This window comes from Symsagittifera roscoffensis, chromosome 7 (genome assembly GCF_963678635.1).
Source record: "Symsagittifera roscoffensis chromosome 7, txSymRosc1.1, whole genome shotgun sequence".
Taxonomy (NCBI): domain Eukaryota; kingdom Metazoa; phylum Xenacoelomorpha; order Acoela; family Convolutidae; genus Symsagittifera; species Symsagittifera roscoffensis.
Window position 1 is genome coordinate 35,162,602 of NC_087068.1, and position 72,089 is coordinate 35,234,690.

Consider the following 72,089-nt stretch of genomic DNA (forward strand, 5'->3'; position numbering starts at 1 on the left):
AGAGAACCGAGGAATTCATTGCAGCAGTTGGTTAAGATTTGAACTGTTTGTAGGCGGAGCTGAACAGTCTCACTGATTTTCTAGAGGAATCCTGGTTGTCGATAATTTATTTCTGAATAGTGTCCTGGGTGAGCGCCCGCTAAGGTAATTTGAGAGCCATCTGCTATCCCTTCAGCTAAGCTGGAACCATGCAGCAGTTTGACGTAAGTACAGTACCATTTCATATCGAAGGCTTTCGACAAGTCAAGAGTGGCCAGTACTATTCGTTTTCGGGAACTCTTTGAGTTAAAACTATTGCTGCCAAACCTATAACTCTTTTAATTTCTGCCAAATCTCAGCACACACGAATCGCTCTGCTAGAGATTGACAACAACGACAGCCTCCGTACTGCAATTACACAATTATCTTCAATAAGCAATCAAAAAAACTAAATGATCTGCACGCTGTTATACAGCGTAAAACAGCCACCTCAAAATACGAAAAAAATGTATCTTTTAACCCTACGAATCGGGCAAAATATAACGAAAACCATTGCTGACACCAGAGTGTCCAGGAGTGCCATGTCTCATGAGCACTATCAAGAAATCTGTAAACAGATTACGCACGTACCCAGCGAATGCGATGCAACGGATATCAAACTTTCTACTGCATTTTTACCCCAATCTCGTTTTGCAGCAATTCTACCTTTCAAGTAGGACATCTCCATTTTGTAGAACTCATGGTCTTCATAACATTTTTAGTGATCCTCCTCGGACTCCCCTTTTTCGATAGAAACGAAAGAACAATCGATGTTCAATCACCGACTCCTAAACTGTTTGATAGTTAATTTGTAAATAACCAACCTAATTATTTTCTTAATTACAATACAACAAAACACCCACGTATTGGAGTTTAACCTGAAATTGAAAAAAAAATCAATCAAAGCCACCGGAGAGTTCAAATGGATTTGCTTTTGTCAAAAGCTAATCACGCTACCTGAAGGCCCAAATCGAACAAGCAAAGCCTATTACCATTTCCATGTGTTTCGCTTGACTTCATTTTTGATTCCGCTAGCTACTTTTCCCCTAAAATAAACTTTTCACAAAGCCCAGCATGCAATTTGTAACTTCCTCTGCTTCATCTCCGTTCCTTATCCCAAATGACAGGGCATACCTCATCCATCTTAGCTCTTAATTAAACCAATTTTCAGATGCCCTGTACCTTCAACGTAACTTTTGACTCTTGAAAACACTGACAGCTATTCAGTCTGATCCCTCCGCTAGCCTGCTAACAGCGATTTCAAACTCTTTTCTCTAACTTTTCAATTATATCGCCTCCAACTCTACCTTCGCTACCAACTCTAGTCGCAATCAACTCTACTCTGGACTTGACCATGGAATTGCCAGCACACCTCGCCACCGTGAACAATTAACCAGCATTTCTTCGTGCGAGGTACTACTCGCCACGGGGCTTTATGGTAGACATGAGTTTTGTCATACAGCTGTCTCATAGAGCCACAAAACATCCTAATTACACCAACACGCGTGCCAGCCTACTTGAAAAGCGCATGGAGGAGTACATTGGCATTGAGGACTCAATGGACTGATTTCAGCTCCAAACAAATGACGGCGGCGCGACTTTGAACGGTGGGCATGAGAGTGGGTACAACCGCAGATAATAGGAAAAGAGAGAAAAAAGAGAGAAAACTTACATTAACTTTTATCCAATGCGTGAATATAATTATAACCTTATTATTTGTTACTTAGTCCCACAAAATATTAAGTTGGAAGTAATCAGGCTAAAGCATAAATTAGGTAGATCAAGTTATCGCACATTGCTGAGCGGCTAAGACTTTTGTCCAAGAAAACAAACAACAGTGTTTGATTCCCGCAAGAAACTTTTTTCCATACACCAGGAAAACTGAAAAAAAATTGGCACGAAAAACACCTCACAATAAGAAAATTTGGGAAAATGCTCACGGCTCGCCTCCATAGCCTAGCGGACAATGCACGCGTCCATCATGACACAGACCCCGCTTCGAATCCGCTTCGCCGAGTATCGGGAACCTATGGTTCCTTTTATTAAAATGTCTTAATGAAGTAAATAACGCAAAATTGTTGAATAAACTGAGTGTCATCAAAACTGATTTCAGTGTCATCAAACACCGCGAAATTTCGTGTGATAGAAAAATTCAGGCCTTTTTTCTCAAAATTGTGACAACAATTTGATTTTACTTGGAAACCGAATTACAACAAATGTGGCTTGAATATGATACCACACTCCGAGCTTTCTTCGAGGTAAACAAAATCGAGCAAAAACGTAAGAAAGAACCATCACACCCCTTTGGCTCAGAAAACCGAATGAAGAAGTCTGGAACAGATTGAGTGCTGATCAAAAAAAGTACAGCCATTATAGTTATGTGATTTCCAAGGGGAACTTAACATGCACAGAGGGTTAGCTGCAAATCGCAAACACAGGCAACAAACGATTGCATAACTGAGCTCCAAAATCAGCCGCTCTAAAAACAAACATTACCAACAGACAGTTCGAAAAGAGTTAATGAACGCAAGAAAAACATAATGACTTAGTTTCCAAAATCTTTCTTTTCGAATTTGAAAGAAAAAAATAGATGCCCATATTGCGTTTTTTATTTTTTAGAACAATTTATGATTTTTTTTAATATCCCAATTTCAGAACGCTGGATCAATAGATTACTTGTTTGAACCGCTGGGAAATCTGAAAATTGAATTCCACTTTCGACACTAGAAGTCTATCACATTTTTGTGCCTTTTACACTTTTGCTGTTTGATAGAGGATTTCGATGATCTGAACGCAGTTATACAGCATGTCATAAAATCCACCAACAAATACGAAGAAAATGTAATTCTTTTAACCTTACAAATTGGCCAATTTATTATAAAAGCCACTTCAGACGCCGTTCGATAGAGGAGTTTGTCTTCCTTTTAACAAAGGAAATTAACTTACTTAAAAAAGAAATCTACGTCAAACCTCATAAAATTAAATTTGAGCCTGAACAAATTTTAAGACATCTGAAAACGGAAAAAATTATCAGCATCTATATAAGAGTCTGAACTTTAATCAACGACTCTTAAAAATGTCTGCTGACAACGAGATTCGAACCAAAACTATCATATCCAAGAGTCGCCTGCCTTAACTTTCAAACAACTGCTGCTAGGATTACGCTACTTTTCTACTTAGAAACTCTATTCCTTTACATCATTTCTATTATAAATGCAACTACTAGTACAAACAAGCTGTTCACAGAAATTGAACATAGCCAATTGACTATGTTCGACGTTGAATAATTGAATAAGTGCCACTGAACTCAAGATTACAGAAAAAAAAAACTGAATTTTAAAAATATATATATATGGCCTTGAAATTCTTTGAATTTTAGTATTTTTTATGATAGAAACATTTTAGATAACACTAACCCCATTTTAGAAAACCGGCTAACTTCGTTTTTTACAAACCAGGAAAAATTCTTCGGTTGATGATCAAATATCCATCAAAAAACATCAACTCAATTTTTACCAGATATAATAGCAACTTGCACAGTAAGAAATCTTCTTTCGATAGATTGTCTAAATGGGAAAACCATCTCCTAATAAGCGTGACTGTTTCATTAAAAAAAAGATAATGATGTAAAAATAAGACTGAATTGATTGTATTGACATTCAATTTCATCAACCAAGCGTAAGCTAATTAATGATGTACAAACAGAGGATCGAACAAAAAACAGTTTCACAATCCAGTATAGAGAAATTATTAACATATGATACGACCAATTCTTCGAAAAATAAGTTTGATTCAAAGATTTTAAGTATGCACATTTAAATATAAAGAAATACTATACTCATCAATTTCAGTTATTATTTATCACATTTTTTGCAACTTCTGTGTTGCTGTTGCTTTATCACATTGTCTCTCTGTAAGTTCGCCAATATCCAATTTTCTAGACACATGTTACATTCTGAATCATTGCCTCATCGCACAACCCACTCGACACCGTGTTTCGTTTCATGCGTTTGTCACAGTGGTTGCATGAAGACGCCACATGGTCGCTCACTCCAGAGGTGGTGTTGGCTTTGAACTTGGCAATCGAGTTCTGCGACAGCCAAGTAAGACCTCTGCGTCTCTCTCGTCCGTGCTCCTCCACATCTTCGATGGTCTCAGGTAGTTCTTGGTTCTCAGTCGAGGGCAACATGTAGGTGCAGAAACTTCCAGCCAGAGAGAGAGTTCCGAAAATGACCGGTGGTAGATATGGGTAGGAGCTAGCGGTGCTCACAAGGATTGACGACAGAGAAGATCCGATTCGAGCGACAGCTGAGCAACTTCCCAGCCCAATACTTCGGTGGGTAGTAGGCATGAACTCCGACACGTGCACGTAGATACCGTTGAACGCCATGTCCGACAGGAACGTTGCGAAGAGCAGCATGGCCAGCAGTTGGAACTCGTTGTTGTCAGGCCACACCTTCATCACCGTTATTATGTTGTACGAAATAAAGCCACACACAGCAAACAAGAAGATGAGGGGAAGCCTACGACCGTAGGTGAACACGATGGCCCCGATGACAGGAGAAATGAATTCAAAGAATCCGACAAGACAATAGGCCAGATAGGGGTCCTCTGCCAATTGCGGTGCATAGAAATTTATGCCGTGGTTTGTGAACGCTCCTTGGAACCAAATTACTGCTGAGAACAGAAAACGACGTCTCATTTCCGGAGTCTTGACCAGACCCATTGCCAGCTTCAGATTACTTGGCTGCTTATGTGCATCTTCAGAAGCGCGTCTGTGAAACGACTCCAGGCGTTCCCGAATCGACTCCTCGGACACCTTTTTCCCATTCCATTTTGCTCCACGAAGCAGAACCTAAATCAAAACGAACTTTCTTGGAACCCATTTAAGCAAATCACCTCGTCTTAACATTTTGTTAAGCGAAGACTCAAAACTTACATAAATTGTAATTTTCCAACCTGTAATTTTCAAGTTTCCGAAAACCACTGGTTAAACATCAAGTTGCTATTATCGAAAGAAACTCAACTCTGATCTCAATCGCCTAAAAAACTTAAAAAGTGGTCACCTGGGTTGCCTCTTCTATCTTTCCGTTAATTGCCAGCCATCTGGGAGACTCGGAAAGGAGAGGAGTGACGCAAACGAGGCATAAAAGAGAGGGAATGGAGTAGACGATCTGCTGGTAGCGCCAGTGTTTCAGCCACATGGCAATCAGCGCCACCGTGATGAACTGTAGGCCCCATGGAATGTGGACGACGTTGCCAATCATGGCTCGTCGCGAGGGAGCAGTCGTTTCCATCGAAATCACGTAAGCCACCGTGAATGTTCCAAAGACCACGACACCTAGAAAAGGTCTAGATATGCATCGTCTGAGACAAGACAAAAAAAAATTAATTACCGTTATTTCGATAAAAAAAAGATTTAGTTAAGTTCGAAAAACTTAAAAAATATTCTTCCTTCAAATTAAAAGTTGAAAAATTCAACTACAAATGCTTCAATCTATCAAAATGAAACATAATTGAAGTAAACAGTGTCATGGCCAATTAGGATTGGCATTTGAAAAGCAAACCTTGCAACAGTCTGACAGCTAGAAAGACGTAAATGTTTGGAGAGAATGTGAGAGAGAAGTTGAGAACGATCATGATGGGAACTCCAACACACAGTGCCTTCTTCCGTCCGACCCAGTCACCCAACCAGCCGAACAGAAAGACGCCGAAGAAACAGCCGATAGTAAACGCCGAGTGGACGAGAGGGACTAGGAAGTTCGCGTATCCGCACATCAGGTGGAACTCGGTCAGCAGAGCATTATCGAAGTGTTCGTGCTGGTACACCATCTCATGACTGTCTGATTCGGAACACTTGATTGGTTGCTCCGAATCAGCCAGTACAATCTCACAGGATTGTAAGTCAGAATTCAGAGTGAAATTCGAATCATCTTTCAATTTGCACCCATATGCCCAGTTGTTACTACTTCCCACCAACATGGGGTACGAATTGTTTTGGATTCCGGCGGTTATTGTCATCAGCATATTGAAAAACGCAATAAACCATTGCCATGGGCCTAGTTCGCCAACCTCTTTCATGATCGTCGCGAATTCGTCGCGTCCACATTGCGACTCACTGAACGAAGTGAGATTGCGAGGTCGTTTGGTCACGTTGTCGTGGCCTAGAAACACACAAAAGTGATAACATTCGGAATAAATGACCCAAAAAATATTTGTTGATTAAAATTTAAAGACGAAAGTAAAATAGAACCGTAGTCCGGGCTCGGCGGGCTTTGCTCGCGAATTAAAGCATGAACTGAAATATGAAAAAGTAACACTAGTGGTTATTTCACCTACACCAAACAAGTTGAAGTTCAAATATAATCATTAATCAATGACAGACAATTAGTAATGACAAATTTTACAAATCCGCCTTTCACGAATGAGCTGCATGTTTACAATTGCAGTAATTAAAATATTGCTCGTGTTGGGATTTCCTGAAGTCGAAAAAAAACAACTTTGTTCATACTCGAACTCTGCGAAAGAAGTCACGTCGTTCAGGATTCGGTTCGATTTGTTGCGAGTCCTCTTTGTGCTGTTTTCGCGCTCATTTTTTCATTCAAGTGGTGAGATGGTGTGCTATTGTCAAAATAACTATAAAATTAGGCCGTTATTTTTTTGAAACCCTAAGTTAGGCAGGCTTGCTTTAGTAAATGCATGATTGACAACAACTTGCCTAGTTTTTAAACACCCTACTTAGTATTTCATGTGGTTGAAATAACTGTATGTTATATGTACCTGTTTCGATTTCTACCTCGGGAGCAGCCACCTAGGTGACACCCTTACCATAATCGACAGGTATCTAGACAGGTAACCACTCAAATCGGGTGGCCAGTAGTATTGGGACCTCGTCCCTTCTGATTGTCCCATGCAGGGTAGCAAATTCGAGAACTCATCGTTGGTCGAGAATTGAGCAGAGACAGAGTATACCTGCCGATTACTCACTCCCGAGGTAGATGACGACAATTTCAGGGAAGAAGCTATTCAAGACTATTCAACCAGTAGCGTAGCAGTTGGTCAAGAGGTAAAAATGATCTTTTGCCGTCCGCTTTTGGGTACTAAACATGTCATCATCCCATCATCAACATTTTGTAAAGCAACGCACGACTCGAAGACTTGTTTTGGCAGCTCGCGCAATTGAGATAAGAATCACAGTTGAGATGAGACAACAAGCAAGGAGAGGAGGGATTGATTGGTTTTGAAGAAGCACCGATTGATTGTTTGCGAATCATCAATATTACCTGGACCCACATCCTGTCTCGTGGCGTTTCCGACGCTCCGCCTCCAGTGGTGTGAACATTTAGATGAATCTTGATTAATCAAAAGGAGAATCAGATTAGAGATTTCACAAGACAACCTTTCACTTCAGAAGAAACGCTTAGTCATAGCACCCAAGAAAGTGAGATAGACGTTTAAAATCAGACAACCTCGATATTTGGTCGCAGTATATTAGTTTTAGACTTTAATTTCGCGGTAGCTGCTTATTTAATATGAACTGCTTGAAATTCTGAACAGAGGCTAAGAGGAACTTCGCACAGTTTGCGATACAAAAATATACGCCAGTGGTCTAAGGCGTAACAAAAATTAACTGTTAAAACACCAAAATCTTTGATTTTTTTGAAACTTCCAAGTACTTCAAAAGTAGACGCAATCCAGCCATTCTATTACACTCTAATGATCTATAAGAGCATATTTGACCAAATAAGGAATCAATTGTTGAAAAAGGGGGAATTTAAAGATATTACAACCAAATAAAATCATGATTTCACACAATTTGATAACGGCTGGCGTGTGTAAAAATTGAAAATTGAAGACAAGACTCATTCATTTCTTTTTTGCGACTGAGAGGAGAATGAGAAGAACCACCATAATATCGAAGAAGTGTCAATGGACTTAAGGAGACAAAAAAACTGAAATTTTTTGAATGAAACTGACCAATGTGAGAAAATTGGATCAGCAGCTCAATTTTTTATTCTGCGGGGAAATCTGAAAAAAAAAATCATTTTTGAAATTAGACACTAATCACGTTTTCCATCCCATTTCAATTTATTAGTAGCTAGCGTATTCTGCCTTCTTTTTATTTTCAGCAAATGACTTTGAATTGGGATGAAAAAAGAGCTAAAGTCAAAGAGACAAAAAAAAACAAATTTGAGCAAAATCTACGAATTTTTCTGAAAAAAATCAATAAACCTTGTACCTGTTTTCACTACCTTCATGGAAAATTTCAAAAGATCTGAAAATCGCAGAAAAGAAAAATTATTTCAAAAAACCAGCAAAATTTCTGATTTGCAAGCTGATTTGCAAGCACCACTACAAGAATACATCAAAAGATTTTATATCACCGAGAAAGTTGCTCAGATCACCAAAAACTTCAGCACAAAGCCAACTAAGTCAACAAAAAAAATATGAAGACAAATAGAATTGCAAGCTAGCAGACACGAAAGGAAGCAACTAAATGCTAAGAAAACGGAAAAATTTTCGAGGAAACAACAACTAAAAAAAACTTCAAAAAGTTGTCAGGAATGATGTTCTAAATGCGGAAAACACGTTCAAAAACACATTTATTGGCGTTTAATGAAAATTTAAAACAATTTTCCAGCGAAAAAAAATGTCATGAAAACTTGTATAGCCGAAATCATTTAGGCCAAAAAATGTTAAAACAAAAAAAGGATAAAATACGAAATCAAGGTCAGTAGACTTACAATATGCAGGAGTAAACGATAACATAAAAAGCAACTACAATGAAAACTGCGTACAGCAAAAAAATTCTAAGATATGGCAACTAAGTCGACAAAACATAAGTGGTTAAATAAAAAGCCGACAATATTTTTGAAACGGATATTTCACGTTCGAAAAAAAAGGTTCTTGTTCACATTCAAACCCAGGACATTTGCCATCCCAGGCACATTAGTTACCTGCAGACTAAGTAAGCCGAAGACTCTTGGAAATTTGAATTCCTTGTGAACTAAGACACAGAGTGATTTCAGTGTTTCTGATAAACAAGATGTTAACCCGAAAAAAGTCCATATTCCCATTTAATAACTCTTGCTAATCGCAAGCGCAAATATATCTAACGGTTCTATGAAAAATTCCAACTTTTTTTCAGCTGATGAAAAATTTCAACGAAGATCCATTTCATCATTCTCGGTTCATAAGATAAGCAAATTGATTAATAGCTATCGGAGCTTCTTAAAAAATATAACTATTAGAAGTCACTTCCGAGATCGCCATTTCCATTTGTCTCAAAACAAAATAATCTGCAACCAAATGCCAGGGTGACGTTTAAAATACATCGAAATCACCGGTTAAGCTCATTTCTCGTAATTTTATCTCAAGGCGGAAAAATTGCCCAATTACTAAAGCTCGCAAAAATAATCAATTACTTTATGCCAAATTCGTCTAAAAACTTAGTCAAAAATTTTATCTCAAGGCGGAAAAATTGCCCAATTACTAAAGCTCGCAAAAATAATCAATTACTTTATGCCAAATTCGTCTAAAAACTTAGTCAAAAATTTTCTAATTTGATTTAGTGGGGGCGGGGTGCCGGACATCAAGCCGATTCGTAAAAATAGGAACTTCAGGCCGAATATTTTCTTATAAACTTGTGAATTATGATTAATTTGAAAATTTTATTGAAGAACTTCTGAATTTCATGATCTTTCTTCATTAGTTATTGGCGTTTTCATAAAATTTAAGCCTCCAAATGACGTTTAGGAAAGTTGAAAAATAAAATACGGTTGAAGGCGTTTTTCATGTTTATAACTTATGCATTTCAAAAACCGGCTGATGTTATCAACGGATGCCAATTCCAGGTGGTGCATTGTCATGAATATCGCTTTTTATGGACTAAACTTAACTAAATTTTTTAAAAGCAACGTTTTACTGATGAAAAAGTGTTTTGAGGTGCTTGAAAAGTTCAAATTTTGGCCTGAAGTCTCTTCGGCTTGAAGTCTCGTCGCCCTGTTGTCCTAGACCCGATTTAGTGATACAAAATCCAAAAATATATCCCATTTTTAAACCGTGTGTATTACTGTAATGATTCTATTGAAGCACATTTTTTGAAGATTTTTAATTTTATATGGACAAGTTTTCCTGAATTGCAATCCGCACTTCCACAGAGATCTTGATTCAACTCGCCTTGTTCTATAGAGAAGTCCCATGAACTTTTGCCATCAACTATGAAAAAAAATATATATAACATTGTCCTTTCAAATTGGGCTAGAATGAATAAAAACGTATAAGTTTGATTTACCAGCAATTTTGTTTTATGTTATATTCCCTGAAATTTGTGTCACGTTAGGGCTGAATTTTATTTCACATTAGCTACGGTGCTCCCAAGAATCCCATGGAAGTATGAAAGTGCTATTTCAATTCGGAGCAAAGTGATTTCGATTTCTTAGGAAATTTCACTCATTTTTGCCGAATAAAAATTACCCTCGGCTACAGAATCATGCGGCCCTTCTGTCCAGCCAGATCCAGCCTTGGGACCCTGGTTGTCCAGGCACGACACATCCACGTCACCTCCAGCGTAGTCTGCTGCTCTGATTGCATCCACTCCATAATCCAAAGAGGAGTCGCTCGGATTGGACTCGGGCCGCAGTTCGTCTCGAGACTCACCATGGCATGCCGGCAACACTCCCTCGTTTGAGTAGTTTGAGTTTGCTGACTCGGCGTCGAATGGTTGCCCCGAGGTCCTCAAACCATCCACGTACTGATTCACAGTCATGATTCAACTCCGAAGTATGTATAACTTTAGAAAAAATTGCAGACTTGACAAACAAAATAAAGAATTGCTCAAAAATCGACTGCGACTTTTTGTCTCAAACCGACAAAAAAAATTCAAAATGCGATTCAAGAAGTAACCGAAGAGAAATAGTTTTAAGCTAAATCGTGATAAACTATAATCCTATAACTGAATAATCCGAAGATCACGTTGATTTTGGAAATAGGGCGAGTTTAAAGCAGCTGCCGAATGAATAACTTCAAGGGTAATTTGTAAGCTGAAGAACTGTTTCCAAACACTAAGTTAAGCTTGTATATTCAGTGAGTCGATTTAAACTGATTGTATGGATATAAGAGAGCTCAAGGCGGGCAAACAATTTAAACAAACTGTGTCCCGTTATTCAGATCTTCGACAGGACCCTAGTCAAGTCAGAACTCGACAATCAAGGTCAACGAAGGACACTTGCTACAACGCCTGAATTAAACTGAAGTTTCTTGTTTTAGGAATTTTGGATAAAATTAATAACACAACTTGGTAGAGTTTCAGAGAGTAATTGGAATCAATTCGATCTGAAACACAAACTTTTATCACTGTTTTCGTGGTCGCGGTTTTATTAAGAGCGAGAGTTACTGGGCAATGGAAACTGCAGTTTTCACTTTAAAATGATACATTCGAGTGACAAAAATTTAACTATGTTTTTCGGGTTCTCGATTAAATCGTCGAAAGCAAATTAACAGCTGAATTTTCGGCTCCTTTGAAGGTGACTTGGACTACAAACTGTGATCAAAATGTGAACAAAGCTTTACGTAAAACGCAAGAGATGTGCGGTCAGGTTAGACCAGAAACGATAAAAAGTTTCACGTAAACTCGATGGTAAGTTAAAAAATCTACGTGTTTTCACAACAAAACTGTCAATTAAAATTATTTAATCTCTTACGTAAGAGTCGAAAAGAGTTATGCAATACACGAATCACTCTCGGATGTTGCATAACACTCCGAATTCTGAAGATACAGTCATTAAATCATTGAAAGTAGAGGCCGAAAAATAAAAAGCACAGAAGGAAAATGATTTTACAGGGGGAATTAGAGCACCACCATCGAGGAATATATTTCTAACACGTGAAAGCGGTTGAAACACCACTGAAATGGTACAAAAAAGGAACAACGACTTGGTAAATGGTATTATGAACGGAAGATACATGGAAACACTTGGTGCGTTTGCATACCATTTGTTAGACGTCTGATTAAGTCGAAAAACGATGCACAATTTTTAGTTACTATGGAAGTAGAAAACGCACCCCTCCCCAATTCGCAATTTTTTGGTCAAAACCTTCCAAAAAATGCCAGTTTTGGCCTGTTTTTTTTTCTTTAAAAAATGCTGTTGGTAAACATCACCAGTGTCCAGCCAGCCCGCAAGATTTAAAAATCAACACAACCTGATTTAAATCTGTCCACAAATGCAAAGAAAAATCTCATAAACACTAATTTGTGTCGCTTAAGATCCATACACAAGCGGTATCAAACAAACTGTGATCGATCTAAATAACTTTAGTTACATTGCAATACACAAAATAAGCAACTAATTTAACTCAAAATGCATACGATCGCTTCTCCAAAAAATTGTTGAGCTGCTCGGTAGAAAAACCTATCGCCTCAAAGACCACTTGTCTCGCCCTACAATGCACGCACTCTGCAAAATATTCCTCTTTCTTCATTTCCCTTCGTTTGCAATAATATCTCCTGTTCGTTCGGATTAGCAGTAGGAAATCGCTTAACTCTCCCAATCAGCTACAGAATGTAACCGACACAAAAAATAGTTTCCAATTCTTAACAACACTATAGAGCCTTCTAGTGCAGCTTGTTAAAAACATAGTGAGCTAAATTAATTTTTGTGGTAATTGAAATGACACTTGACACCGTCTCTACCAAAAATAAGAATTACAAGCCTTTAATCAAATGAAAAGTACATTTTTGCAAATCTCTTCTGCTTATTTACTCATAGGTCAAGATATTCAAACAAAGGACCATATTTGCTAACTAAGACGACAACGTTCGCTGATCAACTATGAATATGGTTCAACACACTTTCACCGCACATTTTTTAACAAAAAAAGCTTAGCTGTAACACGCACTCAATAGCGTAACACAGAAGCGCATAACACACTACAATGCATTGTAACTTGAGCATTATTCTGTGGTATTTAGGATATGACGATGGTAGTAACCGCTGCGAATTAAGTGGCACCCGGTTTCCATTATGCACTTTTAAAAAAGCTGTTAAGCTAAGATGAAAGCGGCGTCAATGAGCTGAAGAGTGTTTTCAAACTTCAGATGATCAAAAGCGTTCAACTTCATATCTCGTGGACGTCGGTTGAGTTCGAGCTCAGACTCAATTTTTTTTTCAATTTTCTGTACTAACGGAACTTTCCAAATGCCTTTTTTGGGTTATTTCCGTTGCCAGAATATATTCTAATAAAAACAGTTTAGGTATACGATGATGGATCATTTGTCAGATGAATTCCAAAAACGCCCTACATGCAACTGCTCTGTTCCGACCATTATGGTTAATATGCCTATCAACGAGAAATAAAAAAAATGGTTTAGAGAGAACTCAGCACGGATTAAGTACAAGAATGAAAAAGTATCTCAAATTTCATCAATTTCTGTGACTGAGTATTTGTAGGGATATTTTCGGTTATAACCTTTAAGAAATGAACAAATAAAATTTTACAACCAAATTGGATCGATACTACAAAGCCAAGATAGTAATTTGCGAATGGCCAAAACGAAGCAGTTCACTTAATTCAGTATCAAACTGGCTCTTGTTTTACTTTTTCGGTATAATAAGAGTCTGTGTCTCATTACACAGAGTCTTATTATACCAAAAAAAGTAAAAAAAAAAAAAAAAAAGTCAATTTGAGGATGAATTAAGTGAACTGCTTCGTTTTGGGCAGTCCCAGATAACTATCTTGTCTTTGTTATATCGATCCAATTTTGTTGTAAACCTTTCATTTTTCATTACTCCACTTCGCACCACTTACGATTCAACATAAACATTAAAAAACAGATGTCGAAAAAAATTAAAGTTAAAAAAACTGAGTAAACCAAAATTTTCGTAAGTCTAGTTAATAAACAACTAGAGGCCCAGCTAAAGCTGGAGGTATGCGGTATGCGTGTGATAATGCACGAATTTTCTATACTGATGCAGCACGGAAAATGGGTTTAAAAAATTGGACTTAGTTGTTTCTCTACTAAAGTAAGTGAGAAGAGCAAAAAATTTCGAGATAATCAATTTTCCCAAGGAGATAAAAATTCTCATACAAAAATTAAGGAGCCACCGCTCCTGCAGGAGCCAAGATCGCAACCGGTTCTTCCAGTTGAACTGTTCATCTCAGATTTGATGGTGTAAATTTTAAGAAAATTCAAAAATTTCTAAGAAACGGTCAAAGTTCTAAGCAATGGTCAAAAAGATTTCCAAAATCCATGATTTTTTCCTGCAAAGGGCAGGTTGGGGCCGCTTAAGCAGAGAAAATTCCCAAAACTGTGTTTTTCGATTGAACACAACATAAGAAGTGGCACGGTAGTTTTCACTTAAAATCAAAAAATTAGCAAAACACTGTTTAAAAACTTCGACTTGTTTGAAGGCCAAAATTTTTTCTTTAAGAAAGTGGGCATAGCCAGTTATAAAAGTAGTTTCAACAACTTAATGTTTTGACTAAAGCTATGATATCAGATTTGGTACGATAAATAGCGAGAAAATTCTAGAAAAAAATGTCAACTACTCAAATACTTGCTATTTCCGAAAATCATAGATTTTTGCGTGAAAAAATAGCGCAAAGCTGTAACCTGTAATTTCGATTGAACCTAAAATCTCAGATTTGGGAGGGTAGTTCTCGAGAAATGTCAAAAAGTTTTAGAAAAAAAACAGTCAAAAATCAACATTTAATTTTTCCGAGGAACAAAATTTTTGGTGTCAGAAAAATTTCGGAGTAGCCGCAAAAGCAAATGAGCTTCCCACAACCCGTTCTTTGAAATGAACCCAAACTCTCAAAAATGGCAGGGTAGTTTTCGAGAATATTCAAACTTCGTTCAAAAAAAATTGTGCATAGCCGCTCATGCGGGGAACTTTTCAAAACAGTTCTATTCATTGAAACCAAAAACGCACATTTGAGATGAATAGTTCTCGAGAAAACCAATAAATATATCAGAAAAACATGGGTCAAACGTTCCCCCAAAGACTTTTTCGAAGGCTGCAGTCAGGGGAATCAAGCAAAAAGTACAGATTAAGTACAAGAATGAAAAAGTATCTCAAATTTCATCAATTTCTGTGACTGAGTATTTGTAGGGATATTTTCGGTTATAACCTTTAAGAAATGAACAAATAAAATTTTACAACCAAATTGGATCGATACTACAAAGCCAAGATAGTAATTTGCGAATGGCCAAAACGAAGCAGTTCACTTAATTCAGTATCAAACTGGCTCTTGTTTTACTTTTTCGGTATAATAAGAGTCTGTGTCTCATTACACAGAGTCTTATTATACCAAAAAAAGTAAAAAAAAAAAAAAGTCAATTTGAGGATGAATTAAGTGAACTGCTTCGTTTTGGGCAGTCCCAGATAACTATCTTGTCTTTGTTATATCGATCCAATTTTGTTGTAAACCTTTCATTTTTCATTACTCCACTTCGCACCACTTACGATTCAACATAAACATTAAAAAACAGATGTCGAAAAAAATTAAAGTTAAAAAAAACTGAGTAAACCAAAATTTTCGTAAGTCTAGTTAATAAACAACTAGAGGCCCAGCTAAAGCTGGAGGTATGCGGTATGCGTGTGATAATGCACGAATTTTCTATACTGATGCAGCACGGAAAATGGGTTTAAAAAATTGGACTTAGTTGTTTCTCTACTAAAGTAAGTGAGAAGAGCAAAAAATTTCGAGATAATCAATTTTCCCAAGGAGATAAAAATTCCCATACAAAAATTAAGGAGCCACCGCTCCTGCAGGAGCCAAGATCGCAACCGGTTCTTCCAGTTGAACTGTTCATCTCAGATTTGATGGTGTAAATTTTAAGAAAATTCAAAAATTTCTAAGAAACGGTCAAAGTTCTAAGCAATGGTCAAAAAGATTTCCAAAATCCAAGATTTTTTCCTGCAAAGGGCAGGTTGGGGCCGCTTAAGCAGAGAAAATTCCCAAAACTGTGTTTTTCGATTGAACACAACATAAGAAGTGGCACGGTAGTTTTCACTTAAAATCAAAAAATTAGCAAAACACTGTTTAAAAACTTCGACTTGTTTGAAGGCCAAAATTTTTTCTTTAACAAAGTGGGCATAGCCAGTTATAAAAGTAGTTTCAACAACTTAATGTTTTGACTAAAGCTATGATATCAGATTTGGTACGATAAATAGCGAGAAAATTCTAGAAAAAAATGTCAACTACTCAAATACTTGCTATTTCCGAAAATCATAGATTTTTGCGTGAAAAAATAGCGCAAAGCTGTAACCTGTAATTTCGATTGAACCTAAAATCTCAGATTTGGGAGGGTAGTTCTCGAGAAATGTCAAAAAGTTTTAGAAAAAAAACAGTCAAAAATCAACATTTAATTTTTCCGAGGAACAAAATTTTTGGTGTCAGAAAAATTTCGGAGTAGCCGCAAAAGCAAATGAGCTTCCCACAACCCGTTCTTTGAAATGAACCCAAACTCTCAAAAATGGCAGGGTAGTTTTCGAGAATATTCAAACTTCGTTCAAAAAAAATTGTGCATAGCCGCTCATGCGGGGAACTTTTCAAAACAGTTCTATTCATTGAAACCAAAAACGCACATTTGAGATGAATAGTTCTCGAGAAAACCAATAAATATATCAGAAAAACATGGGTCAAACGTTCCCCCAAAGACTTTTTCGAAGGCTGCAGTCAGGGGAATCAAGCAAAAAGTACAGATTAAGTACAAGAATGAAAAAGTATCTCAAATTTCATCAATTTCTGTGACTGAGTATTTGTAGGGATATTTTCGGTTATAACCTTTAAGAAATGAACAAATAAAATTTTACAACCAAATTGGATCGATACTACAAAGCCAAGATAGTAATTTGCGAATGGCCAAAACGAAGCAGTTCACTTAATTCAGTATCAAACTGGCTCTTGTTTTACTTTTTCGGTATAATAAGAGTCTGTGTCTCATTACACAGAGTCTTATTATACCAAAAAAAGTAAAAAAAAAAAAAAGTCAATTTGAGGATGAATTAAGTGAACTGCTTCGTTTTGGGCAGTCCCAGATAACTATCTTGTCTTTGTTATATCGATCCAATTTTGTTGTAAACCTTTCATTTTTCATTACTCCACTTCGCACCACTTACGATTCAACATAAACATTAAAAAACAGATGTCGAAAAAAATTAAAGTTAAAAAAAACTGAGTAAACCAAAATTTTCGTAAGTCTAGTTAATAAACAACTAGAGGCCCAGCTAAAGCTGGAGGTATGCGGTATGCGTGTGATAATGCACGAATTTTCTATACTGATGCAGCACGGAAAATGGGTTTAAAAAATTGGACTTAGTTGTTTCTCTACTAAAGTAAGTGAGAAGAGCAAAAAATTTCGAGATAATCAATTTTCCCAAGGAGATAAAAATTCTCATACAAAAATTAAGGAGCCACCGCTCCTGCAGGAGCCAAGATCGCAACCGGTTCTTCCAGTTGAACTGTTCATCTCAGATTTGATGGTGTAAATTTTAAGAAAATTCAAAAATTTCTAAGAAACGGTCAAAGTTCTAAGCAATGGTCAAAAAGATTTCCAAAATCCAAGATTTTTTCCTGCAAAGGGCAGGTTGGGGCCGCTTAAGCAGAGAAAATTCCCAAAACTGTGTTTTTCGATTGAACACAACATAAGAAGTGGCACGGTAGTTTTCACTTAAAATCAAAAAATTAGCAAAACACTGTTTAAAAACTTCGACTTGTTTGAAGGCCAAAATTTTTTCTTTAACAAAGTGGGCATAGCCAGTTATAAAAGTAGTTTCAACAACTTAATGTTTTGACTAAAGCTATGATATCAGATTTGGTACGATAAATAGCGAGAAAATTCTAGAAAAAAATGTCAACTACTCAAATACTTGCTATTTCCGAAAATCATAGATTTTTGCGTGAAAAAATAGCGCAAAGCTGTAACCTGTAATTTCGATTGAACCTAAAATCTCAGATTTGGGAGGGTAGTTCTCGAGAAATGTCAAAAAGTTTTAGAAAAAAAACAGTCAAAAATCAACATTTAATTTTTCCGAGGAACAAAATTTTTGGTGTCAGAAAAATTTCGGAGTAGCCGCAAAAGCAAATGAGCTTCCCACAACCCGTTCTTTGAAATGAACCCAAACTCTCAAAAATGGCAGGGTAGTTTTCGAGAATATTCAAACTTCGTTCAAAAAAAATTGTGCATAGCCGCTCATGCGGGGAACTTTTCAAAACAGTTCTATTCATTGAAACCAAAAACGCACATTTGAGATGAATAGTTCTCGAGAAAACCAATAAATATATCAGAAAAACATGGGTCAAACGTTCCCCCAAAGACTTTTTCGAAGGCTGCAGTCAGGGGAATCAAGCAAAAAGTACAGATTAAGTACAAGAATGAAAAAGTATCTCAAATTTCATCAATTTCTGTGACTGAGTATTTGTAGGGATATTTTCGGTTATAACCTTTAAGAAATGAACAAATAAAATTTTACAACCAAATTGGATCGATACTACAAAGCCAAGATAGTAATTTGCGAATGGCCAAAACGAAGCAGTTCACTTAATTCAGTATCAAACTGGCTCTTGTTTTACTTTTTCGGTATAATAAGAGTCTGTGTCTCATTACACAGAGTCTTATTATACCAAAAAAAGTAAAAAAAAAAAAAAGTCAATTTGAGGATGAATTAAGTGAACTGCTTCGTTTTGGGCAGTCCCAGATAACTATCTTGTCTTTGTTATATCGATCCAATTTTGTTGTAAACCTTTCATTTTTCATTACTCCACTTCGCACCACTTACGATTCAACATAAACATTAAAAAACAGATGTCGAAAAAAATTAAAGTTAAAAAAAACTGAGTAAACCAAAATTTTCGTAAGTCTAGTTAATAAACAACTAGAGGCCCAGCTAAAGCTGGAGGTATGCGGTATGCGTGTGATAATGCACGAATTTTCTATACTGATGCAGCACGGAAAATGGGTTTAAAAAATTGGACTTAGTTGTTTCTCTACTAAAGTAAGTGAGAAGAGCAAAAAATTTCGAGATAATCAATTTTCCCAAGGAGATAAAAATTCTCATACAAAAATTAAGGAGCCACCGCTCCTGCAGGAGCCAAGATCGCAACCGGTTCTTCCAGTTGAACTGTTCATCTCAGATTTGATGGTGTAAATTTTAAGAAAATTCAAAAATTTCTAAGAAACGGTCAAAGTTCTAAGCAATGGTCAAAAAGATTTCCAAAATCCAAGATTTTTTCCTGCAAAGGGCAGGTTGGGGCCGCTTAAGCAGAGAAAATTCCCAAAACTGTGTTTTTCGATTGAACACAACATAAGAAGTGGCACGGTAGTTTTCACTTAAAATCAAAAAATTAGCAAAACACTGTTTAAAAACTTCGACTTGTTTGAAGGCCAAAATTTTTTCTTTAACAAAGTGGGCATAGCCAGTTATAAAAGTAGTTTCAACAACTTAATGTTTTGACTAAAGCTATGATATCAGATTTGGTACGATAAATAGCGAGAAAATTCTAGAAAAAAATGTCAACTACTCAAATACTTGCTATTTCCGAAAATCATAGATTTTTGCGTGAAAAAATAGCGCAAAGCTGTAACCTGTAATTTCGATTGAACCTAAAATCTCAGATTTGGGAGGGTAGTTCTCGAGAAATGTCAAAAAGTTTTAGAAAAAAAACAGTCAAAAATCAACATTTAATTTTTCCGAGGAACAAAATTTTTGGTGTCAGAAAAATTTCGGAGTAGCCGCAAAAGCAAATGAGCTTCCCACAACCCGTTCTTTGAAATGAACCCAAACTCTCAAAAATGGCAGGGTAGTTTTCGAGAATATTCAAACTTCGTTCAAAAAAAATTGTGCATAGCCGCTCATGCGGGGAACTTTTCAAAACAGTTCTATTCATTGAAACCAAAAACGCACATTTGAGATGAATAGTTCTCGAGAAAACCAATAAATATATCAGAAAAACATGGGTCAAACGTTCCCCCAAAGACTTTTTCGAAGGCTGCAGTCAGGGGAATCAAGCAAAAAGTACAGATTAAGTACAAGAATGAAAAAGTATCTCAAATTTCATCAATTTCTGTGACTGAGTATTTGTAGGGATATTTTCGGTTATAACCTTTAAGAAATGAACAAATAAAATTTTACAACCAAATTGGATCGATACTACAAAGCCAAGATAGTAATTTGCGAATGGCCAAAACGAAGCAGTTCACTTAATTCAGTATCAAACTGGCTCTTGTTTTACTTTTTCGGTATAATAAGAGTCTGTGTCTCATTACACAGAGTCTTATTATACCAAAAAAAGTAAAAAAAAAAAAAAGTCAATTTGAGGATGAATTAAGTGAACTGCTTCGTTTTGGGCAGTCCCAGATAACTATCTTGTCTTTGTTATATCGATCCAATTTTGTTGTAAACCTTTCATTTTTCATTACTCCACTTCGCACCACTTACGATTCAACATAAACATTAAAAAACAGATGTCGAAAAAAATTAAAGTTAAAAAAAACTGAGTAAACCAAAATTTTCGTAAGTCTAGTTAATAAACAACTAGAGGCCCAGCTAAAGCTGGAGGTATGCGGTATGCGTGTGATAATGCACGAATTTTCTATACTGATGCAGCACGGAAAATGGGTTTAAAAAATTGGACTTAGTTGTTTCTCTACTAAAGTAAGTGAGAAGAGCAAAAAATTTCGAGATAATCAATTTTCCCAAGGAGATAAAAATTCTCATACAAAAATTAAGGAGCCACCGCTCCTGCAGGAGCCAAGATCGCAACCGGTTCTTCCAGTTGAACTGTTCATCTCAGATTTGATGGTGTAAATTTTAAGAAAATTCAAAAATTTCTAAGAAACGGTCAAAGTTCTAAGCAATGGTCAAAAAGATTTCCAAAATCCAAGATTTTTTCCTGCAAAGGGCAGGTTGGGGCCGCTTAAGCAGAGAAAATTCCCAAAACTGTGTTTTTCGATTGAACACAACATAAGAAGTGGCACGGTAGTTTTCACTTAAAATCAAAAAATTAGCAAAACACTGTTTAAAAACTTCGACTTGTTTGAAGGCCAAAATTTTTTCTTTAACAAAGTGGGCATAGCCAGTTATAAAAGTAGTTTCAACAACTTAATGTTTTGACTAAAGCTATGATATCAGATTTGGTACGATAAATAGCGAGAAAATTCTAGAAAAAAATGTCAACTACTCAAATACTTGCTATTTCCGAAAATCATAGATTTTTGCGTGAAAAAATAGCGCAAAGCTGTAACCTGTAATTTCGATTGAACCTAAAATCTCAGATTTGGGAGGGTAGTTCTCGAGAAATGTCAAAAAGTTTTAGAAAAAAAACAGTCAAAAATCAACATTTAATTTTTCCGAGGAACAAAATTTTTGGTGTCAGAAAAATTTCGGAGTAGCCGCAAAAGCAAATGAGCTTCCCACAACCCGTTCTTTGAAATGAACCCAAACTCTCAAAAATGGCAGGGTAGTTTTCGAGAATATTCAAACTTCGTTCAAAAAAAATTGTGCATAGCCGCTCATGCGGGGAACTTTTCAAAACAGTTCTATTCATTGAAACCAAAAACGCACATTTGAGATGAATAGTTCTCGAGAAAACCAATAAATATATCAGAAAAACATGGGTCAAACGTTCCCCCAAAGACTTTTTCGAAGGCTGCAGTCAGGGGAATCAAGCAAAAAGTACAGATTAAGTACAAGAATGAAAAAGTATCTCAAATTTCATCAATTTCTGTGACTGAGTATTTGTAGGGATATTTTCGGTTATAACCTTTAAGAAATGAACAAATAAAATTTTACAACCAAATTGGATCGATACTACAAAGCCAAGATAGTAATTTGCGAATGGCCAAAACGAAGCAGTTCACTTAATTCAGTATCAAACTGGCTCTTGTTTTACTTTTTCGGTATAATAAGAGTCTGTGTCTCATTACACAGAGTCTTATTATACCAAAAAAAGTAAAAAAAAAAAAAGTCAATTTGAGGATGAATTAAGTGAACTGCTTCGTTTTGGGCAGTCCCAGATAACTATCTTGTCTTTGTTATATCGATCCAATTTTGTTGTAACCTTTCATTTTTCATTACTCCACTTCGCACCACTTACGATTCAACATAAACATTAAAAAACAGATGTCGAAAAAAATTAAAGTTAAAAAAAACTGAGTAAACCAAAATTTTCGTAAGTCTAGTTAATAAACAACTAGAGGCCCAGCTAAAGCTGGAGGTATGCGGTATGCGTGTGATAATGCACGAATTTTCTATACTGATGCAGCACGGAAAATGGGTTTAAAAAATTGGACTTAGTTGTTTCTCTACTAAAGTAAGTGAGAAGAGCAAAAAATTTCGAGATAATCAATTTTCCCAAGGAGATAAAAATTCTCATACAAAAATTAAGGAGCCACCGCTCCTGCAGGAGCCAAGATCGCAACCGGTTCTTCCAGTTGAACTGTTCATCTCAGATTTGATGGTGTAAATTTTAAGAAAATTCAAAAATTTCTAAGAAACGGTCAAAGTTCTAAGCAATGGTCAAAAAGATTTCCAAAATCCATGATTTTTTCCTGCAAAGGGCAGGTTGGGGCCGCTTAAGCAGAGAAAATTCCGAAAACTGTGTTTTTCGATTGAACACAACATAAGAAGTGGCACGGTAGTTTTCACTTAAAATCAAAAAATTAGCAAAACACTGTTTAAAAACTTCGACTTGTTTGAAGGCCAAAATTTTTTCTTTAACAAAGTGGGCATAGCCAGTTATAAAAGTAGTTTCAACAACTTAATGTTTTGACTAAAGCTATGATATCAGATTTGGTACGATAAATAGCGAGAAAATTCTAGAAAAAAATGTCAACTACTCAAATACTTGCTATTTCCGAAAATCATAGATTTTTGCGTGAAAAAATAGCGCAAAGCTGTAACCTGTAATTTCGATTGAACCTAAAATCTCAGTGTTAAAAAATTAGGATACCACTCGTGTTGTAAAAGAGTGACTTAAACTAAGAATAGATTAAGACTGTGGATGATTAAGATTCCTACTAAAATTTGTAGGCTTTTATTTAAGACTAAATAAAAGACGGGGATTCTATCTAAGTTAAGAGAGGTTTAAAAGATTGAATTGGTTGCGATTGATTTGTTACGTATCATAAAAGATAGTGTCCAATTCAGAGTCTACCAAAAGCCGTTGCGCTTTTGGCAGGTATATAAATTAACAACTTAAAGGTCGATGGTAAGTTAAGATCAGAGGTTAAATAAACAAACCATAATACTTTTACATTCCCCGCGAAATTTTATCTATAATCTATCCCTTTCGCCTCACCAGAAGGGAACAAAACAAAAATGATTAAGCACTAAGATGAATGAATCAGTAGGCGCATTGTCTAGGACCCCCGAGAGTGGATCTAGATTCGTAAGAACACAGATTTGATAAAGGGCCCAAGAGGCGTATTATATACTAAGTACAATTACACGGTTATCAGGTCGAAAGGGTGGGTGTACAGTACGGGGAAGACCGGTGATCGGGCCCGACGGGCCGGACGGCATGTTCAACAAACAAAAACAAAATTCCAAAACAAAGCACCTTAGATCGAATAATATGTATTCGTCGGAAGAAATAACTGTAGACTGGTGACTATAGGCAAGCAAGAAACTGAAATAGCACCAGGGTGAATAGAGTCATAGGGTATGCAGGGAGTTATCCTTAGAATAAGCGAAATAACTGGGTAGAGCCAAAATGGATAAATCTAATGGTTATCCGGTGGTAGCGCCCCATGGGTTAACAGAACTATAACGAGATTCGGGCTGAATTCTATGGCAAAAGCAAGGGTATAAATGTTACCAATCATCATTATGGCTTAAAATAACAGCACTGGAGGTTTGTATGACTCTAGGGTCATGGAATGTTAGTAGCATTCAACAATAAACAGGACATACAGGTGCTAAAAGTTTTACAATGGAGTTTTGGTAGATCAAGAATGTTTTTGATAACATCTGTTTAGGAGTTCCTACGTCTAATTAGATTCCCGATTTGCTGCTTTATTTATTGTCCATCTCCTTAACTCCTCCAGCGTCATTGGCCGTCCAAGGAGTTCTATCGCCGAAATGATAGAGGAGGTGTTCAGCCAGTCTGGGTCAGGTACGATGGGGACAAATGTGGAAGTTGAAATTTCGTAAGATAGGCCCGATGGGTTAAATCGCGTGGAGCAGACATCAGAGCTAAATTTGACCTTCTTGTCAGGACTCTTTTGATCGTCTGTTTTTAAGGGTTTTGGGTCACTTGGGTACGCATCGTTTTCTTCTCGCAAGTGAACTATAGTAGGCCGTGAAGATGAAGGTGGTGTTAATGTTGTCAGGTCTACTAGGTCGACATGATGGCTTTCCATTTCTACCGTAGTTGCTTCCAACGTTGAACATACTGAGACTAAACTAGGTGAACCGAATTCTAGGGCATCACGATCTTCCTCAGTTAGGTCGACTACACTGGTAAATACTCTCTCGCCTAGCATCTTGGGAGGCTGCCTAGTTCGCATAGGTCTGGTGTTCTGACGTGTAAAAATTTCTGACAGTTTTTTCGAGGGTGGTGATTTCATTGGAGATGACGCTTTCCTTTTAGCAGTACCGGACAATTTCTGTGTCTTCGTAGTACGGTCAGAATGTGTTTGTTTGGGTCCCGTCTCCGCCATGGTGGTTTGTTCTCCAGTAGGTTTAGGGAACTCTCCTCCGGGATTCTCTGGAAGTACCGGCATTTCTTGGATCGCTTCATCGCCCTCCTTACTAGTGTCCAAGAGAATCAACTGTGGGGTCGCTTGAAAGTCTCTTTCATTGTCACCGGAATCCAAGTCGATCAAAGGAATCTCATCTAACTCGACCTTCTGGTCGGCGTGGTCTGATGTTTCTAGCTTAGGATCTGTTCTGTCGGACATTAGGTGTTCGTCTCGTTTCGTAGTTTCGAGTAGTGTTTTCTCCTTGAGGTCTCTTAGTGTAATTAAGTCACTAGCATTATCGTCTGACATCTCTTCATGTGGTTCGATCGTCACTCCGGGTTCATTTAGGTAACTTTTAAGAAGTTCGGGTTTGCCCGACGGGCTTGGTTCTTGGTCGCTCTCGAGGCCAATCGGTGTTCTCAGTCTCTTTCTCTGTTCTTCTTCTTCTCTAAGAAGAGTTTCCCTAGAACTGTTCATGGCCGCGTTTCGTCTCGCAATGTCAAGCTCTTCAAATTTCCACTGAAGATTTCGTTTCTTTTGGGTAGTTTTTGAGCTTTTAAATCCGATATTTCTTGGAGGTTTTGCAGTTTTCCTCAATCCTTTAGTCGCATAAAATCTAACTAATTGGTCTCGTTTTCTCGGACTTGGTTTCTTCTGGGTGCACTGTCTTTTAATGGCTAAATCAGATTTACGTATTATTTTACCATTTTTTAGAGTCACAGTGTGATCTGATTCCCTTACGATTTCGTCCTTAAGTACTCTATAGTATGGTTCATTTTTCATTCTATCTTGGATTTTTCGATAAACAATGGTCTTACCCGACGGGTTGTTCAGAATTGAGTCCTTTATGCCCAAGGCATCTCTTTTTTCTGACCGGGAGAGGACTTTTACTGGGGATCCAGCACTTGTTGGTACATATCTCACGGCATTTGAGATATCCTCCGAGGATGATGAATTTTCATCGACATCTCCATCTTCTATGTCGTCAGGGGCATCCCAGTCATGTCTTCGCTCTCGGCTCATTAGTTTTTTGCCTTTATCTATACATAACAAAGTTTTATTCCAATCAAGGTTATTCGAAGAGGGTGATTTGACCAAATTATGCCAGATAGTGTTTGGGGATCTACCGAAATGTGCTTCGAAAGGAGAGCAGTTAAGCGACTGTTGAGTTACTGTTCTTAAGCATTTTATTATTTTCAGGAGTGCAGATTCTAGTGAAGGTTTTGGACGTTCTTGTGCCATAACCAGGAGTCGTTCCTTAATGGTCCTGATTAGGCGTTCCACTAATCCCGTAGCTCTATGATCACCCACTGGGCTAAATATCACCTTTATGTTGTGATCGTGGCAGAATTCTCTAACTTCCTTGGAGATGAAACCAGATCCTTGATCTGTTCTAATTGTTCTAGGTATCCCGTGTAAAGCAATGTATTTACTAAGGAAGTTTATAATAGATTTTGCCGATGTACTGGATGTTATTTGAGCTGATGGGAATTTTGAAAATCTGTCTACACACACCAATATGTATTTTTTTGTTCCCCATACTAAAGGTAACGGACCAGCGAAATCTAATTCCATTTCTTGGTTTGGTTCTTCGACCATTGGGAGTTCCCCTAGGGTATTGTGTTTTATAAGAGGTTTCAAATTTTTACCTGCTTTCACGCACTCTATACAATTTTCGCCGTGGACTTGGATTTCACGGTAAATTTTCGGCCACCAGATGTATTGCGTTGCCAGGCTTTTCATTGCGAACTGGCCGGGGTGGGCTTCGTGTAGTCTGTTCAGCATAGTCGATCTTAGGCATGCTGGGATTACTAAACGGTTGTCCAAATAGAGGCATCCTCCACTGACATGTAAGTTATTCAAATATGACTTATAATAGTTTCCCAGTTGTAGGATATCCTGTTTTCGGTCTTCCTCGATTGCCTTGATTATCTTTTTCAGAATTAGATCTTGTTTCGATAAGAGGGACATAAATTTAGAGTCAAATATTTCCGGCCAAGAGAAAGGGAATAAGTTAACTGTTTTCTTTTTGCTAGGTGATCTATTCTCGGGTTTGTCCGACGGGTTACTAGTATTTGGTGTTAAAACGTCCGTGTTTTCTTTAGTAGTAAGTTCTTTTTGTTGGTTAAATTCAATTTGTTCTGCCATTTCTTTCAGGATTTTAAAATTCGTAAAAAAGTCGTTAGTTTTGCAAGATGAGTCACACAGTTCTGTACGCGAGTGAGAATTTTGACACACTGAAATGTTGGAATGGTTAGATATCGCTTGGAAAGTTTCAGCGGCATTAGCAATTCGTTTCTCACGTTCTATTTCTTGACTGGTCATATGATCTGTTGACTGGCCAATCGCATTGCAAGAAGTGACGTCATGTGCTAAGAAATGTTGAGAAAATTTATTTCTTATTTGCGCCCACGAATTTTTTGGCATAAGGTGATCAAAGCCTAAGAGTGTACTAATCTGGTTTACTGAAGCGATAACAAACTTCTCGTCATCCAGAGAAACTGGTACGGGTTCACCCGATGGGTGTCGGGATATATAATCGACAAATCCCATATCTTTACCGGGTAAATGTTCTACGGTAAAGTCGAACGGTAATAGTTTATCCGCCCAACGGGTGAGGCGTGATTGGGCCGTTTTAGTGTATTTATCGTCTTTCAGTGCTCCTATTAAGGCTTTGTGATCTGTTAAAATTGAGAATTGTTTACCCAGTAGATAATTTTTGAAATGATCTAGTGCCCAGACTAATCCCAGTAATTCGAGTTCGTTAGTGCTGTATTTTAATTCGGCGATATTCAAAAATCTGCTAGCGAACGCTACGGTCTTCCAATTTCCCCAATGGTCTTGTTCGATTGACGCGCCCAATCCTAAATGTGAGGCATCGCATTTCACCCGAGTGTTCAGTTTTACATCGAAATGGTGGTTGGTCACCGTATTACAAATTTCGTTCTTGATTTTTTCAAACGCTTCCGTATGTACTGTGGACCACTTAAATGGTTTATTCTTTTGCATAAGTTCTCTGAAGGGTGTTGATAAGGACGCTAGGTTTGGTATGAACTTATTAAATTGGTTAATCGATCCCATTAAGGATCTGATGTCTTTAATACAGTTTGGTTCTTTTAGGTTTCTGATTGCGTCAGATTTATGTATTAATGGTGTCGTCCCTTTTGCGTCGATTCTAAATCCCAACCATTCTATGTTATGAGTTAAAAACGTGCATTTTTCCCATTTTATGGCTAGTCCCTCGTCATCTAGCGTTTTTAACACATTAATGACTAGCTTTTTATGTTCTTCCTCGCTACCTACGGTGGCGATTAGGATGTCGTCAAGATAACAATGAGTATTTGGTAGTTTTTCCGTCAAACGGTCCATTATACGTTGAAATTCATTGGGCATATCGCCTAGTCCATAGAATCCGGTTTTAAAACGGTATGAACCCGTTACTTCTCCCCCCACAATGTTAAAATTACACTGATTACTTGCCTTTTTCGAAAGCGGAATTTGGCTGTAGGCGTATTTTAGATCTATCGACGAAAACCAGATGTTTCTTTGATCGTGGCCGCTAATAGTGACTGCAACGTTGTCAATTAGTTCGAATAGATTCGGCATTTGATATCTATTGCGAAATATTTGTTTGTTTAGTAGTTTTGAGTTCAACGCTAGTTTTATTGATCCATCCCTTTTTGCTGTAATCACGATAGGGGAAATAAAACAATCTTCAGAACATCTAGATAGTTTTTCAATGTGTCCGTCACTTAATAATTGGTCGATGCATAGTTTGACTTTGGGGAGAAGATAGATTGGGATACGTTTCCCTTTCACCTGTATCGGTTTTATCGGCTCGTTAAAATAAGTATTAACTACGTAGTTTTTTGATCTACCAGTTCTTTTTATAAGGTCTGGAAAGTGCTTTGATATGTATAATTTAAACTCACGTTGGGATGGTGTCTCTTGGTTTTGATCCTGTTGGATGTCGGATGCGAATTTTATTTGATTGACATTTGTCCCGATGGGTGGTACTTTCTGGTTTTCCCGTGACTTTGACCCGTTGGGTGGAGGTTGTTTTTGAAATACTACAATACCCAAATTCGGTAGGATGTCATTTCCTAGTAGATTTCTTTCAGCCCATTCTGTGATAAAAAGTTTTTGATCATTAGCCTCCCATCCTTTCGATTGGATTTTCACTCGAACTTTTCCAATAATATTGATCGTACTCCCGAAACCCTGGTATGCTTTCTTTGTTATCTCGTCCACAGGTTCTAGCTTTACAAATCTGTCTCGTATCTTCAGTTCGTGTAGTAGGTCTTTTTTCATGAAGGAAACTGGGCTTGCAGAGTCAATTTGGATCTCGGTATAGTAGGGGTTGAATTTTCCCAGAGCTACTTTTAGTGTCTTTTTCAATTCTAATCCTTCGTGATTGAATACTGTTCTCACTCCGCGCTCTATTTTGTCTTCTACGGCATTTATTTGGTTATCTGTGTCGATGGATAGGACTAAGAAGTCGTCTAGGTTAACCTCAAATTCGGGATTTTCCTGCGGGTTGGCCCGGATATTTTCGTTTTCTTGGGGTACCCGATTCTGATCGACCATGTTAGTTTGAGTTTTTGCTGAACTCCTACAGTGTTTAGCAAAATGTCCTTTCCGTCCGCACGTATTGCAGTTTCTATCTCTAGCCGGGCATGTGGATAGGTGTCCTTTTTTGAATTGCTGACCGCAATTACGGCACTTGTTATTTTCGACTATGTTTAATGTTGGTTCGTTCTTCACGTATTGTGATCTTGGTCCTGGGTTGTAAGTTGGAAATTTTAGATACTGTTGATGAATTTTAGTACCTTTTTCGTGAACTAATACGTAAGATAGTACGTTTTCTGGGGTCAAGTATTCAATGCATAGTTTCTTTTGGATCTCGACATTTCTCATGTTGGTTATGAAAATGTCTCTTACTAGTTCTGACTCGAGTTCCCCCAGTTTACAATTTTTTGCTAGTTCTGAAAGAATTTCATGGAATTTTTCTAAGGACTCATGTTCTTTCTGTCTTCGGCCAAAAAATTTAAATCTTTCGTATGTTAGGTTTGTAGTGATCGTGAAAGTCGTTTTTAATAGTTCCCAAAATTCTGCGAAATTAATATCCAGAATTTTTTTTCCAGGATTTTTATGAGAAAAGCATTTCTGTCCTTCTTTCCCGAGTGCTAGGTATAGCTGTGATTTGCTGTGATTGGAAAGTTTGCTGCAATTGTAGTACTAAAATTTGGGAGGGTAGTTCTCGAGAAATGTCAAAAAGTTTTAGAAAAAAAACAGTCAAAAATCAACATTTAATTTTTCCGAGGAACAAAATTTTTGGTGTCAGAAAAATTTCGGAGTAGCCGCAAAAGCAAATGAGCTTCCCACAACCCGTTCTTTGAAATGAACCCAAACTCTCAAAAATGGCAGGGTAGTTTTCGAGAATATTCAAACTTCGTTCAAAAAAAATTGTGCATAGCCGCTCATGCGGGGAACTTTTCAAAACAGTTCTATTCATTGAAACCAAAAACACACATTTGAGATGAATAGTTCTCGAGAAAACCAATAAATATATCAAAAAAACATGGGTCAAACGTTCCCCCAAAGACTTTTTCGAAGGCTGCAGTCAGGGGAATCAAGCAAAAAGAGACTTTAAAGGAGTATGCAGCCACACAGTCGAATGAGCCGTCTTTCAATTGACACCATTTGTTTGAAAAGCAAGAGAACTTTGAGAAAAACTACAATTTTTCCAATAAATTTCCAATTTCCCAAACGAAAAAAAAATTTTCAACAAACTGATTGGTAAACATACGACAAAGGTGAAAAATGCGAACCGGAGTGTTTAAACTGTGCTTCCCTTGAAACGACCCAAAATTAGGTCATCAATTCGATAAAAAATGAGCTGAAATAATTTGGGCCGATAAACTTTCCTAGCGAACAAACAAAAAGTCAAGGTACGTAAAATCACATATTGAATGAAAATCAAACACTAAATTCAACAAAAAAAAATGCGCACAACAAAACAAATGATTTCAAGATGTGACAACCAAAGCGACACGACAACAAATAAGCATATAAATTATAACTTATTGTAAACAGAAGGTTTCCCGTTTGAAAAAAAAAACAGGTTGAGAAAATTCGAACCCAGGACCTTTGTCATCCAGGCAAATTCGTTACCTCCAGGCTAACTCGGCCGGGAACGCATAGAACTATGATTTAATTATGAACCAAGATGCAAGTGATTCTGTTAACCAAGTACTTAACCCAAAAGAAGTCTATATTCCAGTTTGATAACGCGCGCTAAACGTAAGCGTGATCATCAGAAAGTCGAAAAGAATACTTTAAAAGTTGGGTTTCGTCTGTTTACCATTTATTTTTCTAAATTTTTTTAAACCAGTTGTTTCACCTTTTACGTTAAAATATTTCACCTTAACCAAATTTTCTCATTTTATTCTCTTATTTCAATAAAAAACAACTAAAAAAGACCGCTAACTTTTATCTCCGCATAAAAAGCCTTTCTTTCTCGGTTTTGCTTCAAATAAACTGAAAAACAGAAAAAGCGATCGCAAAATAATCTCGACATCTGAAAAACCCACGAAGAGTTACTTTCCTAGTTACTTAGTTGTACGCAGCTATCAAAAGCACAAATCCTCAATTTCGAAACTTAGAATATCTAATGTATCTCTCATGGTCAATCAACGCATTTTCTAATTTCCGGATTAAAGTTGCATGCATTATTTTGAGGGTCAACTGAGTAGTGGTCTTGAATATCAAGGGGTTATCAATGTATGGAATAACAGGTCGTATGGGGAAAAATTTAGGGTAAAAAACTTAGTAAAGTTAAAGACCGTAAGGCTCTTGCTATTTCAAGAAAGTTTGATCATTGGCATGATATTTACAAAAAAAACTATTTGACCAAGTTAGACAAACTGAGTGAAATCTTATCAATTCATTCTAGTGAATCCACTCTAGTCACTGATTGAATTCTAATTTTGAGAAAACTAGATCAATCTATTTTTACTCCTCGTTTATTTCAAAACACCATGCCCTCTTTTGAAACTGTAGATCAAGCTTTTTTTTTAATTGGAGAGCATGATTTGTTTTTTTGTTCCGACTTTCTTCAGTCAAATTTCGACTTTTTAACTAGCCATTTGACGGATTATTAATATCAATCGAAACTGGTTGTTGTCCGGAGCTTAAATTTGAAAAAAAATCTTTCACCCGTGATCCTTTTTTGTAAAGCTATGAGTGTTTGAAGATTGCCATTTCGACCAATTTGGGATAATTAACGTGCGATATATTTCGCGCTATTAACGCGTAAGTGGAGATTTAATCCGTCTTACAAATCGTTCCAAATTAGTTTCAGGACGCTTATTTGCCATAACTTGTTTGTTACTAGGAGCGAAATGTATCACTTTGTACTTAAGATGCGTGTGGGTTGAAGATTTCTACAAAAAACAATCAAGTTTAAAAAAAATCATTTTATTTTTATTACATTTAAATGTTTCATGTTAGTACTGTTCCATAGATATTATAAGGAAGTCGGAACATTCAAGGCTTCGTCTTGATACGAGCAGTCTTGTTGTTCCTATTTTCGCAACGAAAGTAACGGAATATTTGTGCTCGGGGTGTTTTTTTTCCTCAGACAAAATTTGACTTATTAGTTCTCCATTTTGATGGATTTTTTTAGATCATTCAAAAAGTGTTGTTATCCTGAGCTTAGATAATTTACCTGTGATCATTTTTCGTAAGAATATGGGGGTTTAAAGAATGCCATTTTGGACAATTAACGCGCGATATATTTCGCGCTTTTAACGCGTGAGCGGAGATTTAATCCATCTTAGAAATTGCTCCAAAGTGGTTGAAAGGAGCTTAATTAGCATGGTTTATTTAATACTAGGAGCGAAAATTATCACCTTGTACTTTATCTGGCGTGTGGGGTGGATGATTTTCACACAAAAAAAATCACAAATTTTTTTACAATTTTTTTTTTCATTATATTTTTTATATTTACTTTTTTTCATGTTATTTCTGCTCCAGAGACCTTAAAAGGCAGTCGGAACAATCAGGGCTTTGCCCTGACACGAGCAAGTCTTCTTCCATTTATCAAATGATTTGCAGTGAGCTAGAAAACATAGCCAAAACACAGTTGGAAAGTTGCCAATTAATCACCTCCGAAAGAATGATTGATTTTTTTAAATATAATTTTCAACCATTGAGTTTAAAAGAGCTGAATAAGTCTCTTATAAATCTGTCTTAAGCAACATCCTTAGCATCTAATGATTACTCAAAACTAATGAAATAGGGCAAAGCCGCTTATGCAGAAGGGAATCACTCAAACTGTAATTTCGATTGAACCTAAAATCGCAGATTTGGGAGGGTAGTTCTCGAGAAATGTCAAAAACTTTTAAAAAAACGCTCAAAAAAAGAAATTTAATTTTTCCGAGGAACAAAATTTTTGGTGTCAGAAAAATTTGGGAGTAGCCGCAAGAGCAAATGAGCTTCCCACAACCCGTTCTTTGAATTGAACCCAAAATCTCAAATATGGCAGTGTAGTTTTCGAGAGTTTCAAACTTTGTGTTAAAAAAATGTGCATAGCCGCTCATGGAGGGAACTTTTCGAAACAGTTCTATTCATTGAAACCAAAAACTCAGATTAGAGAGGGATAGTTTTCGAGAAAGCAGGACGGGTAGTTTTTGTGAAAAAATAGGACGTACTCGCTTATGCAGAAGTTATCCATGCAAGGTTTACTTTCGAGTGAACCTAAAATCTCAGATTTGGGAGAGAAGCTCTCGAAAGTCAATAGCTTCAGGAAACTGTTAAAAAACAAAATTTTGATTTTTCCCGGAGACATCTTCTGGTGTCGAAAAAATTTGAGGGTAGTTGCATAGACAAATGAGCTTTCCGTAACCCGTTCTGATCTTGAAACCAAAAAACTGAGATTTGAGAGGGATAGTTTTCGAGAAAACCAAAAATATATATATATGAAAAATATGGGTCAAACGTTCCCTCATAGACTTTTTCGAAGGCCGTAGACAGAGGAGTCGAGCAAAAAGAAGCTTTACAGTAGTATGCAGACACAGGTGAATGAGCCGCCTTTCAATTGACACCACTTTTTTGAAAATCAGTAGAACTTTGAGAAAAATTAAAACGTTTCCATTAAATTTGAAAATTAATTTCCCTAACGAAAAAAAATTCAACGAACCGATTGGTAAACGTACACAAAAGTTGAAAAATGCGAAGCGGAGAGTTAAAATTGTGCTTCACTTGAAACGACCCAAAGTTAGGTCAAAAATCCGATAAAAAATGGGCTGAAATAATTTGGGCCGATAAACAATTTTAGCAAAAAAAATTAAACAAAAAAGATAGATCAGGGAAAGTAAAATTACAAATTGTATGAAAAAATCAAATAATAAACTCAAAAAAACCGCACAAAGCAAATGATTTCAAGATGTGACAACTAAGGCGACAACAGTTAAGCTTATTAATTATTGGCCAACAATTTTATTTGAAACAGAATGTTTCCCGTTTGAAAAAAAAACAGGTCCTGAGAATATTCGAACCCAGGACCTTTGAAATCCAGGCAAACTCGTTACCTCCAGGCTAGGTCGGAGGTTTATATTGATTATGAACCAAGATGCGGGTGATTCTGTTAACCAAGTACTTAATCCAAAAAAAGTCTATATTCCAGTTTGATAACGCTTGCTTATCGTAAGCGTAATCATCAGAAAGCCGAAAAAAGATTAATTTTAAAGTTGGGTTTCGTCTGTTTACCATTTCCTTTTCTAAATTTTTTAAACCAGTTGTTTCACCTTTTACGCTAAAATATTTCACCTTAACCAAATTTTCTCATTTTATTCGCATTATTTCAAAAAATAACTTACTGAAAAGAGACCGCTAGCTTTTATCTCCGCATAAAAATCATTTCTTTCCCAGTTTTGCTTCAAATAAACGTAACAAAAGATCAAGCGATCGCAAAATTATCTCGACATCTGAAAAAAATCCGCGAAGAGCAATTTTCCTAATTACTTAGTTGTACGCAACTATCCAAAGCACAAATCCTCAACTTCGAAATTTCAAATATCTAATATATCTCGCATGGTCAATCAATGCATTTTCTAATTTCCGGAATAAAGTTACATAAATTAATTTGAGGGTCAACTGAGTAGTGAGCTCAAATAACAAGGGGTTAACAATGTATGGAAGAACAAGTCGTATGGTGAAAAAATTAGGATTAAAAAAATTAAAGAAAAAGACCGTAAGGCTCTTGCAATTTCAAGAAAATTTGATCATTGGCACGTTTTTTACAAATAAAAACTATTTGACCAGGTTAGACAAACAGTGAATTCTTATCTTTTCACTCTAGTCACTGAGTGAATTCTAAGTTTGAAAAAACTAGATCTATCCATTTTTACTCCTCGTTTATTTCAAAAACTCAAGCCCTTTTTTGAAACTGTAAATCAAGTTTTTTTTTAAATTGGTGAGCATGATTTGCCTTTTTGTTCCGACTTTCTTCAGACAAATTTCGACTTTTAAAAAAGCCATTTTTGACGCACTTTTTTATGTCAATCAAAAGTGTTGTTGTCCTGAGCTTAAATTTGAAAAGATATTTCACCTGTGACCGTTTTTTGTAAAGTTATGGGGGTTTAAAGTGCCATTTCGGCCAATTTGGCATAATTAACGCGCGATATATTTCGCACTATTAACGCGTAAGCGGAGATTTAATTCGTCTCAGAAATCGTTCCAAATTGGTTGCAGGAAGCTTATTTGCCATAAATCATTGTTACTAAGAGCGAAATTTATCACATTGTATTTAGATGCGTAAGGGGTGAAGATTTCTACAAAAAAAAAAAAACATTTTATTTTTTTTTACATTTACTTTTTTCATGTTATAACTGCTCCATAGACCTTATAAGACAGTCGGAACATTCAAGGCTTCGTCTTGATACGGGCACTCTTTCGTAACGAAAAAAAAGCACTCTTTCGTAACGAAAAAAAAAAAACGGAATATTTGTGCTCGTGGTGGTTTTTTTCCTAATGATTACTCTTAACTAATTATTACTCTGCGGTACGTATTATGCGGGGGGTCGTTTTTACTTGGGGTGTTGAACATTTGTTGAACAGGCTCTTTTCCAGTTTCCCAACCCACCCTGGAATAATTACAAAACAAAGCTGTTCAAAAATTGTTCACACAGCAGTTTGGGGTCCCGCAACTTTTGATCAATTCTGGTACATTTAAGCAAACAACTTTCTCGAACAATAAAACTGGCATAAAATATAATGTATTTAAACAGGCGAAAATTGTTAAGCGTTGAAAAAACATATTTTATTTGCAGCTCTCAAAAATGGCATATTTAAAAACTTTGGGCACAAATTCTATGCTATGAAAATTCCGGTTGGGTCATTCAGAACCCCCCAAAAAAAATGAGAAGGTTAATATTCTAAGGAATTGCGCTTTGTGAAGACGTCGAATTGTGTTCCGGACTGGTCCCGACAATTAGGTAGTAACGAGTATCAGTTCAGAGACTTTGAGATATCAAAGAACAAAATAATGTAGCCAAGATAACCCAATCAAAATTCTGGCCCATGTGAACTATCTCCCCCCTAAATGGCAAAATCAAAGATTGGCACATATTTCATCCTCCTACAGATTTCGTTCTATTTACTTAATTAAGAGATTTCGTCCCATATCCAACATCCTATCATCCCATATCCAAATTTGTGGGACGAAATCTGTGTACGCTTTGAAATGGGACAGAATCTGCTGAAATTTACTGGGACAAGATCTGTCATGGGACGAAATCTGTCATAGCCAATTCAAACCGTAAAGCCTGTATGCATTATTGCTCAAATTTGATTCACTTGATCCAAAACTCTTACTACAATTACAGAAATCAATTTAAATTACCAGTCGAAATGTTTGCTTTCAATTTCATCATTTCAAATTAATCTTCAGATTGCAAACCAAGTGGGTCTAATTTAGCCGATAAAACAGCAGGCGAAACGATTGAATTAGATTGAATAGTTTGATTTGATTTGCAACAGATTTACACCCAAAAAAAATTATATATTTCAGGAAATTGCGATAAATTGCTGTGCAGAAAAATTTAAAAATCTGACTCAACAAATATTCATTTCTTCCAGGATAACAGACATCAGGTGCTATTCTTACTTTCAAAATATTTAAAACAGAAAAAAAAGCTCTTGTAATTTCAGCAGATAAAACTCAGTCGAAACAATAATCGATATCAATCAAGTTTTAAGAAAGTCACTGCTTTACATTCAAAAATTGTCACTGAGTTTCTGATAAAAAGATCTAATACACAGAAGCAAAGAAGCACTTCGAAATAACAAGCAAAAAAGCGCAAACAGGTCTTTTAAAAGGTAAGAAAATTACTAATAGGCAAATAAGTTGTTCATTAAAAAAAATAACTCGATATTTAACACACGTTTACTTCTGTGAAAAAACCAACAAAACTACTCCGACAATCTTTTGACACTTAAATTTAAGCACACAGGCAAAGCCGAGCCTCGCAGCACCTGCGATAAATCAAAAACAATGCTATACAAGACAATGAATAGTAAAATGGGGGTGCGCTTTATGAAGACGTCGATTTGTGTTGCAGACTGGTCCCGACAATTAAGTAGTGACGAGTATCAGTTCAGAGACTTTGAGATCTCAAAGAACAAAAAATTGTAGCCAAGATAACCCAATCAAAATTCTGGCCCATGTGAAATATCTCCCCCCTAAATTGCAATTTCAAAGATCCGCACAGATTTCGTCCTACTACAGATTTCATTCTTTTTATTTAGTTAAGAGATTTCGTCCCATATCCAACATCCTATCATCCCATACCCAAATTTGTGGGACAAAATCTGTGTACGCTTTAAAATGGGACAAAATCTGCTGAAATTTACAGGGACAAGATCTGTCATGGGACGAAATCTGTCATAGCCAATTCAAACCGTAAAGCATGCATGCATTATTGCTCCAATTTGATTCACTTGATCCAAAACTCTTACTACAATTACAGAAATCAATTTAAATTACCAATCGAAACGATTACTTTCACTTTCATCATTTCAAATACATCTTCAGATTGCAAAACAAGTGTGTCTAATTTAGCCGATAAAATAGCAGGCGAAAACAATTGATTTAGATTGAATAGTTTGATTTGATTTGCACCAGGTTTACACCCAAAAAAATTATACATTTCGGGAAATTGCGATAGATTGCTGTGCAGAAAACTTTTATAATCTGACTCAACAAATATTCATTTATCCAGGATAACAGACATCAGGTGCTATTCTTACTTTTAAAATATTTAAAACAGAAAAAATGCTCTTGTAATTTCAGCAGATAAAACTCAGTCGAAACAATAATCGATATCAATCAAGTTTTAAGAAAGTCACTGCTTCACATTCAAAAATTGTCACTGACTTACTGGTAAAAAGATCTACTACACAGAAGCAAAGAGGCACTTCGAAATAACAAGCAAAAAGTGCAAACAGGACTTTTAAAAGGTAAGAAAATTACAACTAGGCAAATAAGTTGTTAAGGACTAATTTATGCGAGTTCACTTGAAAAAAAAACATAAATCGATATTTAACACACATTTACTTCTGTCAAAAAACCAACAAAACTGCTCCGACAATCTTACCAAAAACAAAGTTCAAAAAAATTCAACTTAAATTTCGAAACAATTATTTTCAATTTTGATGAAATTGTCGAATTTAAGATTATTCTGTCTCGTTTGATCTGACATTTAAATTTAAGCATAGAAGCAAAGTGGAGCCTCGCAGCACCTGCGATTAATCAAAAACATTGCTATACAAGACAATTAATCGTAAAAAAATACAAAATTGAGTAAAATTGAAAAATTACTTGAAAAAGTCGAAATTCATATCTTTGTCTCCGACAATATTCAAAAACAATCTCGAAAAACATTGAGAAACACTTACCCAGCGAAAAGTAAGGCCAAAAAATGGCTTGAACACCGTAGAGCCCATAATAAAAATGCGGCTCTTTTCCAGTTCCCCCCCTTTCAAATTCAATTTTGAAAAGTCTATTTAACGTTGCCACAATGCAATGCAATTTGGCGTGGTGAACAAATCGACAATTCAGAACAGATTTCTTCTTCATACTTTACAGCGTAAAATCATGCATTTAGCCGTAATAACACGCAAAACAAACATAAAGCTCGGTATTTTGAAAAGGGGGGAACTGGAAAAGAGCCAAAAATGCCGTCATAAAAAGTTTGAAGTAGCAAGATTTTGAAACTCGAAGTTTTTACCTCCTTAAACGCACAAAGTACTAGTGGCCAGCTAAACCTTTAGTCACTTGTTTGATAAACTTTGAATATGATGTACTGATGCGGAATGAAACAGTTAATTTCAAAATTCAAAACCGCAGCTAATTTTTCTCGAAGACATAACATTTTTCGTACAATTTTTAAAGCATAGCAGCTAATGCATGAAAGCTTCTCACAACGTGCTGCCTCGATTAGAATCTGGATACCAGATTCGGCCACATAGTTCTTGAGGAGAGACAAGTTTCAAAAAACAGTTAAAAAATCAAATATTTGACTTTTCCGAGGACTATAACTTTTTGTGGGAGAAAATTTGGGCGTAGCCGCTTGAGCATGGGGAGCTTCACACAAAAATTTCTTTCGTTTGAACCTAAAATATCAAATATGGGAGGGCAATTTTCGAAAAAAAAAATCAAAAAACGGCTAAAAAGTTGACTTGTCCGAGGAAGAGGAACTTTTGGGACGTTAGTTTTCGAAAAAAAAGTCAAAAGTTTATAAAAGAAAACTTTCAAAAAAACAAATACTTGACTTTTTCGAAGGCCACAATTTATTGTTGAAAAAATGATCATAGCCGCTAATGCAGGGGAGATTCATAAACCTGTTGAACTTATTAAATCCTTGGCCATAGTTCCTTCCTATTCGTTGAGGTTTCGGAACATAATAAAGCTTGAATTTACACGAATATTCAATTCTCATTTGAACCAACAAGAATTCACTTAAGAGGCAGTTTTCACATCAGAGGTCTTTCATCCTCGTCAATAAAACCAGGAAGTTTTCTCTTGATTCTATATCGTGCTCTGTGCACATTTCTGGGCATGAGCTTGAACTTTTTCGCTATTTTAAACACACTGGGTGGCTTTGAATCAAGTAGTTCAATCTCTTCGCTTTTCATTGAGAGAACAGTGGACTCGTTCGTTGGTTTCAAAATCAATACCGAAATTCCCTCAGACGGAAATGGCCTCGTATGTTTGTACTTAAGATTCTGATCTGGGTGATAGAAAATTATGGCATCTTGAGTTTTTGAAACAGCCATTTGAGGCGAATAGAAGTGATCCTTCGAAATTTGTCGCCTCAAGCAAATTCTGCAACTAAATAATGCTGCCCTTCTTAGTTCGCCAAACATTTTCAGAACTGAAATGTACCATTTACATTGAATGAAAAAGAAAATGCGACATAAAAACATAGCCAATCGAAGATTGGAAAAGAGTAATGAACGCAAGTAAACAAAAAAAAACACTGACTTTCTTGAAAAATCTCAACTTTCAAATTTCAAATAAAAAATAGATGCCCTTTAAGCTCTTTGCATTTATAGAACAATTTATGATAAGCACTTTTTTGATAACATGAACTCAAAGTGAGAAAACTGGATCAATAGGTAAAGTTTTTATTCCCTGGGAAATCTTACAAATATATTCCACTTTCGAAACTAGAAATCGTTCACTTTTTGCGCGCCATTTCCACGTTCATGTTTGGAGATTGCTATTTACGTCACTTTCAGCAGATGAAATTCAATTGAACTCAAAAAGTGCATTATACCTAAGTGCATTAATATTTTTTCCTGAAAAAAAAAACAAAAAAGGAAGACCTATATAAGAGTCTTCACAACGTTCATTACTCTTAATAAATGTCTTTTACCTTGCTAGCTGAAGCATTGAAATTTTATTTTCAACAAAATACTGGATGACTTTTGAAAATAATTTTGACCTTGAGACCATGAAAGGGCAATGAAATATAGCTTTTAAAAAATTATCGGTACAACGTATTAAATTCCTGAAATATTTCCGACTTTCAAATTTAAACTAAATTGAAACTCTTCTCTGGAATTTCGCGTTTGCCTTTTTGACGGCAATTTGTGTTCTTTTTCTCTGAAAAACAATATGGCAAAAAGTTGTTGAATGAGAAAGTTTTTTAATCGTGCTCTTGAAATTTAGCAAAAATGAAATTCTCCTCCGAAAGAGCGCAATTATTTTGCATTGCTGTTTCAACAGTTCAATGCAGTTTCTAAAGTTCGATTGCAGCTTGAACGCCCATTTCACTGTCTCAAGGTCAGAACTCTTTCAAAAAATTAAGACGTTGTCCGATAAACTTGTTATTGAGAGTTGCACAAAAGTTCGGACAGACAGAATTAATTAAAACGAGCAACCGTACCATTTTGAAAAATTTTGCATGCAATTTCGTTTTTTCAGACAACCTTGAAATTCAAATTCGGTCCGATAAGTAACGTTTGCACTCAAACTGATGCGGCACGAAAAAAGTGATTTCAAAATTTGCGCTTCACCCAAAACATCAGTTGTTTCTTTAAAATAGTACTGAAAATTTTTTGAGAATTTGGATTTTTCTCGAAGACATAACATTTTTCGTACAATTTTTAAAGCATAGCAGCTAATGCATGAAAACTTTTCACAACATGCTGCCTCGATTAAAACCTTGATACCAGATTCGGCCACGTTGTTCTTGAGGATAGACAAAAAGTTTCAAAAAACGGTTAAAAAGTCAAATATTTGACTTTTCCGAGGACCACTACTTTTTGTGGGAGAAAATTTGGGCGTAGCCGCTGGAGCATGGGGAGCTTCACACAAAAATTTTTTTCGTTTGAACCTAAAACATCATACATGGGGGAGCAATTATCGAAAAAAAAAATCAAAAAACGGCCAAAAAATTGACTTGTCCGAGGAAGAGAACTTTTGGGACGTTAGTTTTCGAGAAATGTCAAAAAGTTAATTAAAAAAAAATTCACAAAATGAAAGATTTGAATTTTTCAAAGGCCATAACTTTTTTGGAAAAAAATGAGCATAGAGGCTAATGCAGAGGAGATTCATGAACCTGTTGAATTTATTAAAACCTTGATATCACATTCGCCTGGTTTGCAAGAGATGATTTTCAAAAATTTCAAAAACGGTCGAAAATGCAATATTTGACTTATCCGAGGACCATCAGTTTTTGTTTAAAAAAATAGCCATAGCCGCTTGCATATAGGGTCACACAGGGGAGTAGGCGGTCCTTCCATTAGTAAAACTTTTTAAAATTGGTGAAGTAGTTTTTGAGAAAAACTAAGTTTCCTGAGAAAAATGACCAAATGTTAAGCTTCTAAAAATTACTTCCCATAGATTTCCAAAACACTTGTTTTTATCAAACGAATTACAAAATAACTCCGCTTCGAAACAGCGCAATTTAAGGTAATCAAGCCCATATATCAAAATCCGAAAAAATTGAATGATGAAAAAAGAATTGAAAATCAGAATTTTTTAAATTACAAAACAACTTTCAATTATAGTAAAGACAATTTAAACTTTTGACAAATTCTTTGGAAGTTCGGCTACTTAAGTGTACCAATTAATGAAAATTGCAATTTAAAAAGCCTAAAATTAGCCGATGGAAATTAGGACGATAACCACGAAATTTTCAAAAAAAAATTATTTGAAAAAAAATATATTTACAACCTGCGATGAACTAAAAATATTTCCAACATCTGCCAATGGGGACTTAGAAACTCCATTCAATAAATTGCAAGGGAGCTGAACTTTCAAAATAATGGGCTACGGCAACTCAGCCGACAAAAAAAACAGACGGACGATAATCCGAAAAGGCAACAATATTCTAGCTCGAAAAAAATGGTTCCGGCCGGGTTCAAACTATAGCCTTTGTCGTCTTTAGTTACTTAACTTCTACGCCAGATGGTTAATTGAATTTAGTTTATTGTGGAGTAAATTCAAACATGTGTACCATTTCTACAAGCAAAATCGAGGGAGCAAAATCATTTACGGGTAAAATAAAGTAAAGTAACCGGTTGCAACACCCTTACTTAGCTAAAAGGTAAAAACAGCATTAACAATTTCTGATAAATTTGAACGAACAATTGTATAGGAAAAAGTATTAATCTCGATTACAAATACAAAAGCTCTCACAATTGACAAAAAATCGAAGAAAAGAACCAAAGCGCCTAAATGCGTGTCTTCGAAAAGTCATTGACACTTGAACATATTTGAATTTTTCGCTGTTTGGACAAACTTAGTTTATGTAGAGGCGAACTTGCACTTCGCATACACAAGCAAAATAATGACCATAAACGCTACAGAGAAAAAATGAACGAGTGAAACTTTGAGTCTTCATAATTTCTTAAAATACGCGCGCCAATTATGAGTCTACATAATTGCTAAGTGACGGAAGCCAATTATGAAGCATTAGCAGTCAATTTAAAAAAGAAATTTACCAAGTAACACGCCTCAATTTATAGAGCGCACGCATTTTAACTACTATAGGAAAAAGTTTATTAAAAACATCCGACCACCCTGCACAGGCTCGAATCCTCTTATTTTGTTGCCGGGTCTCCTTCCCTATCTTTACGCTACAGATCCAAGATACCTTGAAGCTAAAGTGGTACTTTTAATATAAGAGTCTGTGTTAATATCCTTAGCATTCGTTATTTTTAATAGCTGGTTATTTATCTAATGCACATACTGCAATAAAAGAACACTTTCAAAATGAACACTACGAAATAGCCATAAATTCTTTCATCGATACTTCTTTGAACTTAAACGATACTAAATTTCTTCACGAAAACGACAACTTTCAACCATGGCACTTCCATGACATAGCCGCAAGGTAACCCTGCTTTAATTGCTTGAAAACATGATTCAACATGAGTCAAAAAATCTTACCAATTTAAAAAACTGACTCAAGAATCCTGACTAACCTAAAAGAAAATAACTCAGAAACATTTGATTACGATTAAATAGTTTTCTGTGATTACTAATTTCGACTAATATTCTTTAATTAGATTGCCAGCAATAACTAGCTTTTGTATCTCACTAGTGCCTTCGTATATTTCAGTGATTCTCGCATCTCTGTAATGTCTCTCGGCCGGCATGTCCGTCACAAATCCCATGCCACCGAGCACCTGGATCGCCTGATGAGCACAAAAAGTAGCCGCTTCTGATGCTGCCAATTTAGCCATTGCAGCCTCTTTAGTGAATTTTTCTCCTGCACTTTGCAATTGAGCCGCATGCCACGTTAACAATCTCGCACTCTGTAACCTAGTTTCCATGTCTGCAAGTTTAATTTGAATTGACTGTAGATTGCTGATTGGGCTGCCGAAGCTCTTTCGCTGCATGGCGTAATCAACTGCACAATCAATTGAAGCCTGAGCAATTCCGAGAGCTTGCGAAGCTATTCCGATTCTGCCTGAGTCCAAAGTTGCCATCGCAATTTTAAAACCCTCGCCTGGTTTTCCCAGTAAATTTTCTTTTGGAATTCTGCAGTTTTCTAGGATGATATTACACGTAGAAGAAGCCCTGATTCCCAGTTTATCTTCTTTTTTACCCAAACTTAGACCTTCATATGGTTTGGGCACCAAAAACGCACTGATGCCTTTATGTTTGGCATGTTTATCTGTTGTGGCGAAAACAATAGTAGCCTCTGCTTCTAAGCCATTTGTGATCCAGGCTTTAGTTCCATTTAGCACATAACAATCTGACTCTTCTTTGGCGGTGCATGACGCAGCGCCCGCGTCACTTCCATTTCCTGGTTCACTCAACGCAAAACATCCAAGTCTAGTTCCGTCGCAAAAAGGTTCAATCCATTCCTTTTTCTGTGCATCATTTCCGAACTTCAAAATAGGCCCTAGATACAAAGAATTGTTGACGCTTACAATTACGCCCGTTGAAGCACATCCTCGGCTAATTTCTTCAACTGCTAATGCGTACGCTAAGTAGTCGAACGCAGCACCTCCTAATGATGATGGCATGTTCAAAGACAATATTCCCATTTTGCCCAGTTGTTCGATTTGATCACGGGGAAACAGGCTGAATTTATCAAATGTTCGTGCATTTGGAATGAGTTGTTCGTTTGTGAAAGCTACCAGCGTTTCTTTCAACATACGATGTGTTTCGGGCAACATGGTTATGTTAGATGCCTTTCTCGATAGAATCCTGGAAAAGGCGCGGTTTCGCATCTCAAAACTAATCTGAAAGGTACATAGTAGACTGACACTTTGTGAGTTGCGATTCCATTCCGACAAAAATACCCTCCAAATTTTCCATCCAGAATATAGTCTGATAATTTGACAATCTAGTCTCTTAAACTCTAGAATCCAAATTTTAAAAAAATATATACATATCACAAAAACCCTGCTTTTATAAAAGAAGTTTGATCAGATGTAGCCATATCTAGTTCCGAAAAATTCCATCCAAAACCTACAGGTTTTTGAGATATTGACAAGGTTGCAGAACTTTGTTTTTCCCCATTATTCATTTCATTATGAATAATGTCTGGTTTTTAGCATTTCAAATCAATAACCATACAAGCTTAATTATAGATACGATTTACCAAAAAATTCTTGTCTGCCTGGTTTGATGTGCATGCACGCGTATATACAGAATCGCACCTACGCTTCGCGAAACATGTGATGCATCAAACAGAAAAAAAAACACTGACTTTGTTGAAAAAATCTAACTTAAAAAAAAATAGATGCCCTTTAAGCTCTTTGAATTTCTAGAACAAATTATGATTGGCGCTTTTTTGATAACAGTAACCCAACTTGAGAAAACTGGATCAAAAGGTAAACTTAGTACTCCGCTGGAAATCTAAAAATTAAATCCCACTTTCGAAACTAAAAATTGTTCACATTTTATCGCACCATTTCCACGTTTGAATTTGGAGAGCGCTATTTACGTAACTTTCAGCAGATGAATTTCAATTGAACACAAAAAGTGCAAATATACCTAAGTGAATACATAAATGCATTAATATGTATGAATACACATCTGTAGTTATTAGAGCATTAAGGCTTTTTCCTGGAAAAAAACCGAAAAAATCACCAAGACCTAAAAAAGAGTCTTCACTACGTTCATTACTCTCAATCAGTCGTGAAGACAACCACTGAGAGACAGCTTAGGCAATCAAAACAAAAGCAGTACAAAATTAACTCAAATAACGAAATTAAAATTCTAACGAACAATTGAGTCTTAAGGCACCATTTGCATTGATCAACTAATGGCACTAAGTTCAATACTGACGCTGATGATGATGACTGTTTCATTAGATACTGAAGGAAGATGTAGATGCTACTGCACTCTCCTCTTCGATCTTGTTCACTATGAAAAAAATTAAGGCGACCAAATGTCCTCATATTGACCATGCATTCAGTTATTCCTTATTCCAGATTTTGTTCCGACCATTTGAAAAATGGGTAGGAACTTTGTATTTGGGTGTGCTTTAGTTTATTTTTCTTTTTTATTTTCGTGGCAAAATCAGCTATTAAATCCCTTTCAGTCGTGATTCGAACGACATTATAACTTTCGAAAAAGTTTTCCCAGTGTCGAGAAAAACCGGTTAGAAATTTTTGATTTTTCGTCTAAATTCGAGCGAATAAAGCGAACGAGCAAGATTGTATAATCTTTTTGTTTTCAACGAAAATCAGGTACCACAAAAAATTATCGTAATGGGTCGAGCGATAACTATGACTGTAAAATAAGACTAAATTATAGTTTCACGTCAGATCCTTTTATCGCACCACGCAAAAAAGTACAATTTGAAAAAAACTTTTTTGTAGTTTTTTAAAGACTATGGTCGGAAAATTCTGGGCTACTTGCACAGTTACTGGCTATCCGCTATCCATGTCTAAGTTAGCTATTGTTTCGAAGAGGCATATATTTATCAAACTTCTTGATCTTCGTAAGCCTGTGAAATGTCTTCTTGCTCGTATACCAAAAGCGCTATTACAAAAAAAATTCAGGCTGTTTGACAAAAAAGTGATACCGTTGCTCAGAACAACACCACTCGAATGAACTATTAGTCTCAATTAAGAGCTAAAAAGAGAATTATTCACATTTTGAGTAATGATTTGGTTGCCCTAACCTCCATTCGTTTTTCCACTTCGGCTTTCGGCGATGTCATCCCGACTGTTGTTGTTTTCCTCCATTTTGGTTAGAGCGGTCTGTGACTCTGTGAAGTACTTCTGCTGCAGCTTCATGAACTCGTGAGTCATGTTGCTAATTTCCGCCTGCATCACCGGCAGTTTGGACTTGGCTTGTCGTTCGAAGTCCTCCATCGCCACAGTCAGAGCATCAGTTGCCTCATCTAAAATTCACATTGGATTTCATTCAAGGCATGACGTGCCTCACCGTGAACATGTTGCACGGAAAATGGGCAAATACATAAATGAGAAATTTTTTCGCAGAACTTTACAGAAAAACTCTTATTTAGATCGATGGAAGTTTCATATAAAATTAATAGCAACTTCCAGCCAAAAGATTGCAAACAAACAGTTGGAAAATTTTCAACTAACTTAGGGAAAAAATATGATTTTTATAACTCTTTCGAAGAAAAACTGCATTTTATTGAAGCTATTTAAGATATTTTATGATGCGTGAGGCGAAAAGTACAGCAGTGTGTGTCACAGGAGTTTGTCTGAGTGGAATGAAGATATGTCACTGGAGAAGAATTACAAGGTCCTGATCGAGACGATGCAGAAGGCAGCTAAGGAGTCAACTCCCTTCACTAAGGTTGGTGGCAACAGGAAACCTTGGTGGTCTAGTCTCTGTGAGAGCGCGAAGAGGTCTATGAAGGATGCTTTCAGTTTCTTGAGGAGGAGCCCTTGCGAAGAAAATGTGGAAATGTACAAGAACGCGAAGAAGATGTTTGCTGATACCATCAGAGAAGAAAAACGACGTAGTTGGCGGGAGTTTGTTGACACGTTGTCTCCAGCGACTCCTAGTACCAAGGTCTGGCGCACGCTTCAAAGTATGGATGGCAGGAAGAAACTGGGATTGCCAGACAATCCAGTGTGTGCAGGGGACAAGACCGCTGTCACTGACAAGTCGAAAGCGGAACTTGCAGTGAAAACGTATGCCGCAGCCAGCAAGGTCCAGATCACTAGAGAGGACTCCAAGGAAGCTTACCTAGCGACTAGAGAAAGTCTGAAAGAAACTTCGGAAGGTGAGCTGGGTGACAGTTTCACCGAAGACGAGTTAGCAAGAGCTTTACAGAAGATGAAGAATGGAGCTGCCGGCCCAGATGGAGTTGTTCCCCAGATGATCAAGCACTTGCCAGAGAATTGCATCTCGTTTCTGCTTCGTGTCTTCAATGAGAGCTTACGTCTAGGAAAAGTTCTAGATTGCTGGAAACGTGCAGTCATTGTGCCAATTTTGAAGAATGGTAAACCGCCTTCTCAGATAAAGAGTTATAGGCCCGTTTCTCTGTTGCCGTGTATTGCCAAAGTTCTGGAGTCTATGATGGAATCCCGCGTTCGTCATTGGGCCGAGAGTACTCACATGATTCCAGATTGTCAGTCAGGATTTCGTGCCAAACGATCCACAACAGATGTTCTTGCCAATCTCAGCCAAAAGGCATTCGACAACCTACAGATGAAGAAGCGAACAGTGATCACGGCAGTTGACTTCAAAGGAGCGTTTGATAGGGTGTGGCGTGGTGGTCTTCTTAGAGACTTAGCGAAAGCTGGCCTTCATCCTACTTGCCTGCGGTAGATCAAGTCGTTTCTTAGCGACAGAAGAGCGTGTGTCAGATGGAACAGTTGTCTTTCCAAGTATAAGGTGTTTCAGCAGGGAGTTCCCCAAGGCTCACCTCTGTCCCCTTTGCTTTTTTGTCTTGCCACGGCAAGTTTGCCTACAAGGATTTCTCAGAATGCTCCAGACACGAAAAGTGCCCAATTTGCGGATGATTACTCGCTTTATAATGAGGATGTTTCTCCTGATTCAGCAGCAGCTAGAATGCAACCAGCTCTGGAAAGCGTCAGTTCTTGGGCGAGTGATCATTATATGCTCATTGAACCGTCGAAGACTGAGGGGTTAGTGATCAGCCTGGACCCGAGAGAGACGGCAGGCAAAGCACAGCCAGCTCTTCTTCTGGAGAACACACAAGTTCCTTTCAACAAGCATATCAAGATTCTGGGTGTCAACATTGATACACAGTTGACGTTTTCCGAACACACAAACATCATGGTGAAGAAGATGAGGAAAAGGACACAACTGCTTTCTAGTTTGTCAGGAAAGAACTGGGGTCTGACATCCACTGACCTTAGAAGATTGTATAATGCCTATGTAAAGCCAGGAGCACTTTACGCCAGTGAAGTTTGGGGTTCTTTTCTCTCGGACTCGAATTGGAATAAACTGGAGGCATGCAACAACAGAGCAGCAAGAATTATTTGTGGCACGCCAGCAAGTTCCAATGCCGTCGCTACTCGCGCTGAGGCAAGGCTTTCTTCGTTGAAGCAATACAGCGACGAAAAGGCAGCCATTTTGTACAGTAAGTTCCTCCGGTTCCCGATAGATCATCATCTGCATCTTTTGACAGATGACGGCCCGCCTCAGAGACTGAAAGCAAGAGGGGATAGCAAATTTCGTCCGGACTGGAGAGTTACCGCTAGAAAGATGATCCAAGATAAACCAGAAAATCTCAGTACGAAAGAGTTTATTCTGACGAATAGAGAAGAAGTGACACTAGAAGATTACCGGCAAAAAGTGGATGAAGATCACTTACACAGACGAATTTGCAATGGCATGGCTTTGGAGCATTCAACTAACCGTTCAAGAGAAGAGGAAGTTTTGTTGCATAGGCTCCGGGTGAATCGATGTAGTAACCTAGCTAAAACTGAGCATCTCTTTGGTCGTATTGAATCTCCGCAGTGCCGTCAGTGTGACAGTGAAGAAGATGAAGACACAGAGCATTTCATCCTGAAATGCGATAAATGGAATGAAGAAAGAATGTCAACTTTGGGCTCAAACCCCATTATCTCAGTTTTGCAAACAAATCCGGATAAAGTTTTAATGTTTATTGGCCGAACAGGACGTTTACGTCCCTCATATCATTTATGACGAGCTCCATCAACAACAACAACAACATGCGTGAGGCGAATATTCGTAACAGGCGTGAATTCGTAACAAGTTAAAATTTGTAACAAGCAACAAATCGTGAGAGTGGATTATGTGGGGAACACTGATTCAAGCGCAGTATTCCTCTCTTGCCATACGTAAGCGCAGCAGTGCAATCGTATGCTACTTGCCAAGACCTTGTTACAAATTGTCGCTTGTTACGAATTGTCGCCCTACCTTTACGATGAACACTTTTTTTAAAATAGAGGCGAAGCTTAGCTCCGCATTACTTGCGATACAACAACTATAGGATGAAAAAAACCGTGCTGCTCAATACTTAGCAAACAGAATTTCGAACGAAATTACAATTGAAGGAACTGGAATTTTCTATTAAGTTTTTTATTTCATGTTAAAATTAATCAAAAAATTTTCAAAGTGCGATTGACTGGGCATTCAAATATTGGTGCCAGAGTGTTATCGATCTCAAAAGTACTACCGGAAATTTTAAGCGAAACCGGTAAATAGGCCGACAGAAACTCAGCCAAACAATTTGGTCAAAAATTCATTTTGTACACAACTGCTTGTAAAGCCCCCATGGGATCCACGATAGCTATAAAAGCATTGTATGCAAAGTGGACAACAGAACTTGGAAACTAAACCCACAGAGCTCCAGGAAACTAAGTCCACAACCACGAAGCCGAAAAATCATCAGCAGAAAATTAACACCGAAATTCCGTAATTATACTTACAATTTGCGCTGTATATATAGCACGTAACAGTAGTAACTAGCACCCTGCAACATAGCAGCAGGTGAATTAGCAGTAGTCAGCAGCATAGCAGTAAAGGGTTCAACTGATTTGTTGAACTAGTTGTTACCACGAAAAAAGTCTATTTTCCGATTTGATAACGAGTGCTAATCGCAAGCGTAACACAGGCAAAACTGAGCTTCGCACCACTTGCGATACAAAACAAGAAAGCCGCTAAGTCAAAAAAAATCGAAAGTTCGAAAAAATTAAATCCATCGATAAGGCTAGTTTTGAAACAAAAATGAACCAAGACAGTAGAATGTGACACTAAGAAAAGTTATCGAGCCGTAACAAAGCAGGAAATACCGTAGATATCCTTTAGGCCGAAATTTCTTTTAAAATCAAGTCCCCACACCCTCAAATCAACATACAAATTCACGCGTCAAATGAAACAATGTGCCGATATAATAATGGCCGAAACCTATTAAGCCGCAAAAAAAGAAAACAAAGCCGAAAAAAAAACAAAAAAAATCAGGACTGAAAAAAAGTTATTAAGTCCCCCTCACCCTCAAAACACAAACTTTGTTCGCCAACCGAAAGGCGCAATAGGGGCCAATGAACCAATATAACATAGCCCCAAACTTATCAAGCCGAAAAAAATTGTTGTCATGAAAAACTTGAACTATAATTTCTATTAAGATTTTTAGCATTTTGTGAGATCCAGAGGTGAGCATAAAATTATGTTTCCCTTGCCTAATAAGCCGAAAAAAGGACACAGTAAAAAATAATAAAATTTTAACAGACCGAGTTGGAAAAATCACAACCAACATGTAAAGCACATTTTGAAAAGGACGGGTATTTTAAATAACATACTCAACTATGCTTATTATTTGCAACCGAGAGTAGGAGAGGAGTAGGATTTGTAAGGAGGACGAAGAGGTGAAGGAGTCCAGAAGTGAGACCTGAGGACAAAGTTGTTTACGAAAAAAAGTCTAGTACCCGATTGCTTAACTGGACCAATTGGTAATTTTTTACGCTGGTAGATCTTCAAACTAAAATTTAGTCGAGCCTAAAAGTTGTTCTTTTTCGCTGGTAAATCTTGAAATTAAAATCCACTTTAGAACCTTAAAGTCGCTTTTTTCGCGTCATTTCCGCTTTCTTCGTTGAAGAGATTTGTTTACCTCGAACTTGAGTAGAACTTATTTGAAAAGAATTGAAAAAGAAATTACATCTCGAAAAGGGAAAAATCGTAATCTATTCAAATGTTCTTTAATATGTCTGATACCGAGAGAGTTGTTTGCGCTCTCAATGGCAACAGCAGTGGATGATGCCCTGAGTCTTCCCTTGTAATAGTCCACATCCAGCCTCCTGTTTTCCAACTCCTTCTTCACGCCCTTCAACTGCGCCAGCTGCAGAGCCACTGTCTGCAGACCCACTATGATCTCATACTTGATCGCTACAACATCAAAACACAACATCACTCATTCAGCTAGACGCATCTGATAGTAAAGATTTCAAATAAAAACCTTTGTTTCATACAATCTTTGCTGACAGAAGTAGTTTATTGGTTCCAAAAGCTAGACTAGTTGTTTATAAGGTAAGAAACAAGCAGATTTTAAGGGTACGCAGAGTGCTAGAAACATTCATTAGTAATAGTGATGTGTCAGTGACCCGCATTCTCAATTTGCCGAAAACAGATAGAAATTCACAAACCTAAGTGGGCTTGATCACTATCAACGCGGCGAGCAGCGTTCATTCCGAGTCATTTCTGCTTCGAACTTTGTTAGCTAACTGTTTTTGAAAAAATAAGGTGTTTAGCTTTTACAGATAAAAATATTTCATATTTTAACGCATTTGTCTTTTCAGTTCTCCCTTAAAGAGACATTTTTTTTCAGTGAAAAAACGTTTCTGTGGAAAAACACTTGGACGAAATTTAGTATCCAGTAGAAAAGTATCTACCCCTGAATAAAGATCGCTATCTTAGCGACGATCGGCTGAAGCGAACCTGATAAAAAAAAGTCATGTAAATATCTGTAATCGCCTCGTAGCATATTACCACCAGGTATCGAAAACACGTATCAGACACAGAGGCGAAGCTGCGCTTCGCGAACACTTGCGAGAACACGACTGAAAAGCAGATCTATCAAGTTAAATAAGAGAACGTAGAAATAAGCCTCGAATTAGCAAAAACTTGGCTACGTGTAGGATTCGAATATGCGACCAACTGTAATCAAGAGATTTTGAGCCTCTCAAGCGCCAAGCCTCTCATTTGAGCCTCTCATTTATCCCCTCAGCCACTCAAGCTTAACAACCGACAAACACTAGTCACAAGTAAAGCAGCTACATATGCTAACAAATTGCCAATGCGATTCAGCACCAAATACAATTACACTAAATTTTGCAATTAATAATTTAGAATATTACAAACTGAAGGCATCAACACTAACTTTGCATGTAGCAAACCGCAAAGCATAAAGCCAAATTCTGTATAAACTATGCATTTCAAAAAATTGCGAGATACAGTTAAAAAAATTTTGAAATGGAGGTTTTTTATTGTGATGTTGTTTGAAACAAATAGCTTTTTTCGGTTCATTTGATGAATTAAAAATGTATCAATTGTTTTAATTTATTACTATTCGAATGTCAAAGCACAAGCTATCAAAAAGCTGCAGAGGTGCACAACCATTCAGGGGCGGATTTAGGAGGGGGGAAGCGAACGCCCCCCCCCCCCCCCTCAGGGATTCGACCCCCTGCCGACCCAAAGGGTCCCCCCTTTGATACTTTTTCAGAAATCCATTTTTGGCCGACCGACCCTAAAATTTTTCTAAAGGCGCCTTTGGCGCCAATATATACTAACTTTGAGGGGGAGCGCGCGCCAAAAAAACGCGATTTTTTTGTCAACATTTTTCAAAAAGTTCCCAAAAACGGCTTTTTTGACTGTTTCCCCCCCCCCCTCGAGAAAATCTTAGATCCGCCCCTGCCACCATTATTGGTGTGCCGAACCATAAAAGTGCCGCACCAACATTTGCGAATAAGGTTGGAAAAAAGAAGGTTCGTACTAATAAACTAGCTTCGCAAGTGTACTGATGGACTACGTAGACCCGCCAGCTACTTTCGATCTGCATTGATCAGATAAGACAAATAACACTCTCGAATGAATTTTAATTTTGGTAAACCAGCTTAAGGCCTTTTGCAGAAATCTTGAAAATTTTGAACAAAAAAATTCTTCGAGCTCAAAAGAAAAATGACTACCAAAATTTACCCATATAGATGATTCTCTCTTGTCCTGAAAAAAAAAACGTTTCCAATTTCTTTTATGACATCAATTGGGAAGATATTCTTCCTTACCATGCGAGAATCGCTCGCGTGCATGACCCAGAGCACGTTCGAGGCTGGCGAAATTCTGCATTTCAGCCACACTGTTGGTTCCACTGGGTGCCACCAGACTCACTCCCTGGTCCAACAACAACCCCAAATTGGTCTCTTCGGACTTCGGAACATTCTTATCGTCTGTGTCCTGCGTCACATAAATGAGACTTTTTGAGAATGAAGAAAGCCAAAAAAAAATTGCCAAACTTTATTTGAGTTTGAAGACCACATAATTTCGAAGAAGCAAATTTGATAGGCAAATTGAAAGCCATGACTCAATGAAAAAATTAACAATAGATATAAAAGAATTTCACATGCTTAGAACATGCAGCAAAGGCTAGAATAATTTACCATCATGCCAACCTATCCATGATTTTTAAAAAAAATAACGATAACTGGATACAGTGAGAGCTGCTCAGGTTACAATTTTTTCAAAAAAATCGTAGAAACTTAAATACAGTCACGATGTAGAAAAGAAGCAACTAATTGGCTTTGGCTTAACCCCTTAGCAGAATTAACTTCTACCAAAAACATAGCCAACAGACAGTTGCCAAAAATTCAATTAACGCAAGTAACACTTGAAGAAATACTAACTTTCGAATTTCAAAGAAAAAAATAAATCGACTTAAAGCTCTTAGAATCCTAGAACAATTTAAAATTAACCCCATTCGAAAACACTGAATCAAAAGGCAATTTTTTTTCATTTCGCTGGGATATCTTAAATTCTATTTTCGAAACTAGAGGTCGATCAAGTTTTTCGTGACCTTTACACTTTTGCTGTTCGATAGAGAAGTTTGCCTTCCTTTTAACAAAGAGAATGATAAAAATCACGACCAACATAAGATTTTGAACTACGTTCAGCGACTCTTATGATTCCGCATTCAGAGATGGCATTTACTATAGATACAGTGGTCAAAACATTATTTAACCATGCAGTGCAACATTTAATATTGCGCATGCTCTATATTATGCTAAGGGCGGAAGCATCCACAAACGGCATAACGAACTTAGAGATACTTTTGTCAATGTGATGAACGCGGTTTGGTATGACGTCGAAGTGAGCCGAACATTGGGAGGTTGGAAGGTGAGAGCTATAACAAATACTCAAGTCATAAAAACGAACCGACTCTGGGGTTCAAAGTTCATCTGACCTTTTTTCGACGCCGAGGTTTTCTACTGAAATGCCAAAACATCGAGTAGACTATTCAAAGACGCCTATAAGTAACACGAAACTATTCCAAAAAAGTCAAAATATCAACGAAGGACATGGGATGTTGAACAAGACCGCTTCTGTCATCTGATTTTTTGCCCGCGTACATGAAACAGTATCCATATTTAAGCTGACAAAGCAACGGCTGCCAAAAATAAAGCGCAAAAAAACAAGAAAGCTAGCCTTAAATTATGAAGCCATAAATTAAGAATTAAGCCACATAGGAATTAAGATGAACTTCGAGCTCATCGGGAGCGCAATTCTATGCATAAGATAATTTATGCAAGTCATATAATTTACAGCTATATAAGCGCAGGTAGAAACGGACGTTAGAAAAAACTCCCATATTAAAACAATGTGTTTTCTGCTGATATAAGACTTCATTTAATGTCGGGGTATTTGTATAATGCTGATAGGGCCCTAACCAGTTTGTACAGGCTTTAGGAAGAACAGAAGCTGTGAAGACCAACTTCTCAGAATGACCCAAGACATTAGTGACGGCTTTCAAGACCGCAAGCCAAAGAGGACGGTCATGGCGCTCCTCGAACTGTCTAGAGCGTACGACCGCGTGTGGAAGGAAGACCTGCTCCTGTCCCTGGTAGACGGCGGAGTTCCGTTGAAGATTGTGCGCTGGATCCACGCTTTTCTGAGGAACAGGCAGTTCAAGGTTCTTCTCAACGGGAGCCTCAGCAGAACGAGATGGCTCATCCACGGCGTGCCTCAAGGAGCCGTTTCCTCCCCCACCTTTTCCTGTTCTATATCAACACCATTGCCGACAACCTCCCCGACGAAGTCAGAAACTCCATTTTTGCAGACGACCTCACCATCTGGGCTAGCAACAATCAGAAGTAAGAAGCGAGCGACAGCATCCAAAGAGCGGTCAGAACTATTGAAGAGTGGTACAGAGATAAGAAAATGATCCTGAGCGACAAGAGCGTTGTGACGTTCTTCTCGAGTGGCTTTGGCGACGCGAAGTGGACACCAAGAGTCACCATGAACGGCCTCCCTCTCAAGTTTGACCCAGCCCCGAAACTCTCGGGATCTATATGAGCAGAACCCTTGCATTCCAGTCTCGCGTCGATAAAGTGGTAGCGAAGATCCAGACGAGAAACAGCATCCTCGCCTGCCTCAGCAGGTCACAGTGGGGCTGGAAGAAGAAATCACTTCGCAAGCTCTTTCTGGCGACGCAGCGTAGCGTGCTAGACTAAGCGGCTCCTGCCTGGCAGCCGTGGCTGGCCAACACCCAGCTCGAGAGACTTGATCGAGCCCAGAACCAAGCCCTACGCTGCAATACTTGACAGACAGCCTCCTGCCCCTTGGAAGCCTTCCGCCTCGAATCCGGTGTCCAGAGCTACACGACCACTTCGAAACGACTGGTCGCGCCTTTGACAGGCTTCCCCACAGCACCCCCGGCACGTCGCTCTCGAAGGCAACACCTCCCACAGACTGCGCAGAGACAGCTGGAGGGAGAAAAGCAAAAGACTTGAAGAGCAACTCCCCACCGACCTACAGAAGAGGCTTCCTCTTCAACAGATCAATGAACCACCTTGCAACTGCTACGACAGACGGAGTGTCTCCACCACCCTCGCAGGAAAGAATAGAAGTGACGACGCGAAAGACGAAGCGATCAGCATCGTCAGCAACAAAGTTTTGCATAGCGCCAGCATCGAAGGTAGGGCTATCACCTGGTCCTTTGAAGAAGAAAGAGAAGCTTTTGGAGCAGCGCTGAACTGGATAGAAGACTCCAACTGCGAACCCGACATCGTCATCATGATCTGCACAGACTGCCAGTCCCTAGCCACTGCTCTCGAAGGCGACGGACCTGAGACTTCCGATCTCAGCCTCACTTTGGACTCCCTCAGGCGCCCGATCAAGATCCAATGGATTCCAGGCCACATGGGTATCCCAGGTAATGAGCTGGCCGACAGAGCAGCCAACGAAGCATGTAATCTCACAGACGAATCCAAACCAATCACTCTGAAAAGTGCGACTTGTACAATTAAACGATCCTTCAAAAGACCCTCCCCCCAACATGCCCGGACGGCTGCAACCTATGCAAACCTGTCTAGAACACGAGACGAAAAAACTATTCTTAGCCGCAAAGACGCTACGATGATTGCGCGCTTGAGATCTGGCCACAGCTTGAAGTTAGCAGCCTATCGGCACCTCATGAAACCAGCCGAAGACCCCACCTGCCCGAAATGTCACGAAGCGCCGGAAACGCTAGAACACTGGTTACTGGAATGTCCCGGAACATTAGCAGCAAGACAAGAAATTTTTGGCACAACTGATGTGGGACTAGCCATCCTATCTCAATATCCACACGGAACTACGATGCTGGCGAAGAGATGCCTTTATGAGCTCCCATCGGCATAACCACAATCAACAACAACAACACGGACGACCGTTCCTAAACGATTTTTTTTTAAATTAACAATCTTATGCAGCAAAATTGCCACCAAATAAGCGCTTATATTTCTAAATTAGGTTAGAAAAAAATTGACGTTTTAAAGAGTACATCAAAAAAATTCTGTAAAAATAATTTGATATTATTCAATTGATAAGATTATAACGTCTACTAATCCATAATAAAGAACTAGCGCTTAACACACCTTCGGTGCTTCGAAATTTTTTGAGAACTCATGAAAAACCGCATAAATTGGAAACAACATCTGCAAACTTTTAGTGTACTCTGACTGCACCCAATTACAGGGTTGGTAATTTCGAACTTTTAAATTTTTTTTTAAATTCCCATTTTAAAAGCGTCATTTCGAAAACTTAAAGGGCCTCTGCAGAAATTTGGAAGCCAGATTTGGAATCACTGAGAGTCCCTGAGAGCACCCTACTATAGGGTTTGGAATCCAAAATTTTGTCAGTTTTTTTAAACCAAAGTTTCCCGAAAAAAAAAGAAAAAAAAACGTCTTTTCTCGAAAACTAAAAGGATTTGAGCATTCATATTAAAAGGCAAGATTTGAAACGCCTGGGTGTACGCTGACAATAAGGCTGTATCTTCATCAAGATAGTAGTTTCAAGTTTTTTGAATTTCTGTGAGAAATTTTGAGAGAATCAAAAAACGTCACAGCTCGGAAAGTAAATCATTTGAGCAGTCGCGTTTAGCAGTCCCATGTTGCAAAATTTGCAACTCTTTAGAGTACATTGACAACACCGAACTATAGAGTTGGGAAATTCAAATTTTGAAAACTAATTAATTTAAACTTTCTGAAAATTTTAAAAAAATCACAAAAAACGTCACATCTCGAAAACTACAAAGAATTGAGCAGTGATACTTGGAGGCAAGATTCGCAATCCTTGAGAGTACTTTGTCAGGACCTAACTACAGGGTTCGGAATTTCTTTTTTTTTAAGAATAATAATAATTTAAGGTTTCTGAAAATTTTTGAAAAATTCACAAAAAACGTCATATCTTGAAAACTACAAGGATTTGAACAGTCATATTTGGAGGCAAGATTTGTAACTCCTTAGAGTACTCCGATAGCACCCAACTACAGGGTTGGGAAGTTCAAGTTTGGTAAATCATTTTGTTTTTTGAAATTTCTGAAAATGTTTGAAAGAATCTTAAAAATCGTCTTATCTCGTTAACTAAAATGATTCGGGCATTCAAAATTGGAGGCCAAATTCGCAGCCCTTAATTCCATATTGGGCTGCTTAATGTAAACTCGGTAAAATAACCACTAAAATCAAATTGGAAAATCAAAAAAAAAATTTAACCATTGCAATATACGATATAGCTTAAACATGCAAAAGTAATACGTTGAAAAAACTTAAACATGGCGAGATAGTGAAGCCCGCATTTAAATATATAATAGATAGATTAGAAAATCAGTTTTGAAATATTATTTCAAAAAAATAAAAATGAAGAGGAAAAATTTCAACGAAGTATCTTGCCTGATTCACTCTAATTACCAAAACATGTATTGCTACTAACTTTAGCAACGAACTTCTTGAAGGTTGATGACATCCTGTAGGCGGGATTTGGCTCAACTATTGCCTGCATTTGCTCTATTATTTTGTTACACCACTCCTGCATACTAGTCATGCTCGTAGACGACCAAACACTTACTACCGCTATCTAATAGGAGCAAAAGGAGCATGCAAAAATTCAAGCCTTTCTAGCAAAAAATTCGTTCTTTCTAGCAAAAAAAAAACAGTGATCAAGGGCATTTATTATAGGTCAAAAATTTGTAGCAAAAACAAGAAATAAAGCTACTTGAACTTGTTATATGTTCTTTTTTAATAGTTCTTTTGATATATTTTCTTTTTAATATGTTCTTTTTCAAAACTACTATTTGAAATAAATCTAAAATAACTTCAATTAGTGAGTTTTATTGAGCATGGCTAAAGGTTCTGAACATGCAGTGAGTCCAATTCATGAAACACACGTAAAATCGACTGACTGAACTCAGTCTTTTCTTGAGAGGAGGAGAAATGCTCTGATATTTTCTGATAAGATCTTGTTAGAGCACTCGGAACTGAAAAAGTAATACCAGGTAAAAGCCTTCAAATGATACTGCTTTAAATGGTAAAGAGTTTAACAAATTACGAACGTAAAATATATTTTTAATATTTTTCAATCTTACTTTTATTCGGAAGCGTCATATCGCTTGTTGTCATTCTATATCTTAAAAAAATGAACCATTAATTAACATTTTGAAAGTAGAATGCGATGATATAAGACGGTGATAACGTAAAATGCTGTGATATATCAGATGGCCAAAAGGGTGACTGTATTTTAAAACCACAGTACTGTAAAATCACAATTAATAATACATAATGCACGAATCTTGTTCAACCAGCGACATCACGAATTACAGACCAATTAGTATTTTGACTAAACTGTCACTTCTATTAGCCTAACTAGCATGTAACGCACCTACGGTGCTTCGAATTTTTGAAAACTGCTCACATTGGACCACAACCACATTGGAAACCACATCTCGAAAAAATCAAGTCTCCAAAAGAAGAAATATATGAGTACCCATATTTGCAGACAAGATTTACAACTCCTGGGAGTACCCTGGCAGCACCCAATTACAGGGTTGGGATATTTAAATTTTGAGAATTTTTCGAAACCTAAGTTATCCGAAAAATCATTTAAAAAATCCTCATATCTCGAAAACTACCAGAATTTGAGCAGCCATGTTTGGAGGCAAGATTCGCAACCCCTATGAGTACTCTGACTGCCCCCACTAAAGGGTTGGAAATTTCAATTTTTGAAGAAAAAAAACTGTTTGTTTTTCTGAAAACTTTTTGAAAAAATCACAAAAAAGTCATATCTCAAAAACTACCAAGAATTGAGTAGTCATATTTGGAGGCAAGATTCGCAAATCATGAGAATACTCTGACAGCCGCCAACTACAGGGTTGGCATTTCAAATTTTGAGAAAAAAAATTGTTTGGGTTTACTGAAAATTTTTCGAAAAAATCACAAAAAAAAACGTCGTATCTTGCGAGTTGCAAACGATTGTGTCGCTACAATCGTTGCAAGGCCATTCACACTAACGGTGAAGGGTGGAAACCAGCCTTCCAGAGAGGAAATAAGGGTGTTATCTCCCCGGATTCAGGAATCCGGAGGGGTCTTGGCACTTGAACTTGAACCATTTTAAACTAACTTTTAGCTTCATGGTTATGTCCTGAATTGAATTTAATTAACATCTGGATTCATTTTCTGACGATGAGAAGCTAGGAGTTAGAGGAAAGGGTTGATCCATCTTCGATGGAGATGATGATTTTTATCTACTGAACAAAAACAGTAGTAAAATAGTAAATAGTAGTAGCCCTGTTTTTAGGAGTGACATCGTGGACTGGGGATACTGAGATCCAGCCATGAGTTCACTCATTTTGCATGTAAGTAAGTTATTTTGAACGTTTTTGCCGACCCGATGTTGAAAAGACCACCAAAAGAACTGGCTTTGGTAGAGACGGTGAAAAGCAAGTAGAGCTTTGTTTAGACGCCGGCCAGTCGTTTTATAGCTTAGCTTTAATTTCCGTCGATATGCACTTCCGCGCGAAAGTTACATAGATGTTTTCATGGCGCTCCTGGGTGGGCCATCTATGTAACATTCGCCCGGAAGTACATATTGACGGAAATAAAGCTAAGCTATAAAACGACTGACTAGCGTCTAAACAGAGCTCTACATGCTTTTCACCGTCTCTACCAAAGCCAGTTCTTCTGTCGGTCTTCTCAGCATCGGGTCGACAAAAACGTTACTGTTCTCCGGCTTCCACCAGAACGCTCAAATTAACTTACTTACATGCAAAATTAGTGAGCTCATGGCTGGGTCTCAGTATCGCCAGACCACGAGGTCACTCCTAAAAACAGGGCTACTACTATTTACTATATTACTATTTTTTTGTTCAGTAGATAAAAATCATCATCTCCATTGAAGATGGATCAACCCTTTCCCTTAACTCCGAGCTTCTCATTGTCAGAAAATGAATCTAGATGTTAATTAAATTCAATTCAGGACATAACCATGAAGCTAAAAGTTAATTTAAAATGGTTCAAGTTCAACTCTCAAGACCCCTCCGAACTCCTGAATCCAGGTAAACAACACCCTTACTTCCTCTCTGGAAGGCTGGTTTCCACCCTTCACCGTTAGTGTGAATGGCTTTGCAGCGATTGAAGCGTTACAATCGTTGCAACTTGGAGCGGTCTCTTTTAATACTCTGTCGTATTTTTCTATTTATTGTCGTCGTTTTTCTCGCAACTATCGTCGTTGTTGTTTTCGCAACTTCTGTTCGCAAGTTCTGTTTCTTTTTGGATTTCTTCCAAAATGGCCGTTTTTGACGTTTCTCAGAAAATTTGACGTCATCATTCGAAATTTTAAAAACTGAAAATACCTGAATCCTCTAGCCTTCACGATTCGTCTAATTGTCTGAATAACGCTGTTTATCCTCTAAAACTGCCAATTCTCCAGGCTAGCGGCCAGCACTCCGAAACTGTCTTTTTGTCAATTCTGGTCGAATGTCACATACTCCCCGGATAGCCTGGTCAATGTCCCCAATGAATCTCGTAGTCTTCGTAAGAATGGTACAGTGCCATTGAATAGAATTTACAAAATGCACGAAATTACTTTTATCCACGTCATATCGACTCACTGCAGAACATAAATGGCATCATACTACATCACTATAGCCTTCCAAGTTCTTTCTTTAATCTGCACTTTCGAGGATAAGACTCTAAGATAAAACATTTTTTCTGACTTCCAATGTCAATGCCCTGATTTAAAATTTTTTCTCCTAAGTTTTAAAAAGTGTTAGTTTGCAGGACAGTCCTGCCAACCAACAAGCTAAAAGTATCCTACCATGCTTCTTCCTTTCGGAAATTTTAGTTGTTATTGATCCTGAATATTAAAATTAAGGAACTCTGTGGTTAGAAAGAACATTAAAATAATCTCCCTCTTCAAGAGATTACCCAAGTCTTTCATGTTACCACAAAGTGATCAGTCGTCCTAGTTGATTAAAAACAATCATGCAGGCTAGAATATTTAAATATACTCTTCACTCAAGCTTTTCTAAATAAATATTTAGTGTCTCTAAAGCCACTAAATTAATCAAAAAGCAAATTTAAAAATTCAACAAATTCTTTTAATGCTCAAAACTCAACTAATTGTTTTCTTTCAGTTTCAGTTACAACTTGGTTGCTTTGTTTCTCATTTGAGTTTTTCTGTCACATACAAAACAATTCTGAGTTTTGACTTATTTTCTTTCCTCGCTTCTTTGTTTTTTCTTTATCGTCATTTAGATGCTCTAAAATTCTTCTAATTTCGTTTCTTTTAGCATCTTGTTTTTCGGACATTCTGTCAATGTTCCATCTCCTCCTCCTGCGACATTGACTCTGCACTTTCATTTTCTGTGTCTTCCAACACATCGGTAGCTATACTGACGCTGTTGAAAGAAGTCCTCCAACACTTCTGCTTTTCTACTATTTGTTTACAACAAGGTAGGGGGTCAAAATTAGATTCTCTGTTTCGGCAGAAGCTGTTGTGGAGGCACAACGTCACTTTTCTCTCCAAATCTTCCTCCAATATCTCTTCTTTCTCCCTTCCATTACATTCACTCGTCCTGGAAGTCCTCTTTACTGCGGTGATCACTGCATTCCGATGAGTTAAAAAGCTCGCTTGAAAGCTCCTGCCCCAATGTCCAGTTGATACGCACTGTACACTCTGCTGTGCTTCGACATATGCTTCTTAGCATATTCGTAAAACCATGCAGTCATGTTGGCTCTAAACCATGGCATCAGACGTCTCCTGGCCCATATCTTTTTCACTTCCATCGGAATGTTCAAGATCTTGCACATTGTCTCAAAAAGATCTAAATCTTTTAGACAATCCAATTTCTGCAATTGTTCTCTCGTTGGCGCCTCCTGTCTATTATTCTCCTTCACATGAGCTTCCAGCCATCGTATCGCCATCATAACTCCCACTATCACTATCGTTATGGGCCGTGATGAGTCTGGTAAACCCATGGAGAGCAGCTCTCCGCAGTCCCAGATCAACACTAGATTACCACGCCCGGGGTACCACCATGGCAGGTAAAATCATCATGTGTTGACATGGTGCTCCTCCAATTACGCTTTCCCGAAGCTTCCAGTAGCGGTTTCACTTCCATCATCACTCGGTGGACTTCATCATTTTCATCTACTGCATTGTAATCCGTGACGGTTGATCCTTTCTGCTTCTGTCTCTCAAAACCACTGAAGTCCCACTGGCGTATCCCATGAACTTCTTTCCCAGTATCGACTCTAGCTCTTCTTTAGTTCTCTCCGGAACCGCTGCGAACATCTTACACAGTAACTTGTCAGACTTTTCTGACATTCTCGCTAGTCTTACGCATTTTTGCACCGAGAAGGCTTGATCCACGATCGTTCTCGTACTTTTCACATCCACAGCTACGATATGCGCTGGGTATCTGCTCTTACACATTGAAGCTAATGTCGATCCCACCAAATATCGCGCTCCCGACGGTCTGCGATAAGTCTCACTGTGTCTGATGTTCATTTCCGCCTCGATTGCTTCCCTCCACCTTCCTATGTGTTTTTGCTCAGTCTGCAAAACTCCTGGGAACACTTCTACACTGATGGCCGTGACCATCTCATGCTTTAGTTCTAGATTCAATAGTGACTCTAAAGAACCAAACTTGCTGTAGAATCCTAGTGCAGTCACTAGATTCCCTTCGGTTCCTCCATGGCAACCCGCAATTAGTTTCGTTTCTGTCTTCGTCTTCATCACAATGTTCACAAACAAAATTGTCAACTGCGTTTGTTGTTTTTCCAAGGTCTTTACGCAATCCAGACCTCCACAGACATGACCTTCCAGTCCACAGACTTCTGCCAGGCAGCTACCAGGTTTGACCCAGTCCTCTGGTCCCCAGCCAGGCAACTCTACTTTGTCTTCATCGTTGCTCCTAGAGGCTGTTGTCATCAGGTTATATTAAGATCAAGCAGATTACAGTCTGAGTTCAGTTCCCTCTGTACGTCTTGTGTTGCAGGTAATATTGAATGAGCATTGGGACTCGGACATCATGATGGTTTCATCAGTTCCCACACTATCATCAAACTCGTTCTCAGCAGTTCGTTTGAGAATCCCAATCTGAATTCTACCCGGTTGTCCAATTTTGGCACTGAAGGTGCAGTCACCTTTTCCTCCAAGACTAGTCCCAGCTTGACCTGCTGATTAGCAGCGCTTATTATCGTTGCAATTCTCGACGTCCAGAATCTTAGCAACACTGCTTGCTCGTAATCAAAGAAGCAATCGCGTATGTCCTCATTTAGGAAAGGGTTGTACGCCATCCCTATGATTCCGGACACGTAACTGTAGGACTTCTTCCTGATTGGTCCACAGTATTCACTGGGTTTCGGCTGTGCTCCCATGGATTCCTTAGTGAGCATCAGCTCTTTGTTTGAGAATCTCCTTATTTCGTCTATTTTTCTCATGGTTTCTAGTTCCACGGGTTCCCTCATGTTCACTCGCTTTAGTTTGCTTTGATGCATATCCAGCAGTGCTAGCAAGAGCAAGGCTTTTGCTCGTTCATCGCCTTCCTTTAGCATCTTAACACTGGTGTTCAATGCTGGCACTGACATTTGTTCTATCATGAATCGAATGAAACAGTGAGCGTCTCTCCACTTCGGTGCTCCATCTTGGGTCATCAGATCTCTCGCACTCGTCATTAAGAACACTTTCTCCTCTTTCGATCTCTTCCTTTCTTCTGAATCATATTCTCCACAAGTCAGTCCAATCATGCACCAGGCGAACCTCAGTTGTAACTCAGTTCTCACGTAAGGCACTGCAATCAGAGCGTGTATCTTCGGTGTGGTTCTCATCTCTTCTTCGTAAAACCGTACCACTACCAATCTCCATGGAAGGCTCACCAACTGCTCTATCGTTTCTGTATGCATCTCAGAAGATACCAGAGTCCCGTATGCTTTCTGCTTCAGGGTGGTGCCTTGCATCATTGTCTCCAGTTAACCTTCCATGCCACTTTTGTCTTCCACAGCCATTAAGTATCCTCTGGCCGAGTTTCTGTACTCTGTTTCCTCCCCATGTATCCACCAGCGGGTTCATCTATTGATACAGTCTCCGACAGTGTCAGTCGGTTATATTCCCCTGGGACCAGTTGTCCTACGACACTTCCCTTTCCGTGGTTCATGGGAGACGGTTTAAAGTCTTTCATTGTACTCTCCCCACATTGACTGAGTATTTCCGTTTCTAATGTTGCTCCAGTCAGAGTGCGGTCACTCTTCTTGGACTTGTAACCGGTTGACTTTATTCCTGCCATGAGAATGGGTAGCACCATCGCTACATCAGTCAGCATCCTGTCTGTGCCAGGCAATCGATCATCACCTTGTCCCAGATCCGTAGCTTATTCGACTCGCTTTCTTTTCGCTGAATTGACAGCTTTCAGCGAGATTTGGGAATCCACCTTCGTCTTTCCCGCCTTTCTCAATAAAACCTTGCTGCCCAGTTTCATCTTCATTTCATTATTCTTGTCAATTACCAAATTTGACTGCATCGTTCGTTTCCGGGTTCTTGACAGATATACCACTTCTCCCTTGTCTTCTTGCGACGTCATCTTGATAGGAGAGTTTGCCTCACTTTCTTTAGTGGCTGAGTCGAGCAAAAACTCACTCAATCTCCCTTCACACTCGTCGAGTTTGTCAAGGACCTCCCGCATTAGTGGTCGATTGAGACCTAATTTCGAAATGGACTGGGTACCGTAGCTCTGAACTACCGTCCAGACTTCTTCCATGAAGGCCACTCTGTCCAATCTACATCCCGTCCTATTTTCATGGTCTCGATGATGTACCTCCCACTCTTCTTCGGGCAACGTTCCCAAGAAGGGTACTCTGGCAGCGTCTTCTATTCTTCTTCTCCTCGGTGATTCCATGAGGAGTCTCTGTTCGTTGTCTTTAAGATTGCCCGGAGAGCTGCTCTCCGGCAAATTCCGGCTCGTCTCTATAAAGGCCGTTTCCATAAAGACCTTCGTCTGCTGGTTCAGTCATCTCCAACGCATCCGCGCCGTTCTCAAAATCACTGAGGAAATTGAAATCTAGGCTGGACACCCCTCCTGTCGATGCCTTATCGTCTTCTTTCTCGGCTTGATCGGGTTCCTGTTTTATAGGTTCTTCCGATTGACGGCTTCCTCTCGGCCCATCATCTCCCTCTGGTTTATCTTTCGAATTTGAGCGCCCTTGCTCTTCACTTCTGACCCTTCCGGAAATCTCGGTATGACTAGCTTACCAGCTGACAGATCTTCCTCCTCTCCATAGATTATTTTGACGTCTTCATATCCGAAGGGTGCTAGCAAAGCTCTCGTCTGTAGCGTTCCTCCCACCGTTAACTCCGGCTTCACGCTCGTCAAGATCAGGGAAAACTCTGGTAATTCAGCTCTGCCTCTCATTTTCATAGGCGCTAGATCCAGTTTCGCCCACTCCTTGTCGAATCCTCCAAGCTTCGCAGTCGCTGCGTTGCTTATCCGCCTTCTCGTTGCTTGATCCGTGTAAGCAAATCGCGTATGCTGCAACATTGCGGCATTCCTGCCCACAAAACACGGATCCATCGTTTCCGAGAATTTGTCCACTCTCCTTTCATTTGTCTCAAACGCTCTCAATCTGGGAGTTTGCACAAGGGAGACTGCTCCGAGCAACATTCTTCTTATCAGAGGGAGTTCAGGAATTTCTTCAGGCAACTTCTTGTAATCACCCCAACCTTTCGTCTCTTCTCTCACCTTGTGGTACGCCGCAGTGAGTCGAGGAATTCTCGTGATCTCGCCATTTGTTTTATCATAGGGCATTAGGTTCCAGAGCTTCCGGAACACCTCAATGTGCCCTCTGTACACTTCTCCCATGCGATCACGGAAGTGATCATCAAAGTTGACGACCGTCAACTTTGGCTCCGATATCTGGGCAAACCACAGATCTTCGCTCATGAGTTCTCGCAATACGTGCTGCTCACACCAATTCAGCGCACTTCCGTCCACTGCTGATATGACGTTCAGGTGCAGCACCCACCTCCTGTATGCTTCCACCTTAACATCAGGGAACGCAAACGTGACTGCTGGTCCGTATATGACTGTCACGAACTCCGTGGCTCCTCTGATCAACGCTAAGGGATCGGTTCTCATAGCTAAGCTCAGATCTGCTTGGAGGAATTCCTTTATTAAATATCGGGAAAGTATTGGGTAAATTTTCGCCAAGAAAGACGCGGTCCATCCGGCTCCTAGCCCTTCCAACATGCTATCAGTCCGGTCAAAGCCTTCTTCCCCCTTCCTTTTCTGGTTCCAGAGAGCTTCCAGGGTAACTTGGCACACTCTGTTAACAAACTCGGCTGATTTGTCTGGAGCATTTTCGGCCAGGTTCACCTCGTTCGCTAAATAGGCATGCACCTTTTTGATCATCACTGGGCCTTGCTCGAAAGCATCCGCTCCCAATGCTGCTATCCGAGAGGTTATATGCAGCCACGGGTTAGCCTCTGGTTTCGTCCTCAAAACCATCACTTCCAAGTGAGCTCTGGTCTCTTTGGAGTTGTTTCTCTTCTCTCCTTCCCCTCTTAATTCCATTCCTCGGAACCATAAATCGTTTGACATCGCTGCCATTACTCGATGGTCATCGTCAATTCCTGGCTTCAATTTAAGTTGTCTACTGAAGTTGGACAGTTCGAACCCCAGTACTTCGTCCAACACTAGCATGTGTAGTGAATGGTCCTTGAATCTTCTCATCGCATTCGAGATATCTGACCACACCGCAGGTAATTCAGCTCTGAGTGGCCTCAGATTCTCCATCTCTATCTCGCGATTTGGGGCAGATATGAACACATCATATTTCTCTTCCGAGAGCACAGCCACAATCGAATACTCGAATTTCAGTCCATCCGGGAGACGTGCATATCCCTGAGACTGTGCAATTACGGCTCTCGGTGTTATTTTAGTGAAGGCACCCTCTTTCAGGTATCCTCTATTTCATCCATTAACTCGAGGATATCTTTTATGGCTGGCCATACAGCGGCTTTGGCTGTCGTAGGCCCTCTGAGTCTGCTCCGGAAATTTCTGCTGTGTAGATGGTCATTGATGCCAGCGAACACAATTGTGATTGGGTTCATATCTGTTTGCCTTTGCACTCCGATCGCCATCGACACGAATTGTGTTAGGTCCAGGTCGACCGCTGCCAACATTATCTCATCAGGCCAAAACAGAGGATTGGAGATATAGACGAAGTCTGAATTCGCGACTATCATGATCCTGGCCTTCTTCATTTCTGCCTTGTCGTATGCCGCAAAGATGTTCTCATCTTTCTTTATCGCCTTCAACCCACCGTATCTCTAAACATCACCTTCCTGATTCACTTGTTTCGGATACGCTCTTTCTTTCACATGGCCTGGGGGTGCTTTCACCTGCCTGAACATCTTCACATGTTGTCCAATTGGCGCCCTCGTCGTCAGGAATCTTCCAGGTCTCACGTCTCAATTTCTTTCATCGTGATTCAGTTTCACGTCTTGTAACGATCTTGCATTCACTGGACCCATTGTATTGTTCGAGGGCAGTCCCTCTAGGTCGGCAAACCTCAAGGCAGTTGTAGAGCTGAAGTTTATGCCACCAGCTGTTAACCAGTCTACGCCTGTTATTGAGTACAGTCCGTTGACGGACAATCTCGCTCCGTTCAACATCCTCATGGCATCTGCTGCAAAGCTCACCGTCTGAAGATTCAATTTCATCAGATCATCTTTAAATATGTGCCAGGGAGAAGGTATGGGACTCGACCACATCAGAGAGCTCTTGTTTGGGCATCGCTCCTCTCGATGGTGCTCGTCGTCTCTGATCTGCTGGTCTAGAGGTGCTGGTCGTTTCCGCTGTCGGGTTGACAGGCCCTAGTCTTCGTCTAGGATTGATGGTTCTTCTCAAGGGCGCTTCCCCCAATCGATCTTGTACGTCCGTTCTTTGCCCGGGTTCGCTAGAGCTTTGCGGCCTATTGATAGTCACGGCTGGGACCGCTCCCAGACGTATTTCTAAGTTAGGAGGCACAAATGTTGAAATTGCTGGTTTATTCGATGTCTCTTCCTTCTTCAGCACTCCCGTGTCAAAGAGTTCTACTTCCATTTCATCTAGTCGCTCTTGGAAGACTCTGTTCAACCAAGCTTGTCCCTCGATGCTGTCAAAGTGGATGCCGTCAGTAGTCAGTCTGGCCTGATCCATAGCTCTCAGCTCGTGCTCAATATCCATAAGGATCATCCGTCCAGCCTTCCGACTCGCAAGATTCCTCAGGATAATGTTCCACCTGATTGCTCCTCCCTGCTGCTGTCAAAATCTTCGGGCTCATTGGTACAGTGCAGACGGTCAGTACCGTGCAGTTGAGTTGAACTTCTGCCAGAGAGTAGTAAATAGGCACACCATCATCGATTCCCATAGTGCCTCTTCCTCATCTGAGCTTCTTGAGATGTTATTTGTCCCTATTAGGATCATTACGTATGGGATTCTCCCTGGGTTCATCAGCTCCACCATCCAAAATCGTTGCGCCTCCAAACGCCATCACAGTGGTGATCCAGGAAGTCCTCAATTTTTGGAGCACTCTGACCAAGCTATCCCTCATTATCAGATGTGATGTCCCAAGTGGCGGTTGCTGCAGTTTTACTGCTGGGTTCCAAGCCGCTCGATTGAAGCAGGCTCTCGGATCCGTATCCGGAACTCCTGTGAAGCTATACTTCAACTGATTCTTCTTTTGCACGTCAATCACTCGTGACACTTTCTTTGCCGGTATCTCTCGTATTATCCTGTCTGGGACACTAGAGCTCCTTGTTGATGATGTTGCGTTGCTAACTCCCTCTCTGGTCATGACGTCTTGGGAGAGTTGTACTCACCCCGTGTCATCGATTGTTCCATAGGGTGCAGTCACACCGGAACCTGGCGCATTTCTGTTGGCAACCAGTCGTCCAGCTGTCTCTATCAGCTTCCTCACTGTTTGCTCCACGACTGGGTCACCTAAGGTGTCGCTCGGATCCGGGATTGTCACTCGACCAATTCTAGTCGGGTGTCGCGTTTCTGTGGTCTGATTCATTTCTCGAGGCGTCAAGAGTTCCATCGGGGACTGCCCACGAGGAATATCCATTGTAGGTATCACTTTTTCTACGACTGCCTTTGACGACAACCGCTCCGATCGCTGCTTGTATTCTCGCCTCAAGCGCTCTATCACTTCACCCTGCTTCTTGTTGCAGTCTTCAAACAACTTCTTCCACATGTTCCTATCTTCTTCTATAATGCGCATGGTCTTGGTCATCTCGTCCAGCTCCTTTCTAGTCTTCTCAAGTTCTTCTATCGTCCCATTGAGATCTTGCATGGTTTCGTTCGTGTGAACTTCCTCTGCTACTCTCGCCTCTTTGGTGGCACAGCTACTCTCAGTTGTGAACTAGACGAGGCAGCATCGCTGTTCATTTCCTGATGCATCCTCTTCAGTCCAGGCTTAGGCTTGGTGGGCAAAGGCATCTCACCTGGTTGGTAGGTCCATGAACTTCCCAATGCAGGCTCGTTCGCCAAGGCACTCCCTGAGCGAGCCCCGTTTCTCCACCTCATCACTCTCATGTTCGGGCGGTCTAGTATTCCTTTTTCTCCATATGCTGCCATCAATAAGACTTCCGTGGGGCGGTTCCCACGGTTATCATGTGCCAAGATGTTTATCAAAGCGGTCAGCAACATGACTACCTCTGGGTCCTCCAGAGCGAAGTCTCGATCCATTAGTCTCCGATAGATCGCATCTACCATCGGTCCTACATATGCCTCTGCCAGGTCCACCAATTCATCCAAGTTGAAATTATCCATCTTCTTGCAAATTTGATTTTAGTATCGATTCGATTATTTGAAATCAAGTGAGAGATTAAATGATCAATCAGGATCTAGAAAAAAGGTCAGGAAAATCACATTTTTCAATTTTACACTAGTTTTATATTAAAATTTATTTAAAACAGTCAGATAAAAAGATTTTGATCTTAAAATTTAGTAAAATCAATCAGTTTCTAAAATTTTGGAATTCGACCTAAAATTGGACAGTCCAAACTTTGGATCTATTCCTAAGATCGTCATTCAGTTGTTCATGGTCACTAACTCCTTCTTACCTTTATGTCTTAATAACATAACACATAACAAAATCATAACACACGTATCACACACTACACATTTTTTTTGTCTGACACCCTCTTGCATGCCACCTGAACTCAGCCTGTACTTAAGTAATCTTTCTTATGCAAGTATTCTTGTATATTAGTATCAGAGAAGATTACGTGTATCAGCGCGTACAGTTCCCGTGGATGCATTCGTCCTCTGTTCGGATCGTACACTGGAAGCGAAAGCTCCTTCACTTCCCTTTCCACGAGTAAGTCTCTCAATCTCGTCAAGGACAAGACCGGTTCCACGTTTTTCGGTTCCACGTG

General features: G+C 38.5%; 3 protein-coding genes across 4 annotated transcripts; all 3 read right to left on the reverse strand.

Annotated features, from left to right (window-relative positions):
* Positions 1–3,640: 3,640 nt before the first annotated feature.
* On the reverse strand, positions 3,641–11,958 carry LOC134852150 (solute carrier family 22 member 6-like). 2 transcript variants are annotated; one of them, XM_063868449.1, is made up of 5 exons: positions 10,495–11,958; positions 7,302–7,370; positions 5,586–6,182; positions 5,085–5,359; positions 3,641–4,873 (listed from the first exon to the last, which is right to left on the reverse strand). In XM_063868449.1, exons 1-5 carry the CDS (start codon positions 10,784–10,786, stop codon positions 3,956–3,958), a joined length of 2,151 nt encoding a protein of 716 aa, XP_063724519.1. In that variant the 5' UTR covers positions 10,787–11,958; the 3' UTR covers positions 3,641–3,955. The 2 variants fall into 2 exon arrangements, with proteins under 2 accessions (XP_063724519.1, XP_063724520.1); XM_063868450.1 differs by lacking the exon at positions 7,302–7,370 and having other exon boundaries at positions 10,495–11,947.
* Positions 11,959–43,713: 31,755 nt separating this feature from the next.
* LOC134851628 (short-chain specific acyl-CoA dehydrogenase, mitochondrial-like) lies at positions 43,714–44,967 on the reverse strand. Its single transcript, XM_063867797.1, has one exon. The coding sequence runs from the start codon at positions 44,957–44,959 to the stop codon at positions 43,769–43,771; it is 1,191 nt and encodes a 396-aa protein (XP_063723867.1). The 5' UTR covers positions 44,960–44,967; the 3' UTR covers positions 43,714–43,768.
* Positions 44,968–45,915: 948 nt separating this feature from the next.
* Positions 45,916–59,822, reverse strand: LOC134852164 (hydatid disease diagnostic antigen P-29-like). Its single transcript, XM_063868474.1, has 7 exons — positions 59,758–59,822; positions 59,531–59,649; positions 59,106–59,201; positions 53,930–54,098; positions 51,867–52,037; positions 46,864–47,085; positions 45,916–46,100 (listed from the first exon to the last, which is right to left on the reverse strand). Exons 1-7 carry the CDS (start codon positions 59,789–59,791, stop codon positions 46,045–46,047), a joined length of 867 nt encoding a protein of 288 aa, XP_063724544.1. The 5' UTR covers positions 59,792–59,822; the 3' UTR covers positions 45,916–46,044.
* Between the last annotated feature and the right edge of the window lie 12,267 nt (positions 59,823–72,089).

Excerpts from the sequence above, each read along its gene's own strand:
- LOC134852150 (XM_063868449.1), bottom strand. The coding sequence starts at position 10,786 with ATGACTGTGAATCAGTACGTGGATGGTTTGAGGACCTCGGGGCAACCA. Across the intron at positions 7,371-10,494 it reads GCATGATTCTGTAGCCGAGG|ATTCATCTAAATGTTCACAC; the intron begins GTAATTTTTATT and ends TGATTAATCAAG. Across the intron at positions 6,183-7,301 it reads GAGACAGGATGTGGGTCCAG|GCCACGACAACGTGACCAAA; the intron begins GTAATATTGATG and ends GTGTGTTTCTAG.
- LOC134852164 (XM_063868474.1), bottom strand. The coding sequence starts at position 59,791 with ATGACAACAAGCGATATGACGCTTCCGAATAAAA. Across the intron at positions 59,202-59,530 it reads ATGAATTGGACTCACTGCAT|GAGTGGTGTAACAAAATAAT; the intron begins GTTCAGAACCTT and ends ACTAGTATGCAG. Across the intron at positions 46,101-46,863 it reads AAGTGGAAAAACGAATGGAG|TGAACAAGATCGAAGAGGAG; the intron begins GTTAGGGCAACC and ends TTTTTTTCATAG.
- LOC134851628 (XM_063867797.1), bottom strand. The coding sequence starts at position 44,959 with ATGCGAAACCGCGCCTTTTCCAGGATTCTATCGAGAAAGGCATCTAAC.